Below are 72,089 nucleotides of genomic sequence, written 5' to 3' on the forward strand. Positions count from 1 at the left end.
GTCGCACGCTGAAGCAAATGAGGTTTCTACAGGTTATAAGTAGGTCACTAGATACTTATCGCAACAAAAAAAACAAGATTGAAAATTTTTGTGTCAGTGCCCCTTTAAGTGATCCGAGCTAGCATAGCTGACCCGAATGCCACTTTATACAATTTTTAAATTTTTAAGTAAACTCGGCGAAACTGGTCAGCCATGCTGCTTTTTTCCCACCGATTTCAAACATGACATTATTTTTTGAGTTAGTCTGTAGTGGCGCGCACCTCATCTTCTGGCAGCGCCACTATCATCTGCATCATCCCGCCATCATCAGCGATGCTTGCCCGGCTGCGTCAGTAGCCACGGGCCACGCGAGAGGACGAGAGATCGAACACGACCGAGCGCCTGGGCGTCCGCATGTCTGCACCGCTCCCACACCTGGCCGGGCCTACGCTCTCCCTAATAAAATGTAGGAGGCCACCGCACTCTACCGAGTCTGCTTCCTACAAGTCAATTATTTACCAAAATAATTAGAGATAACCATTTTTAGAGGAACAAATAGACAAAAGAGTGTTAGTCATAAAACTGTAATCGTTATATTTTCCTGTATGATGAACCCTAATGGGTGCAATAAGAGAATTTGTTTTTTGATGCACTGCTTGGAAATAATTTTACAGCTCATTAACCTTTGCTGTTTGAAGATGGCATTCAAAATTGTTCCTTGCCGCTGGTGCCGCCAAAGTTTAATGAGCTGTAAAATTAGTTCCAAGCAGTGCATCACAAAACTAATTCTCTTATTGCAGTTTTTTCTTTTTATTGTTGTCGACCGCCTCTCAACAGTCGCCCCTCACAAAAAGTGGAATGAACCACTGCACTTTGAACATTTTACGCACGCAACAGAAATTTCTGGCCGTTAGCCACAATGTATGTAAGAATACAATAGACAGTGAAGATGACAGATAAGCACACAGCAAACATGATTGCATTTATTATAAATATCGCGCAATTATAATTGCACATAAATATTTCGCCCATGACTTTAGAACAAGTCCAGATCATTGTAGAGAACAGGTTTCCTGGTCTCGACGCTTGCACCCTTCTGGCTGTAATTCGCAGCTGAAAAGATAAAAAGAGAAAGTAGGACCAAGACATTATCAGGAAAACAGACACTGCGTTTTTAAATGTTTCAAACTGAATCATCACTTTAAAGTGAATCCACAATTTATCACAACTAAGTGAGAGTAGTCAAATGCTCTAGCCAACCGCTGCTCATAAAAAATCTGGTTCATCTTTCCGGACCCTACACGTAAGATGCAAGAGTCGCCGATGGCTTTGAATCGAACACAATAAAGTCCGACCATAAGCCGAATGAAATATTGGCACACCTATAGTTTGTGTCAATGCGCGCTGCTTTCTTGAAGACCTAGCACAATAAAACTGCTGGAAGCTGTTAAGTCACCCACTGTGGACATGGCAAGCGGCGTAATACAAAACTAATTAGGTACTCACATAAAGAAAACAGTGCATGCAAGACAAGTCACAGTGCTGTACTATTCCTTGCATTTGGACAGGTATAGGCAACAATACATCCTAGCTGTCATAAACATAAAAAAGAACTGGTTAATCCCTCTGTTATATGAATCAGTAACACACGAAAGTGAAATGTGCAGCGAAATCTGCAGCTGCGCATGATTTGCGGGGCGATGGCTGTCTTGTGGGTGTGCTTGGCGAGCGACGTCCTGCTTGCGGGTCGCTTTGGCAAAGGTGTACTGGCGTTATTTTCATGACGGATATAACGTCCGTAGAATCTTGGTGTACCCCGGCACAAAACACTGTCGTGTTAAAATATCCAATCTGAAAACGAACACCCCTAAGTATAATGTGCGTACTCTTTAGTACTAAAGATTGCTTCTCCGCAAGAAGACCCTGTGTGCAGGCGTGCGCCCTTTACAGGCTGCTTGCTTCGTTGTATTGGTGTCACTTCCGTGACGGATAAGGCGTATGTGAAATATTCGTGTACTGGAAATAAAACACTTTCGTGTTAAAAAAAAAAAATCTCCAGGAACACCACAGCTTTCCTTACAAAGTTCATTTAGGGTGTTCCTTCGAGTCTGTATGCTGCCGTCACAAGATACAAAAAATAGCGAAACTGTGTGTTCCCATTTCAGCCTTTTCTGTTGTATTCCACACTCTCTCATAACTTTCCCTCAATGATGATGCTGCTCCGATTCGCTGTGCAGCAGTTAACAGTGAAGATACGAGCGCCGGTTTTCAGTAGCCATATCGAGCATGCTTTTTGTGGATTTATGCGAGCCGCCGATTGCGGTTTTGAACAATACAAATAAATTGAAGTGCTTACATTGTTTACCCCATGACGAAGAGGGGAAAGTTCACGTAAATTTAAGGAATATTTACGCTGCCTATCGTCACTGACATCATGGCCAAGGGCACTTTGTTTCGTCGATTAGCAGCGCGCACCCAAAGCGTCAGTCAAAGAGCCCAAGTGCACTCGCCATAGTTTAAACAGGCACGTTTGACAGGTATTACTTCTAGGTGGAAGCCAGCTTCAAAACTAAGGCCAAATTTTTGGACACCAAGAAAACAAGATCCTGTCTGTGCATTCTGCCATTTGCTAATGCACTGCAGGCAGCTTGCATCTGCTGCAGAGTAGGAAAGGGAGTGGCACAGAGACACAGAGCCAACGGAGGGCCTCTTTTCCTTCACAATGCCCAACCCAACAGGCTACACACTTGCACAAATGTACCTTCACCAACTAAAGACCTTTATCAATTAGCCCTGTGGTTATGAAACTTTACTGTAGCTGCATGTAGCTACAGTAGTTTAGAGGGAGCAGCAATGAAAAAAGAATAACATTGTTAAAGACGTTCCAACCACTAAAGGCGAAGATTGCGTGAAAATTAGACAAGCTATTGGAATCAACATCGAATGCCCCGTGTCAGAGTCCGATTTGGATATTGTACACCATGTACAATCCAAAGGTGGCACGAAAAATCTGACTGCTCGTTATCTTTTGGGCGCAAAAAAAAAAAAAACGAGTTTGTGAAGAAGGCACCAAAGGCCCGCATAGAAGCAAAAGACATTTGGTTCTACGGCAAGGACACAAGGCAAGTTTACGTCAACCATCACTTGACTCTGAGCAACACAAAATTGTTTGTGAAGGCCTTGGAGCTCAAAAATGAAAAAGAAAGGAAATTTTTGCAGACAGTGGACTGCCAGATTATGGCCAGGAGCACTGAGGATAGCTGGGCAATCCATATCAAGGACGAGTCTGACCTTGCTACCTTTTGTTAACAGGTCTTAAGCTGTTTTCACAACTGTAATGATGGAGTACATCAAAGCTAAAGATGTACAATCATTCTTCACTAGCTCTTATCATTCTGTAATTCACTTCAACTTCCGCAGCCTTAGAAAGCACTACGATGAATTTCAAGCTTTCGTACCATTAGCAACACATACCATTTTCGATCATCTGCGTCTCAGAAACCTGGCTAAGCAATGCTGAAAAGAATCTATACTGTTTTCCCTCACATACTTCAGAGTACTCCTATCATGTAATCTCGAGTCATGAAGGTGCTGCCATATTTCTATTACCTAGCATCAACTACCAATGCCGAACTGATGTACGTCTGAACGTAGTTGGCTGCGAGTCACTGTGGATTGAAGTTACTGACCCCGCTTTCGCTACTGACAGGAAAAATGTTATCAGTAGCATTTATCGCTCACCCAGTTCAGCGATTTCTAACTTTTGTCTGGAACTTCAGAATTTACTGCATTCCCTGACTGACAAAAACAAAACTGTTATTGAAGTTGGCGACGCCAACATTAACCTTTTAGCTCACGGAACCTCCCAGCTTACCGATTACAGCAAGTGCTTCCTTCCATGGCTACGGTTTAGAATCTTAGCTTAATGTACCTACCCGTTGTCCTACCACTGACTCAGGCACTTTAATTGATCATGCTTTAACGAATGCACTCTTCCCACCGGAAGCCTTTATCATTCAGGTTGACATCACCGACCACATCTAAAATTCCCTCCACTTTCCCTGCCCCCATCCCAAACGCGCAATGCATTATACGAAATCTACTTTCAAAAAAGCGAAATTTATCAATTTAGTTAGCAACTCAGATTGGACCAGAGTCACATCTCTACAAGGTGCGCAGTCACCTTACACATCAATAATAAATCACTGCATACTATCTTCGACATCTGTCACGTCCTGTCAAAAAAAAAAAAAAACAATAGTCTCTGCAAAAACGATGGCTAACAGTTGGTTTGCTCAAAACTCTACGAAAAAAGGATAACCTATAAAAAACTAAAAAGCAGCCATTCAACGCACAAAGCAACGGTACAAGAAATACTGCACTTCACTTGCGTCAATATTAAAAAAGAAAGCGAAAACAGATTACTACGAAAACCAAATCTTTTTGCGTGGCAGCAATATTGGAAAGCAATGGCCCTTATCGAATGAGTTTATGCACAACAACACTAGCAGAAACCTGATAGCGTAAAATAAATCAAGATGGCAGCACCCTCGCTCACCCTGATGAAATAGCGAATGCTTTCAGCATCTTTTTTTCTGCCGTACCAAGCTCATCTGACCTACCTATACTTTAGCTTATTCGCAGGGGTGATCCAGCCATTCGAACTATTGGAACAATTTTTGGAGCTGAAAAATTGTTATTTTGGAGTACTATTGTATCAGAGCTTGATTTTGGAGCAGCTTGGGAGCAGCACAAAACTTATGTTGCAGCTTCATTTATCTGGAGATAAAGAAGACTGGCAACCATTCAGGCAACGCTAATTACTTCCCCACAGTTGTAGACTCTGAAGCTGGTAACTAAAGCACCAAAAATGTGTGCCCCAACAGCCTTTAGACACCGCTGCAAGTAAAGCAGATGACAAGCGTTTCTTTAACTTAAAAAAAAAAAAAAACACCAAGTATGCATTACAAAAACTTACTGATACCAAAAGGGTGCCCATTTTATTTACAATAACATTATTTCACTATCTCAAACATATTGCACTGATTTGTTGCTTCTTGCCGTTTCGTTCAGTTCATCCAGCTCCGAGGGCCCGGCTCGACAATATTTAGACAGAAAATATTGCGCTTCACACACATCACACCATACTTCTTGCTTCACTTCTTGCATCACTTCTTGCTTGCCTTCTTATTAGTTCATTCAGCTCGGAGAAGGTGTGGCTAAAGGCAGAGTTGCCTTCTGCTAATAAAGCCTGCCCTGATGAAATAATGTTTTCAGCCCTTTTCAGCAACGCACTGCATGAGATCCCCTTTTCTTCCAAATTCCACCTGAGCCGCTTTTCATTGCCGATATCAGCACCACATTCCCGGCCACTCAGGCGGTGGATAAGAGCAATATGAAGGGGCTTTATTTTCAATACCATCACGCGGAATGAAAAAAAAAAAAGAGAAACCCGCTGCAAAAATCCCAAACGGCAAGTTGTTTAAACTTACGCTGATGCAGTTTTGGCTAGCGCTAATCCACTGCAGTAGTCCTAAATATAAGGCCGCACAGTAATAAAACGATTCGCCGCGAGCGCAGAAAAGAATAGACTCGTTTGTGCATCTTGTCACGAGTGGCCGAACGTCAATCGCTAGTTTTCTACAAGCGATACACATGAAGTAATGCCATTATGCTTGTTTGCAGCAGTGCGGGAAACCACTCCGTTGCGGTCCACGCCACCCGAGTGTATGCATGCCGACATGCCGAATCACCATCTCTGCTCCGAAGCGGCACCGTGGCTGCACTATTGCAGCACGGTGGCTGCACCATGAGCAGAGCTCGGCTGGGGCAACCGAATAATCGAGCGCACCGCTTCCTCCAAGTTGCCAACCTAGGTACCATCGTGCTGGTTAGCGGCAGAATGATCGTCTCTCGCTTCAGCTGGTATGAGGGGACAACTCTCGGCCGAAAGACCGGGTTCAAGCGGTTCGGAGCATTTGGCGCAAGTAAAACACCACTGGGCGCAGCAGGGCGCAGGAGAGTACAATTGTAGCAAAATGGCGCAAATGGCGCAGCTGGATCACCCGTTATTGGCGACACATGTCACACTTTTTACTGCCCACTGCTGCCACTGAAGCACATTCCACAATTCTTAACCTTAAAAACACGAGTGCTGGCCTTGATAATATGCATGCAAGCTATATTAAAGGGACCCTGCAACGCTTTGAGTAGCGGAGTACGAGGTCACGGGTTCATTTCCCGGCCGCGGCGGCCGCTTTTCTGATGGAGGCGAAAAGCAAAAACGCCTGTGTGCGCGACATTTTGGCGCACGTTAAAGATCCCCAGGTGGTCGAAATTAATCCGGAGCCCTCCACTATGGCGCGCCTCATCGCCTGCGTTGCGTCGGCGCGTTAAACCCTACAATCAATCAACACTTTCAGTAAGTGCTTTCACTCATTCCTTCGCGCCTGGAACCACTACTAAAACTATAGTTATCGCCAGCATGGAGCGCCACTGCGTGATTTGCTCGTCGCACCAGATACGCCTTCCATTTCTGCTTTGTTTTTGTGGCTTTTTTAAAAAGTTGCTATCGAAAAGTGTTCATTGCTGCAACTGAAGGAAAACTGGCCAACAATCGCTACATGGCCTTAGTGACGTTATTCGAGCCTTCGAAGAACGTCAAGACTGGGAAAGAGAGAGAAATCTTTTGAGCGAGTCTATATATACAAGTTAGCTGATGGGCATAAAGCAGTAATTTTGGGCTGAGGTACTTAGCGACCTTCTAATCTAAGTACTGGGTATGCTGGGTGACTACGTTCTGCAAACATTGATTTAAAAAAAAAAAGTTGAAAAAGGTGTTGCAGGGTCCCTTTAAATCCATTGTTGACATCACTTCTGATACTCTTGCACACATTTTTAACCTTATTTTTGAGGCAGGCATTTTCCCAAAAGAAGTAAAAAAAAAATAAAAAAGCGAAAAATGGGTATATAAAATGGGTGACAGAACCCTGCGTATAAAATGGGTGACAGAACCATGATCTCAAACCACCGACCGATCTCAATTCTTCCATACAAATTACAGTGTAGACCATTTATAACGTAGCCACTTATAGTGCGGGACCGGATATAACGCGGGTTTTTGTGACCACCGGTTTGCCTCCCATAGAACTCAATGCATAAGCATACCGCTTAAGATGCGGTTGGCGGAACCACAATACCGTTTATAGTGCGGTTTTTCGGCGGGTCTGCTGATCGACCGGCGCAGCTGGGGCATCGTTTTAGGGTAGCAAAAGAAAAAAAGAAAGGATGAAATCGGCCATCTGACGCAGCGCGCACCCTTTGCTTTCCTCTAACTTCGACACAGAAGAAAAAAATAGGCACCCTTTAGTTCGCGCGTACGTGATAGCGACAGCTGTCCTTGCTTGATGCACCTCGGAAGATAGCGACCAACTCCCCGTCCGCGCGTGGCAAGTTGTTTCTATTAATCGTGAACCGCATGGCCCGTTTTCGCACACGAATTGTGCACATCGGCGTTGCGCGTGCGTTTTTTTCATGCTCGCGTCTACGATTCCGCGCTCGCGGTGGCTTCTTCGCGTGGCAGTGGGAGCAGCCTGACGACTTGCACCAATGGAAAGACGCGCACCTAATGGCGGGAGATTCGAAGCGCCCCGAACCGGCTAGCCACGCCAGAGGTGTTTAGGCTGAAGTCCCTCGATCAGATGAAGGGAGGCGGCCAGATGTCCTATTCAATGGAAAACCACCGAAGTCCGCTTCATTCCTAAAGCGGGCAAATCCCCACACATAGACAATCTCCGGCCTATTTCCCTTAGCTCTTGCGTGGGGAAGCTATTGGAACGCATTATACTCAAAAGGCCGAAGCCATACCTTGAAGACACCAAACAAATGCCCAAAACAATGTTCGCCTTTCGACAACATCTAAGCAGCCCGGATATTATGTTGCAACTCGAAGAAGAGGTAATTGCACCTGCCACTCGCCACTCACCTCGAGCCATTTTGGCCCTCGACCTAAAAGGGGCCTTCGATAACGTTGCGCACGCAGCGATTCTCTCCCGCACTCCCGCCTTAATAATACTGGCTGTAGCAACCGAATTTATTCCTACATTTCGGACTTCCTCACAGGCCGCCAGGCTGTGCTCAAAATTGGAGATATAAAATCCAAACCAATCTCTCTTGGCAGTCGGGGTACACCGCAAGGCTCGGTATTGTCTCCACTCCTCTTCAATATCGCTTTTCTGGGTCTCCCAAAACAGCTAGAGCAGATTCCGAATCTTCACCACGCACTGTATGCAGACGACATCACCCTCTGGACTGACACAGACTCTCGGTGGGCTGCAGGACACATTGCAGCGTGCAGCCGAAGAAGTCAATAATTACGCCCAGGCTTGTGGCTGACATTGTTCACCGCAAAAATTAGAACTTGTCATCATCCGGAAACACCCCCCACGACACCACGTCGAGCCCATCGAAATATCTCTTGACAGCCATTCGACCAAACCTAGCCACTCACTCAAGATATTAGGCCTTACCATCCAAGCCAATACCCGAAACGACTTTGCCTTGTCAAAACTGCGTAATATGTCAGCTCAAGTCGTGCATATGATTAGGCGGGTCACTAACCGGCATCGAGGAATGAAAGAAAAGGACACAATGAGACTAATTCAAGCTTTCGTCATTTCTCGCCTGACCTATGTCGCTCCATACATGGCCCTAACCAAATCCGACATTGAAGCACTAAACAAGATCATTCGGAAGGCATTTAAACAAGCACTCGGGCTCCCTATGAGTACATCGACAACCAATCTTCTTGAAATGGGTCTTCACAACACTATTGAGGAACTCATTGAAGGCCATCTCGCAAGCCAGTGCCTCCGTCTGACACACACTCCAGCAGGCCGCTTTGTTCTGCAATGCATCAACTGGCCCTGTGCAGAACAAACCCACCTGGCCCCTTTGTCAGACGAGTGGAGTAAATATATCTCTGTACGACCCCTACCAAAGACTATGAACCCCGACCTCCATCCCGAGCGCAGGACCGCCCGCAGCCAAGCCCACGAATGCTTATATGGCAATCGCTCTGACGTGTTCTACACCGATGCGGCGAGCTACGCTGACAACCAAACCATGGTTGCAGTGACAACAACCAGAAGCCATTTAACTTCATGCGCATCCATCCGTACGACATCCCCACGAGACGCCAAAGAACTCGCCATTGCCTTAGCCCTCATCCAATGTTCCAGCAGAGTCATCATCACTGACTCTCAAGCAGCCTGCCGCAGTTTCCTTTCAGGGAGGGTTGCACCAACGACCCTGCGGTTATTTCAGCGATACCGTCCGTCTCACCGAGTGGCGATCGTTTGGACACCTGCCCATGCCTCTGTAACGGGCAACAACTTCACCCACCAGCAGGCTCGCGAACTGGCCCACCGAGCCCCAGAGGTCACCGCAGCTCCGACGCCACTTCTCACTTATCAGGAAATTACCCAATTTTACCGGACCACCAGACAAAAATTCCCGTGCCCTCACCCATCCCTCAGCAAACTCAGGAAATAACACTCCGACAATTACAAGCAGGCACGTACGTTCACCTGGTTCGAATGAATTTACCGTTTCCCACACAGTACTCCGCGCTATGCAAGTTTTGTCCACAGCTAGGTACCCTCCAGCATATAATTGTGGAATGCGCTCACAACCCAGCCCTACCACCCTTCTCCACCTGTTTCTTTCCTGAGCTGTGGGAGACACTGTTGACCAGCTGTCAACCGGAGGACCAGACTCTCCTGGTGACACGGGCCAAGACGGCGAGGGCAACGCATGGATTCCCGGACTAGGGTTCCACTCTCACATTTGAGCTCATTAAAATGTTTTCTCTCTCTCTCTCTCTCTCAGATAAAGGGACTTTAGTTAAGGCTTACCACCGCGGTATTTTTTGATGGGCGCTTTCACGAGCAGCGTGGATGGCAGTTTATATTCCACTTTGCGGTCACGTTATCAGCTCTTTTCTTGCATGAGCATCTTCGCTTGCGCCTCGAGCGGCATTTCAGCGAGCGGTTAGAAGTTGTCGCGGGAGCTGCCTGCACCGCTTCAGTGCACAATTTCTAAGGACCCTAGCTTCACGGCCAGTGCCGACGCCATGTTGCCGCCTCTTACTGCGCCGCACACATTACGCCAGTTGTATCCACGCCGGCGTCGCCGCGCCTGCGCCGTGCGCTGCACGTTTTCGCGAGAAATCGCTCCATGCGGTTCACGCTTTAGAACATTGTGCAGATAAGCCACCGCTCTTTCCGAACAAGCGAGCCGCGCGAAGGTTTCCACCACGGAGCTTCCACGACGAGTAGGTTGCGCTGATAAGCAGCCGCCTTCGGCATCGTTAACACAAGGTGGGGTAAAAAAAAAAATCCCGCTGGCCTTTCTTATCATGTCCTGCGGCATCTTCATAGAGGCAAAAAACGCAGCCATGGTCTTTCAAAACACAAACACAACGAAAGTTAGCCGCACTCGCCGTTTGTAAGACCGCGCTTTTGCAATGTGACCCTGCAGCAGCGGCTGATGTTAAAAATAATACGAAATAAAGCCCCTGCCTTCGTTTTTAGGTGCTGTGCGTTTTGGTGATAAAAAATTTAGGATGACTTGAGAGGTAGGTGGCGATTTGGTTGAATTCGCGCACATTTTGGTTATAGTGCGGTACCGCTTATAGTGCAGATTTTTGCGGCTCCCGCAACATACGTCATAAGCGGTCTACACTGTATTCGAACAGCGACTGTCTAATTACCTCGAACAAAAGAATATAGTACCTAAGAGGCAATATGGTTTTCGTCATGGCTTTTCAAACAACCGTGTTGTAACAAGCTTAACAGACAAACTTAAAAAATAAATTGACCAAGGGAAAATTGTGGGGTCTGTCTTCATCGACTTTACCAAAGCCTTTGACACGATTACCCTTCCATAAGCTTGCTTCATATGGAATAATTGGGTCTTTCCTGAAACTAATTCAAAGCTGTCTACTTAACCACGAACAAATAAATTATTTCTTTATCTGATGTGCTGTCAGATACCAGATGACCACATTGGGGTTCCTCAGGGTTCTATTCTTGGGCCGATTTTGTTCTTGTTATAACTTAACAATCTACCGCACTGCCTTAGCCCGGTAAAAGAATGCCTGCTGTATGCTGATGACAACACAATTTTTACATCCCATACAAGTATTGGTAGCATTTCGGCTGGCGTACCCGCAAATTTTACCGTCATTTTTTTTCGCGGAGCTACCATGGTTGCCAGACCACGAATGCGGTTGTCGCCAGTTTATGGTCGCGGATCTGTCAGTCGCTCTCGTTACAAACCCCTGCGCGCTCACGCCGCGGGCTCTGGCTCGGGCCCGGGTTCATTTTTTTTTCGCTTTGTCCCCAGGGGAGGTACTACAAACGTATTGGGGCCCGTAAAGGCCGCGGATAGTCCGCTCTGGTTGCAAACCCCTGCTCGCTCGCTCCGCGGCTCGGGCTCTGGCCTGGGTTTTCCCGCAATCTCACCCAATTTTCCCGCAATTTCCCGCGGCCTTTACGGTCTTTTCTCGCGGCCTTTACGGGCCCCATACGTTTGTAGTACCTCCCCTAGGGACGAAGCGAAAAAAAAAAGAACGAACCCGGGCCAGAGCCAGAGCCGTGGCGGGAGCGAGCAAGGGTTTGCAACCACAGCGGACTGACAGATCCGCAGCCGGGCCCGAGCCAGAGCCCGCGGCGCGAGCGCGCAGGGGTTTGTAACCAGAGGGGACTGACAGATCTGCGAACATAAACTGGCGACCACCTGCAGCCGCTCTTTTAGCGGGGAGGGCATTTCTGGTCTGGCAACCATGGTAGCCCCGCAAAAAAATGGCGGGAAAATTTGCAGGTACGCCAGCCGAAATGCTACCCAAGTATTGAAGCCATAACTGAGAAATTAAACTCTGACTTCCAAAACCTTAACTTGTGGTGTCAAAAAATAATTTATTACGAATGGAAAACGGCACCAGCTACGGTTGACAAAAGCTAAAAGTGATGACAGAAGCTGCTTAAACCACTAGCAGTCATGAACGGCTTAATAGCGTGTCAACATCTCTGCCTACGCCAGCGCCGTCTATGCTTAGGCTGCCGAAGCCTACTTCAAAAATTTTTTTCTAGGCCTCCATGTTCACGGTGCCGCTGCATTAGCTTGTGCTCGCTGATGACCACCTTAATATTTTGTTCGCGCATCATTAGTTAAAAGCCTTCTAAGCAACAGGAGTGCTCCAAAGAAAAGCAAAGTGCTCACTCTCGAGATGAAAGCGAAGATAATCGCTGATGTGATGAAGGGTGAGAAAAAAAAACTGTCGCCGAGAGGTACGACATCCCACTGAGTACATTTTCAACGATACTGAAGATGAAGGACAGCATCACAAGTGCCGTGAGTACTGCTGGCCCCAGCTCTGACCGAAAAGAGGTCAAAGCGGCTACGTATGTGGACGTCGAGAAGGCACTGTTCAGCTGGTTTATGAACATGCGAGCGAAAAACATGCCTTTGCGAGGATCAATGCTACAGCAAAAAGCCCTCAACTTTGCCTGCCTGCTCTTTTGCCACGATTTCAAGGCAACCAGCGGGTGGCTGCGGAGGTTTAAAGGCCAACTGCACTCAAATTTCACCTCGGCCAAATTTCCTGTGAACGTACAGTACGTACCACCAAACCTACTCGAACATAACTCGTAGCCCTGTGGAGTGCGTTGTTAATAAGTTATAAACATTCACAACAGCTCCGTCGCAGGCAACGCTGCACCTGCCGGCGAAATGTGCGAACAGCTATAAAGCGGAAGTGACAATGCGGCTGGCCAGGTGCGTTTTCCTTCGGCCAGCCACGAGAACCCGTCGAGCTCCAATGGGCGCTTTTCTCCTAGGGCTGCTGAGAGGAGGAAACTTTGCATGCAGGTACCCTCCCGCAGCCCAGACGCTTGCGGCCGCTCGGTCTCCGGCTAGGCCAGCTGCAACGTCATTTGTAATGGCCGCGCTCTTTTCAGTTTTTGTTTCAAAATAGCCGATTTCTGACGGCCATTTGCACTATAGATACACGTATTTGAGCTGTGATATTTGGTATTCTGGAGTCTTTTTAGGCAGACTATATGAAAATAAGGTTTTCAAGAGGTCGAAATTTTGAGTGCAGTTGGCCTTCAAGCAGCGCCACACAATTGTTCAAGGTTGTCAGTGGCGAGTCCGCAGAGGCCAACGCAGTCGGTGCCGAGCACTGGTTGTGTAACCGACTTCTCGAAATTTCTGACCGGAACGATGTGGCACATGTTTACAATGCCGATAAAACGGCTATGTTTTTTCGCCTCCTACCCAACAGAATGCTGGCGTTAAAGGATGAGAAGTTCCATGGGGGAAAACAGTCCCGCCAGCAATTGACAGTGCTACTTTGCGTCAATATGGGCGGCGCAAACAAACGAATTCCGTTAATCGTTGGCAAAAGCGGCAGACCACATTGTTTCAATGGTAGAAACGTGCCTGCCAAGTAATTTTCCAACACCAAGGCGTAGATGATATGAGCTCTGTTCACAGAGTGGCAGATAGAGCTGGACACTGACATGGTGAAGAACAGAAAAATTGCTCATAGACAACCATTCCGCTGATCATGCTGATGGTTTGGTGCTAAAGAACATCGAGCTGGGATTCATTCCAGCCAACTGCACCTCCCTCATTCAGCCCCTGGACCAGGAAATAATTCATAGTGTGAAGTGCGCGTATCATAAGCGTCTCATTGAAAAGATGCTCTCTAACCTCCAACTGAAGAGAGAGACAAAAATCTACGTCTTCAAGGCGGTTGAAATGCTCGCCATTTCGTGGCTGGTCACCAAAAGGGAGGTAACCAACTGCTTCCGCAAAGCAGGGATACAGAAACCGTGCCCTTCACTGCACGCTCAGCTCGCATCAGACGACGAGGTCAGCGATGAAGAGAATGTGGAGCCAACGGCACAGGCTGCCAGTCGTGGAAGGAGTTGGTCAACCACGGTGGTGTAGGCAGCGATGTCATCCTCGACGACTCCATAAGTAGTGACGCCTATGCAGTTACTGCAGAAGAGCTGGACGACGACACCATAATTGAAAGTGTCAGCAACAAATGCGTGCATGACGACAGCAATGAATCCGAACAAGAGCCCGAGGGAGTGTCAGTGAAACCGACTACCACCGGAGTGAAGGATGCGATCGACGTTCTGCGGAGACACGCCGGTGAACATTCTTTAGAGCAAGCCTGGCTAGTGCTGCCAGCATACGAGCATCACATAATGCCCACCCTGGTCAAAAAACGCCAGGCACTGCTCATGGACTTCTTCCCAACGGCCTGACCATCGAGTGCTGGTGGCAATAAGCAGCTCTCTTTGAACATGGTCATCTTCGTTTCACCCATGTTCATTTGACAGCTGCGGTTTGGGAATTGGTTTTCTTAGTGCTCAGTGGGTGCAAAACTAATTGCTCATTAGAAGGCGGCCGTAAAATATTTAATGCAAGCCCTTCCGCTTTAGCAGGAGTACGTAAGCCCTGCTCCACAGTGAAGCGGTCAACGAGTACTCCGCTTAACTTACGATCGTGGGTTTATCTTGAGTGCTGTGGTTGCATCACGCGCCCATACTGCAGAGCTTTTGTACATAAAAAGCGCCACTGAAAAGTTTCACAACACCAGTCTGCTGTCAGCCGGACATGCCTAAGCCTACCTCTGAACGGACAAAAAAAGGCATAACCTCAAACCAACACATCGCCTGATCGGTGCGCGCGTCCGGTACACTTCAAAGTGAAGTTTGCGGGGCACATACGCGGGTTCAATTTACCAACAGTGGCATTTAGTAGAAACTGAAATGAAGAAAAAAAAAAAAAAAAAAAAAGAAAAACCCCATGAAGTCTGCTTTCATAATTAATGAGGTGCTGTGGAAAAAGCACCAGTTTTACAATGACGCATGAACTATCCATTCGATTCCATTGTCAAAGTATCAAAATTTAATTTGCCTGATTTTCGCGACCAGTTTTGGTACGAATTTCGCTTTAAGTGGAGTGGTAACTATATAGAAGTTGTTTCTAGATGATGGGCGGGCAAGGTTGTGAAACCTCAATAACTGGCTAAATTAGCTTTATAATTAAAGCCTAGATTTCACGAAATTCACGATTTAATATAATTAGCTCCTCAAAGTACGGCATCGTTATATCAAGGTTTTTAACTGTATCACCATTAAGGTTAACTGGCACCCCAAAATAAGTACGGCACGAAGCTTCTTCCTAGGTGTTCAACTAGACAGGCATCTTAAATTTAATTTACATATTGCATCCCTAGCAAAAAAAAAAAAAATAAAACAGCCGTTGGCATTTATGTGCTAGTGCAAGCTCAGCATTATTTCAGCTCGTCGACGTTAATTACTTTCTATAATGATTTCATCCATAGCCACATGAATTACTGCCGACATGTTGGGCAAATACTTACCCCTCCAACCTTACATCACTGCAACATATTCAAAACAAAGCAGCCGGAATAATCACTTTTAGTCCAGGACACACCCACGTAACCCCTCTTTTGGATATCTCAACCTTCTCCCAATCAGTGAGCTCGTTTTGTACAACTTAGGAATCACCGCTCATAACTAGCTCAGCCACTCTCACCTTCTTTGTGTAACACGACGAACAAATCTTACCAACAACAACAACAACACGCAGTTTTCGATGTGAAATAATTTCTTGCTTCCTCCAGTTTGTACGAACTACCGTATAAACCGGATTATAGGTCGACCCGGTATATAGGTCGACCCCCTACCTTGAGGTGGGAAAAGTTGACAAAAAAAATAATTCGGCACAGAAGCGCACTCAAAATGTCTATATTTATTTTCAACGTCCGTCCGTCACTGCCACTCACTATGCCTGCCGAAGTCACTCGTCCGAGCTCTCAGAGTCGTCCGAGGATGACTGCTTCGCACTGTCATCTTCCATGCCATCAGGCGCGTTGCTGATGGAGCACTTCCTGAACGCTCGTGTAACCATGTCGTCGGGCAGCGACTGCCCAGAGAAGGACACCCAGCTTGACACGGTCGCAACCGGCCCGTATAGGTCTTTTTGTTGTCGCCGGCTATCCACTCATTGTACAGTTCGCAGAGCCGGTCTGCGCATGGCCTCCGGAGCGATCGTGAGCGAAGTTCCCGGACAAAGTTCCCGGACGAAGTCCGCCACTTTGTTCTCCAACTCGGGGTGCACCGCTTGACGTCCACAGAACGATCGGTTTTGGGGGTTGCACGTGCACAGCTTAGCTTTCTGGCTCCGTCAGTACCGCACACTTTTCTCTGAAACGCCTAACTGGCGTTACGCCGCCATATTCCCATTCTGCTCGGTGACTCAATCGCCGTCAGCTTAAACGCCGCGGTAAACTGGCGTCGACTGCCGCCACTTATCTCGGAACAGAGACGTACAGAAATGTACGCACACACGCGCAATAGACGAGTAAAAGACGAAAAACTAGAGAAAAGCGAAATCAAATAAAGGCCTGATAGAGCAAGAGAGCAGTCCGACACGAATGGCGATTGGCGACGGACTACGCTTGCACATTGTTGCCAGACAACGATTTGCATTCTGCCAATGACCGCTATATAAGACGGGGGTGACTTTTGTGCGGATTTTTTTGGAAAAAAAACTCGACCTATATTCCGGTTTATACAGTATCTAAAACAGTTGGTTAAATTCAATATGATAAGATTGTGGAACATCCTGTCCCTCCCCCTAAAAAGTCGAAAGCCATTATCACCCTTTAAGAGATCACTTTAATGTTTCTTCTTGAATAGCCCTTCATTCACTCTCATCCCATAAATCCAAAGAAAACGTATAAAAACGAGTGTCCATTATCCAGGAAGCTGCATGTCCCCAGTTGACCAAAGCTGCTTTGTGTGTCGCAATTTTTTTTCTCAGTTCATCTTAGTGCAAGCACTTTGCTTGACTGACCTCCGTTATGCGGTTATTGTGTAACATGGATTTATAACACTTCTGTTTTCATGTACGTTCTGTTAGCTTCATCAGGGCAACGCTGCCTGTATAAACATTGTCTAACGCGTGAGTGAAAAATGGCCAAACAGCCACTCTCCTGCTGCTCTCTCCTACCCTTTCCCGCTCCGTGGCCTTCCTGTGCACTTTCATGTCCGCCGGCCAGCACCACTTCACGGAAACTATGCATAATAGTTGACAGTCTGTTTGGTGTTCCCCAGGCGGCGCTCCTACGCCTTCTTCTTTTTCACCATGCCTGTGTATCTTGGTCTGTCGCTGATAAAACCGCCTTTGCCTCAGAGCAAAATGACTTGGGCTGCCGCGCAGGCTGACGCCGAATTTGCGCACTTATCTACTTAGATCACGGGCTCTGAAATTTTCTGAGTGGGGCATCCCCACTCTGTCCCCTCCGCATTTCGGTCTTGTTCTGTCCTCGCTGTTTGCACTTCACATCGGTATTTGCGCACTTTTACAATTGAGGACTGTACTGTAGAAGCGCCCGTACAGCGTGGTGGGCCCCTCAGTTGCTTATCCTTTTGTTTTCTATAATCTTGCAAAATTTAAAGCACGTGATATTTTTGGAAAGTTATGGTAGAAGTGGGCTAGAAGTGGGCGCCTGAACAAAAAATGTGCACGAAATTTTTTTCCCCCTAAATCCTCCAGAGAGAAAAACATCAGTAAAATAATGGCTGCACAATCCGAAAATATCGTTTCTCTGTTCGCTATTTGTCTACCCGACAATTAATATGTTCTTACACTATTTCAGTTCCACCCCCGTCAGTTATTTTTGGGATAATGCAGCAAATATGAAGCAAGCGACACGAACGAGATCCCCAGTGCACCCCAGAACCATCGCCCCGTCGCGGCAAAGATGTGAGCGAAACGGCTCTTGAAACCTGACAGGCAAGCTGACAGACACACGTCGTAGAAGTGGGTGCAGCGTTCGCGGCTCGCGAGCAGTGACGTAAGGCGAGATGTCCGCTGGCGCGCGCCACATGGTGGATGAGTGCCTGAACTAAGCGTCCCTGCTCTTCCCATTGAAAAGCGCGTGACGCGTTAGGCAATGTTTATACAGGCGGCGTTGATCAGGGCTTAACAAATCAGCCTGGGCTGTTTTGCCGCAATTCAAATCCTTTTGTTCTATATCTCAACATTGTTGTTGTACAGTGATGCGTCTTTTTTTTTTTAATCACACAGCGAATGTTTAGCCTAATCAGTGATGAGCAATCATCATCACATTGTGTTAATTTTTTTCATGTCCAATTGTTTCGTGGATAAATGTACATTGTATTTCTGCTTGTCTTAATTTTTCAATGTCCATTTGTTTTGTGTATAAATCTACATTACATTTCCGCTTGTGTTAATTTTTCAATGTTCATTGTTTTGCGTATATTACATTTCTGCTTATTCATTCAGACTGCCCATGTTTTACCTGTTCTTATGTTCTTTTTAACAACAGGTCCCCCCGCAGTGATAAACCATAGGACCTCTTTCTTTACTCCTTACCAATTAATGTACCGTATTATTTGCAAACTTCCTAATGAACTTGAAACACACCTTCATGAATCACAGCTGTAAGCAATGCATTGCAATGAAAAAAAAACCGTTGCCCCTCCTCACCCATGCTTGTCCAGGTGGCTGGTGAACCGTCCGCCTGCTGAGGGATCAGGGGCTGTCTCCGGGCAAACGAAACTCGCAGTTTTATGCCCGACATCGTGGTGCCGTTCATCTGCAAAACGTGCGGTGGAACTTGTGAGCACTTCATACGGCACCCCAAACACCCCGTGCATTGAGTGCAACGCAACAACCCGACCTCAGGTGCAGACTTTTGACCACTCGAAACACTTCACGAAAACCCTTTTAGTGTTTCTCAACACGGCTTTCAGCCACGCCGAGAACAACTGCAGCAAAAGTCTAGACTGTGAGGGAAAACGGCTGCCTCACTGTGGGTCTATGTGAAATTGTGATTACAAAATGAGGCACATAAGAAAAAAACATTGAAGCCATTCCTCTCAACGTGAAAGCTGATGGAAGTGCAGATAAAGTGATTCGTCATAATGGGCTGTAGCGCCGTTATCCACTCACTGCTACCACCCAAAGCAATTCAAATTTCTTGCCTCCGTAGTGTTTGCACGCTCCTGCCTGAAACTGCGCCAGTGGGAGTTGTTCTTTTCGTGCCTGCTCTTCCTCCCGCACGTGCCGGCATTGCACTGTCGCTTCTTTTTACTTACTACCGCAAAAACCAACCCAATGAGTGTACCTAACTAAATGAACGCGGGTGCTGCCGGTTAATTACATATATTTTCCCTTAAATGTACCTGAAGTTTTTTTTTCGCGTTAAGCAACGGGGAGATCTGTGACAAGCGCCAGCGGTTCATGAGTTTCGAATGGTTATGACAATATAACCCGCGCTTGGTTTTCGAAGCCTCTGCAGGACGCCCTACGACAGAACGCGGGGCTCTACTTGGGTCCGTTATCTCGCAGCGGCGCCTGATTCCGGCAGTCATCCGACATCGACCGGTACAGCGAGCTACGATGACAAGGCGAGCCCCTAAAGTGCTCGGCACTTAAAACCGTTGTTCAAGAAGCGTCCAACCAAAGAGATCGGCAATACTTTCAAAAATGACGAGCTAGCAATCATTCGGTGCTGGCCTACGGACATGCTTTCCCTCAATGCACACAGGGAAGAAAAATAAAATAAAATTAGAAGCGTGCAAAAACAAACAAAAGGCAACTGGCCATGCTGTTTGACTCGCCCATTCCATGGAACATATTTTTGGTGCTGAAACCAGGTATGCACCTGATGTTACCTTTGACTGTACTAACCTAACGATGCTTCAACTTAGTTGCTGCTGCAAATACGGCATGTCACTGAAGACTAACGGCCATACCGTTTTTTCATATTTATGCGCCATATATATCACACCCCCAACTTTTATCTTCACAAAGTGCACTTTTCTCTCCCTCGCAAATGATCTCACCCTAAACTTATTACGGAAGAGTGCTGTACCACAGAGTCGTCCGCTCGTTCCGATTGACGATGACGGTGCATGAGGGCCGAGTGCTATCTCTAAAATGCCACGTAAATTATGCTGTGCATGAAGTTGACGGGATTGAAGGAGAGAGAGCCAATTTTGAGAGCAACCGCAGCAGCAGAAGCAGCCGCAACAACTTTCTCATCATTCTGCGATGGTGCTTCACCATGTAGACCCACATGGCCTAACCGAATATAATTTATAGCCAATGCCGTTCTATTTGAATTACATTAGATTTTCTTGTGTGCCAGGGGCATTATACGGCTCTGCTGAAGGCAATCAAGTATGCTCTCAAACACGGCAACTGCGTGGCTGGCCAGCACTTCAAAATCATTGAGATTCACCTACAATACTGGAAATGCCAGTTCCAGTTGGAGGCTAGAAATAGGAATGCTGCGCCTTCCGTGGGGTGCAGACAAGAAAGTTTCCGCGTACTGAAAAGGCGGTGTTAAACTGTATGAAGGATGGTTAAGAGTTTCAAGGAGACAGGGATGTCAAAATCGCTCGATGGTACAGAGGACAACTTGGTCTGCGGACATACACAACGCAGTCAGGCAATGACAGTGAAAACTCCGACGGAGCAGTGGGATGACATTTCACATTTAGACTCTGAGTGAGCTCGCGTTCGCTAAGACAAGAACAGAGACACGGCCCAATTCTTGTAGATAATTACTGCGTACGCAACTACAAAGGTAAGTCTTGCTCAAAATTGACTTGCTGCTTATGACACTACTAGTATCACGACTTAGAATGTTTCCTTGGAATTTTACCTTGCCCAATGACCCCGCCCCCAACTTCGCATCAAGTTCTGTGGGAAAAAAAAAAAAAAGTACCATCATTATGGAAGTAAATATGGTACCCCTTTCCAGACAGCGGCGTATAACTGTCCACAGTGGAGCCCACCGCTTGGAGAGGGATGGTCACGCAATTTGCAAGTGATGCACAGCCACCTCACAGTTCGGGACGCTGTGGTACTCAAGCCAACCATTATCGGTGCCGTACGGGCACAGAAAAACGCTGACAAAAACTTCACCATCGCTTCCTAAAGTGAGTTGAGGGAAGCGCGAAAGCTTTCTCACATCAAAAATGCGTCACAAGTGCATCCGACCTTCGCTGAAAGTGCGTCCAATCAATCCTCAAACCTTCCATAACCCAAACTGCAAACAAAGAATGAACCTATGCGACAATTTTTTGCGCACTAAGTAAACGCATCTGCGAATGATCTAAACGTATACAGACGTGCGGTTTATGAAATAAAGGGATACTATTGTACTCCTTCTTCATGATCGATGCTGTATTGTTTAATCTAGAGCCATTCCTTTCTCACGATTTTCAAGCAACCGTTTTACACAACGAAATCCCGGTTTCACGCACGGGCCAGTGTCCAGAGATCTTAGCAAAGCTTTTCAGTCGGCCAAGCAGCCTATGGGGAAATGCATTAGTTTTCTGACAGGACAACATCAGTGCCACTAAGAAAGCGTTCACTTTCATAATAACTCGCTAGCTTGCACCGCCGCCTGCATGTAAAATGGGTCACCGGGATGCAATTTCCTGGATAGTCATGATAATCGAGATATCAGTGACAGAGAGCCAAATCCGCCGTCAGCTGAACCCCTCTCAACTGTATGATTATTTCTGAAAGGGGACGCATCCCTTGCACTTACTGGGCACAAATGCAGACAATGAGCTTTTTTTATGTGTATGAAATCTGAATACGAGCATGTAATGTATTTTCGTGCGTATAACCCACATCAAAAATGCGAAAATTTCAAGAGTAAAAAAGTATAGGTGCGGATTATAGTATGCGAGGTATTTCCTTTGGTGCAGCTTCACAGCAAAGCACAATGTGCCATGAGGCCCCTACAGCAACAGTAACGACTAAGCCTGATAGTGCCCATTACACTGATAGTGCCCATTTTTCGCACCCAGCTCAACAATATAACAACCTGAGAAACCTGAGCAGTGTTGCCCAAGGCAGAAAAACCTAACCACCTGAGAAACCTAACAACCTGAGCAGTGTCGGCCACGGCAAGGCTAGAGTGGCGGACGCCGCCGCTGTAGCCCGGACGTGCGTCGGCGGAAAGAAAACGGTGAAGAGCGTCTTTCGAAGGGTGAGACAGCGGAAGCTAGCCATCCTGACGGGCTAGCTCGGGGCTACGGCCCCACGCGATGCAAGCGGACACACCGAAACAATTAGGCATGTGAGCTTAGTGATTCCCATTCATACCTATTTATACTAGTCAGCTAGTCAGTTTAGCAAGTTTGAGAATTTCGAAAAAGCCGCGGGAACTTTTATAACCCCAGGGAAAAATTTAACAACCTCAGAAAAACTATTGGGCACATCAGCTAAAACATGGTTTCTCAAAGTGGGTTCCACGGAACCTAAAGGTTCCGCAGGCTCCTCCCTGGGGTTCCGCGAGCCACTGAAATTTTTTTCCTGGTTCCGCACTCGCCAAGTCAGATGGCAAACCCAAGGTGCGATCGAACTAAGGAACCTCCATTACACACGCCCAAGTGTCAATAAGCACACCTCAGTGCATATGAGAAACGCGCGAGCTGCGCCATTAATTCCGCCAGCAGCTTGAAGCCAGCCAGACTCCGAAAACTGGCCGCGCAGTTAAGCTATTGCACTTGAATCTCGGAGGACTTCTATTACCCCCATGCGCATTTCTGCTGTTTGAAGATAGGTGCCACTAGCGTACGCGCTCATGCAATGTCAACGGCAGGAATTCTCGACACTGGCCTATCTGAAAAATAAGGACCGGAACCGGCTGAAAAGAGCAGCCGACACGTGGCTGGCCCGGAGTGTGACTGAGCCTTGCATCGGTTTGTTGGTTCATCAAGGAAAATGAGTTCAGTTGCATGTCAGTGACTAAATTTTTTATATACCCTTGCTTTTGAATATTTTGCACGTGAATGTAGCTAGAAGCAAATGAAAAATGCTTGCATGAAAGCGGGGAGGGGGAAGGGGGGGGGTTCCTTGGAACTTAATGGAGCTTAGCAGGGTTTCCTGGGACCATTATGCTTGAGAACCCCCGAGCTAGTTTTCTGCAAAGGGAATGACTGGATTGATTGATTGATTGTAGGGTTTAACGCGCTGACGCAACGCAGGCCATGAAGCGCGCCATAGTGGAGACTCCGGATTAATTTTGACCACCTGGGAATCTTTAACATGCGCCAAAATCTCGTACACAGGCGTTTTTGCTTTTCGCCTCCATCAGAAAAGCGGCCGCCACAGCCGGGAATCGAACCCGCGACCTCGTGCTTAGCAGTACATTGCCTTAGCCACTGAGCCACCGCAGTGGGTGTGTTTGAAATGCGGTGGTGGCTTTCGACGCCACACTGGTTTATTCTTAGATGCTTTATTCTTATTGCCAAGGTTTATTCTTAGATCCAGTCGACGGGGGCTTCTTCCTCTGGCCAGTCACACCGCTGGAGAACCGGTCGAGCTCTGCTGCGCACGCTTCACCGCTTTGCGCACGTAGAGCTTGCGTACAGACTTTCTCCCGAGCTGGTGACCGTCCAGCCGCTCGCTGGACGGCTGCAAAGTCACTGCAATGGCCAGGCTCTCCTCGGTTTCGGTTTCAAAATCGCCGATTTTTGATGGTCGCTTGCGGCGTCCACGCGCATATTTCAGCCGTTGTATTTTACATATGCTTTTTTTTCAAGGAGACTACACGAAAATACGGTTTTCAGAATGTCAAAATTTTTAGTGCAGTTGGTCTTCAATGCTCTATCTTTTACCTTTTTGCTGTATAATAACAGTATTCTGCATTCATACAAGAATCGTAGCTAGCGACCCCTCTTGACGTTTCATTGAATAGACCATTCAGCCTCTTAAACCCCGGCTACACTAGGGTCCAAATGTCATTTGAGCCAAACGTCATTCGACTCAAATGGGGTGCTTCAAATGACATTCAGAGCCTGCCGTGCTACACTACAATTTCGATGGCGTTTGAAAGCTTTCACAATTGCTCGCCGTGCTGTAGTGGCACTGTTGTCGCCCCGTTCCGTTCTTGTACAATAATACAACAATCAAATTTAGGAGCAGTCTAAGGCAGTAAAATGATATCAAATTAGAAGAGACACCAGTTTTGACTCTAATGTGGTGGCTGTTTGCTTCGCTTTTTTTTTTTTTTGCGACTGACCCACTGGTTTTGAGAGTATCAAAATTAAATCAGTTGTTTTCATATTTTAAGTAAATGAACAGTGAACAAAGTGCCACAAACAAACACATTTTGCTTGTTTTACGTACGGAAGTATTGTATTTTTTATTGCCGATCGAAGACGCTGCGTGCGAGAGTGCTAGAAATGAAATTTGACATCCCAAATGTCTCTCTCGGTGCTCATTTGGCTTGAATGTCATTTGAGGAGAATGTCATTTAAAAACCTAGTGTAGCAGCACAACTTGGCATTTGAATCAAATGACATTTGGTTATTAAAGCGAAATTTGTACTAAAACTGGCCACGAAAATTGTGTGAATTAAGAGTGTCAATGTCAACACTTAGGCAATGGAATTCGGATAGCCGACGGTAGTTCATGTGTCATTGTAAAACTGGTGCTTTTTCCGCAACGCCTCATTAAATGTGATAGCAGACTAGGATTCCACTTTTTATTTCTTTTCATTTCGGTCAACACTAAACGCCGCTGTTAGTCAATTGAACCCGCGTCCATGCCCCGTGAACTTCACCCCAACGAGGTTGATTTGATTGATTGTAGGGTTTCACGTGCCGACGCAACTCAGGCGATGAGGCGCGCCGTAGTGGAGGGCTCCGGATTAATTTTGACCACCTGGGGATCTTTAACGTGCGCTGAAATCTCGTACACACGGGCGTTTTTGCTTTTCGCCTTCATCAGAAAAGCGGCCGCCGTGGCCGGGAATCGAACCCGCGACCTCGTGCTCAGCAGCGCAACGCCTTAGCCACTGAGCCACCGCGGCGGGTAAACCCCAACGAGGTGCTGGTTCAAAGTTACGCCTCTTTTCGTTCTTTTAGTGGTAGGCTTAGGTGCGGCATTGAGGGGTGCAGCGGGCCAACAGCGGAAGGGTGCTATGAAACTTCCGAAAGACTTTTTTATGTACAAAGGCTCTGCAGTATGGGCGCGTGATGCAACCACGGCACTAGAGATAATCATGATTGTGAGTCGAGCGGAGTACGCCCGGACCGATTGTGTGTAGCAGCACTTACGTGCTCCGCTAACGCGGAAAGCTTACATTAAATATCTTCCGGCCAAATTCGATTAAGCAATTACTTTTATGCCCACTGAGCCCTAAAGAAACTGATTTCTCCGCATCACAGTTGTCTAATGAACACGGGTGAAACAAAGATGACCACGTTCAAAGAGAGCATCTTATTGCCACCAGCACTCAATGTTTAAGCCGTAGTGAAGGAGTCCGTAAGCAGTGCTTGGCGTTTCTTGACCTCGTATGCTAGCAGCGATAACAAGGCTTGCTCTTAAACATTCGCGTGCGCCTGCGTGCCTCCGCAGAACGTCGGTGGCATTCATCACTTCGGTGGCCGTCGGTCTACCGTCGGTTTCACTGACACTGCCTCAGGCTCTTGTTCGCAACACTTTTCTTTCCCTTGGAGTGCTCATGCTGCTTATAAGACTTACCTAATGATGCACAAACAAAGTATTAATGTGGTTATGAGCGAGCACAACATAGAGCAGCAGCACCGTGAGGAACGAGGCATAGAAGAAAAGCTTGAAGTGGGCTTTGGCAGCCTAAGCATAAAGGGTGCACGTCAAAATGGTGGCCACACTATTCAACCGTCTATGACCACCGCTAGTGGTTTGAGCAGCTTCTTTCATCGCTTTTAATTGTTGTCAACAACAGATTTCACCGCTTTTCTTTCATTTTAGCCGTTTAAGAGTTAATGCATGTACTGAATATTTTCAATGTAGGCTCTGAGAGGCAAAATAAAGCGTCCCTCGACAGGAATTTCGTTCTTCCTTTCACGTCGTGGCTTCGTTAAATCGGAAGCGCCGCACGAAATTGCTTCGTAAATTCGAGATAAAAATACATGCATTTTGCAATATTTTGATAGAAAACTTGAAAAAAAACCGCCCGCAGCTTCCCACGGGTGAACTCGAGTAAATGCGTCGCAGAGTGGTGGGGGTATCGCGTGAATGTTGCGTAATTGGGTATGGTTTGGGACTGCTTAATTGTTATTTCGTCTTTATTATTCTTATTTATTGAATCAAGGTGAAGCGAAGGCAAGGAGTGTAAAGTTAAAGTCGGTCTTTATTGCTTGGTGCCGTCAAGCAAAGCGTCAAGTCAAGCGAAAGTGAAGCAAAGACGCCCTTGACTGAATTCCGAACGCGTGCTCCGCCGCTTATATACACACCGCCTGCGTTCGAGGGAGAGGAAGCGCATGCGCACACTTCTGTACACAAGCGCGCGAACTTTCCACGCACCCACCACGCCGTTATCACGTGTACACGCCCTGCCGCCGTTACTGTTGAGCCCGATGCAGCGCACAGACGCCCCCCCCCCCCCCCCCCCCCCCCCCCCGCACCGCCGCAGCTGTTGTTGAGAGCGACGAAGCGCATGGGGTACACGCGCTCCTCCCACACCGCTGCACCTGTTGTTGAGAGCGAGGAGGGTACGGGGGAGACGCGCGCCTGCGCCTCGACGCAACGCGCATGCGCAGTGAGCGTGTGGACGGCGCCGACAACATCGACGAGTGACATCGCGAGCCTAAGAAATGCTCCGCATTTAAAATTCGTGATATCGCAAATTTCGTTAACTCGAGGTTCATTATATCGAGGTTCAACTGTATTATGCGGCATGGTAAGAATTTTTTGGACACGTACCGTATTTTCGCACGTACAACTCGCCCGTTCTTATAACCCACTTTCAGTCCATGAATAAAAAAATAAATATCCCCGCGTATTGCTCGCCCATTTTGTACAGGAAAGGCTGGACCAAAGCTACTAAAGCAACATGGCACATTTGTTGATGCAAAAAGCTTACCTATATTTGTTATTTCGGATACATTTTCTTTACGACCTAAGCCACAATTACTCATTGCCACCGCTCTCGCTAGAGCTATCACTTAGGCTGCAGTCGTCCCGCTCATAAACAATATCATCTTCAGTTCTGTCCATGCTGTTTGTAACACAGGATTTCTTAAAGCTCTTGCGAACCTTGTCACCTGGGCTTTACTTCCATGCCTTGAAGATCCACTTACAAAACATCGCAACACCAGCCCTACGTTTGCAGCCTGTCGGCATTAAGTTATCAAGACCTTCAGCCATCCATCCAGCGTAAAGACGCCTGACGCATGCTTTGAGTGGTCTATTCAATGGAACATTAAGTGGAGAGGTAACTACATAGCAATTGTTTCTGTACGATGGGCAAGGTTTTGAAACCTCAATAACTGGTTAAATGAACTGTAAAATCGAAACCCCGATTTTACGAAATTCTCGATTTAACAAAATTTCCGCCCCTAAGTACGGATTCGTTATATCGAGGTTTAACTGTAACACAATAATAATTCTTGGCCTTTCTGAATAAGGAAATGGCATGAAGAGTTTTAGAGCCTATGAAAGGTTGATGTCATAAAGAGGTATTTTTGGGAAAACCATTTCTCCCTTTTGTCACATGAAAAGGGGTTAATGAGTTCGTAGTACCGTATAGATCATGTCTTAGCCCAATCTACACCGTATTTACTCGCATAATTTGTGCCCTCGCATAATTTGCGCACCCTTAAAGGGGCACTGACACAAAAATTTTGCATCTTGTTTTTTTTGTTGCGATAAGTAGCTAGTGACCTACTTATAACCTGTAGAAACCTCATTTGCTTCAGCGTGCGACGGTTGTTTAATTAGAGGCATTTTCAATGCGGCCAGTCGCAGTTTCGGTTTCAGCGAGTGCCGCGAAACGATGGATTTTGTGGATTTTGTGTGAACAAAGCTGACCACGTGACCGTCGGAGGGATATCAGAGCAGAGCCGCCGTAGCACTGTCGAATCCGCATTGACGGCAGTTTCTGCGAATGCCCCCACGTACTGATCTCGTGAGGCGCTTAATTAAAAAGCGACCGTGGATGTGACGCAGGCGCTGCGAGTGCAAATGCTACCGCGGCTAAAGAACGACGCCCGACGCTCGAGACGGTGGGTGGCAAGACGCGCGCTGGGAGCAGCCGGCCGGTCTGCCTACAGGTCCGCCTACAGATGTGTTCGGCTCAGCACTGCGGCGGATATTCGAGTGCCGCTCTCGTAAGCGGTGCAGATGACAATTTTTAATGCAACCCGCCATCGCATCATTAACTCCTTTCTCATGTAAGCCACCATGTTCGGGACTTGGGGACAATTTCGTGCAGCGGTAACAAGCTATCACTCGAGCTACCTGCGCCGGCCTGGGCCACTTCGCGGCCGTGGCCGCCGCCTGCACAGCGACCGTGCGGCTAGCTCAGTGAGCTTTTCGTGCCTCCGGCGCGTTTTCGCATCCAATGGTAATAAACAGTAATAGAAACAGAGTGCCTGGAATCGCTGTAGAACTGTGGTCGCGGCCAGCTGCCCGATTAGCTGACGAAATCACGGCGCCTCCGCCGCCAACGATCGGGTCGTTCGTTCTCGAGAGCAGAAGCTCCGCCCTCCGGCCCTCCGATTGGAGCGGCGAGCCGGGCGAGCCGGCAAAAAACGCTGGTAGTGCGGAAGCGGCAAACACAAACTCGTGACGTGTTTGGATGTTGTTTATTTACAAATGCGCGTGGTCCTCTGCTGGCTGCTCGGTTGCGTTTCGCACACTTCAAAATTGATTTTAAATATGTTCTAGGCTGTATTCGCCGCTGATATTTTGCAGATGATGTATATGTGTTCCCACCAATCTATCTCCGAAGTTATCTCGCCTTCAAAATTTTGTGTCAGTGCCCCTTTAAGTTTTTTTCCAAGTTACCACAGTGCAAGTTTTGCCCCGAAAGGGGTACACTTTATCACATCGTATCGGAATGCTCCCACACACCCGACCTCCACCCCAATCCCCACCCCTCCAAGTTTAGAGAAAAAAAATTTTACTCGCATATTTTGAGCTCCCTGTCTCGCCCAAGAGAACCCATTGGCACGTGCGCACAAATAAGCACGTTTTGGAATGCGGCATGGCGCATGGGAGAGGAGTTATACACGATGCTGCACGCCATTAGTCCCTTCATTCTTTTCTCACTTCTTTCCTTCTCCATGTCTGGGTGCGCCTCCACTCCGCCCCTCCGTGACGGAGCGCAGGCGAGGAGGAACATCCAGGCGCCCTACCCGGCTACATTCCCCTGCTCGGCCCTTCCCGACACATGCACACCCTTCCTATCGTCCTTTCCGCTGGGAGTCGGAACTGCTCGATTGTGTGCCTTCCTCCTCCTTTCCTTTCTTTTGTGCCGTGAGAACTCGCATACAACACACACAAAGGCAGACGCGGAGTCGGAAGCACTAATTTCTGCATCGGAGGTGTAAGAGGGCGTATCAGCCCTGCCGCGGTGTCGCCTTGCCGCCTCTTCTTTCCTGCGTTCGTGCTGTGAGAGAATCCTCTGCCTCTTTCCTGCGTGCGCGCTGCGACGGAATCCTCCCTTTGTGTTTACGTTTTGCCGTCGCCGTCAGTCAGTCACCTTTTGTTACAGTAGCGATGGGTTACAATAACTATACGGTGAAGTTCAAACTCACTGTCATTGAGTTTGCTGAGAAAAAAGGGAACCCTGCCGCTGCAAAGCACTTCAACGTGAACGAGAGCCACGTGCGGTATTGGAAGAAGCAGAAGAGTTCCCTCCAAAATACCAAACCTGGAAGGAGGGCTTTTTGGGGGACCAAAGCAAGGAAAGTTTCCTGCCGTGGAAGAAGAGCTGTTGAAGTATGTTCGACAGATGAGGTCGTCCTGTCTTACCGTGTTGTGCGAGATGCTACAGTCTGAAGCAAAGAAGATTGCGCACGAGAAAGGGATTCCTGCTGCGGCATTCAAGGCAAGCAGAGGCTGGGTGACGCGCTTCATGAGACGACACCGTCTCTTTGACGGAGAACGACCCTTTGCCAGCAGTTACCGCAGGACTACGAGGAGAAAATTGTGTTGCTTCACCGCTTCGTGACTAGATTACGCCGCACGGGGAACTTCATCATGTCCCAGGTTGGGAACGCTGATGAAACGCCACTGACGTTCGACATGCCGCCCAACACCACAGTGAGCGAGAAAGGCGTCTCGTCTGTGCCCATAAAGACCACTGGCTGCGAAAAACAACGCTGCACGGTGGTGCTTGCTGTGACAACGGATGGCCGCAAACTCCTGCCCTTCGTCATCTTCAAGAGGAAGACAGTGCCCAAAATGAAGCTGGGGGCCCGCATTCACATCCGTGCTCAAGAAAATGGGTGGATGAACGAGGAGCTGATGCAGGACTGGATCGACACTGTCTGGGGCAAGAGACCGGGGGCTTTGCTGCGACTGCCATCGCTGTTGGTGCTAGACAGCTTCAAAGGGCATCTTGTGGAGAGTGTGAAGGAGAAGTTGTGCGACATGCGGACCCACCTGGCCGTTATTCCGGGTGGCCTAATATCTGTCCTGCAGCCCTTGGATGTGTCGGTCAACAAACCCTTTAAGGACTACGTGCGCAAGATGTACGTCGAGTGGATGGCCAGCGGAGAGCACGGGCTCACTCCCACTGGGAGGATAAAGCGACCGCCACTGGAGACGGTCTGCGAGTGGATCGTGGCAGCGTGGGACATGGTCTCACCCAGCATCGTGGAGCACACAGCTGCAGAAAGACGGGGCTGTCGAATGCACTCGACGGAACTGGGGACGATGCGCTTTGGGAGGGCAGTAATGGCGGCCGTGACGATGACTCGGAGTTGGATTTCTTGACGAGCGATTCCGACTAGACCACAACCAGACTGGACTTCTGTAGGTACTTTTGACTGTGTACTTTCAACTACTTTTCTGTGTACTTCTGACTGTGTATGCGTTTAAATAAACGAGTATCGTTCGCTTTAGCTATCATACTCGATTTTCTCTTATTTGTATAGTCCGCGTTAGGACCGTTTACACGTTATTTTGGACTTTTTGCAATATACCCACGTAATTTGCGCACCCCCTTTTTGAGGCCCTAAATTCACGGAAAAAAGTGCGCAAATTACGCGAGTAAATACGGTAAATCACAGCAGTTCCAGAACAGTTAAATGTCGCTTTGCATGACAAACCACTAAAGTTCCATTCTCTCCATAAAAGAAAAGTTGAAGGAAATGCAAAAAAAAATACAGCTAAACCTACAATTCTGTGCTCAGCAAATAATTGATCATTCATGATTAGAAACGAAACCTGGCTCATTAACAGGCCAGGAAATTCTAAAAAAAAACATTTATAGAATGAAAATTACACTCACCTCTATGACTGCCTTTTCAGCACATTCAATCTTCTCGAAGGTTACAAAGCCGCAGCTGCAGAGCAAATAGAAACACCAAATCAACAAGCAACCTAACGAAGTATACAGGCACAATTTCTGTTACAAGTCCAATGAAGTCGATGAAGAACAAATGCTGACACCCTTTGTCTATCAATACATATAGTCGTGTTGCTTAGAATTAAACACGACGCATTATGCATCCTGATGCAACATACTGAGCATTGATTATAGATGGGTTTAGCTGCCAGTTAATTGGAATTTCATTTTTGCAGTGCGAAATAGTTTAGCTGCGCGTGCAAAACCGTAAACGGGAATGTAACCATTTTACTTTAGCGCCAAACAGATTAGTTGACAGACAGACAGACACACACACACAAGCCTGATTTTTTAGCAGTTATTGCTGAAGAACATAAAAATTAGAAAGCCAGCTAGCTAGCAGTGGCTGTAATGCAAAGAAGCATTTCTACACAACTTTTGGAGGAGAAAGATCGATGCCCCACTCCTGTAACCATGTATAGCCTCATGGCCGGCATCCTGGCACAAGACCCAAGGTTAGTGAAGAGTTAGATGGCACAGACCCACCCCAATCTAACTAAACCGATAGATGGACCTATCTAAGCCCACACCTCATCCAGCAATACAGGCGTTATCTTTCACAACCGAAGCACTGAGGACAATGCGGTACAAGGTGCATTCTTCGTGTGGTAGCAGAGTGATGCCCGCAAATTAAAGCACTTTGCGTTGACTACTCATTCAGGATAATCGACAAATGTTAGTACAAAAGGAACCCAACGGTGAGCCTAAAATGTAAGCACACACCAATGGTGTAGCTTTCAGGTTTCGTTGCGCTCAACTGGATTTACAGACAAACATAACAGACAAAAAGAAAAGAGGCCAGGCGTGAAATTGCACATGACCAGCTAATACAGCCAGCTGAAAGAAACTGTCTAACAGCATGCACAAGCAGCACTGGTTGCAGTAAAATTGGTATCACTATTACTGGGACAATGTATTCCTTTTAACGTACCCAACTTGTATTTTGTCGTCATGGTGCCTTAAAGTGCTGGTTTACGATGCTAATAGGTGACTCATTCTTAAAGAAGCCATGCAGATAAAACACAAGTTTGGTTTATTTGAAAGATTCACTCATACTGGAACCCTCCATTAATGCACACTTCGCTCAAATAAGCCATACAATTAGGAAAAAAGAGAACCGCCATGCGACCCACCAGCTCATTTCCCGCAACAGAACTTACGATGTCATATGCGACATCTCTGCGATTGGCGGAGGCAGGCAAAAGGAAACGCAATTAGGCACGGCTTATAAGCTTGCCAAATGAGCTATTTGCACTTAAATGATGTAATACATATTCATTTTACACTAGTAAGAATGGTGGGTAAACAATGGAAGTTACGAAAATACACATAAACATAGAAGTACCGATGTGCACTGCTGTTGGTACTGGACGCACTATGCTTGTTTTACTGCACATCAGTCCGGCGCTTCGGAGTTGTCTTATACGACGCTGGCCGATTGGCGTAAGCGACGTTGCCTTACGTGACCCTGTTTGTCAAGCATACCCCATGTTTCACAAAGCGATTACTTTCTACCATAACAAAAACCAACCAGGTGTAAATATGGTCACAAACAAAGCATCGGTCCGTGGATGAGTATGGTAGCGCCATCTGGGAGGATTGACGACAAGCGAGGCTGCAGAGCCGAATGACGCACTGGAAGTTAGTTTGAATACGTGCACTTATGACTTCATGGCAGACGTCAAGAAAACACACGATTTGGCGGGATAATGAAAATTTTAATTTAAATCGATTAATTTCTCACTGAATACGGCATCATTTGCTACCAGACAAGCGCTGGGGGCACTATAAAACGTGAAATTTTCCTAATAAAACAAACTTGTATTTTGTCCGCATGGCCCCTTTAAGCAAAAATATGGTGCTGCAGAAGGGCTCTGACTTGCAGTCTAATGTTCGAGATTTCGGCGCACGTTAACGATCCCCAGGCGGTCAAAATTAATCCGGACCCCTCCCCTACGGCGCGCCATGTCACCTGTGAAGCGTCAGCGCAATAAATCCCATAATCAATCAATACACTCACTTCTTGTCCAGCTCCATGGAGATGTTCAGGAGGGCACCGAAGGGCGCAAAGGCAGCCCTCAGGAGGTCCTCGCTCACGCCGGCCCCGTGCACGTACAGCGTGTTCTTCTGCCGTGGCTTCTCGGTGGCGGGGTCCCTCGGCGACTCAAAGTGCTTCGGGTCGTCCTCGTCCAGGTTGCCGGCGCTCACAAAGCTCTCGTACAGAGACTTGACGGCTGGCCGCGACGTCGGCGTTGTCGGGCCCTGTGACGTGGACACAGAGAGGGAGAGAGAGAAGGCTCTTTACTGACGAAGCAGACAGGTTCGCCCGCATTAACTACCGTCTACATGCTTCTCCACTGAGAATTGGGTGTGAAGGAGGAAAAGGCCCCAGAGGAAGCTGGTGGGTAAGTGTATTGTTGATGCCTGCGCGTTTTTGCCACCGGAGATGGAACTGTTGGGGGGTACAGGTATACAGCGCTGCTGTAAAAGTCTCCTGTCTTTGAAGCACGAAGCTCTCTAGCACGAGGAGTAAACGAGTATCTTGGTGTTTTTTTACCACGCGTTACGCTCTAGCGCAAGACGTAAAACAGTTTCCTGGTGTTTTAGTACCGTGGCTACATGAGACGAACGGCGATTATGACGCCGGTGATGACAACAGGAGACGCAAACAGCCCCAGCCCCTAAAAAAAACTGGACCATGGGTTAGTACCTAAAAGCAGCGCCAGAGTTAAAAGAATTTGTCCTCTTGTTTGGATGACATTGGCCCCATTTGCAAATTGCAAATTAGGAGGCCCAAACTCAGAACAGAACAAAAATGCGGGTAAATCCGCCATCACGCACCGTGCCTTGTGACGTAGCGAAAAACACCCTAAAGGGGTCACGAAGCCAAAGCACAATTCCGTTTACTTTGGGAAAAAAAAAAAAGCCTTTGGCACTCACTCAGCTATATTTCAATCACAAAAGGTGTCTCCAAACTGAAAAAAACTAAAACAAGAAATGTTGCAAAACTTTCCAATTTCCTGCTTTTTTTGTTGAAATTGAACCTCTATGGCTTTTTATAAGTACCGTATAATGCGGAATATAGGTCGAGATTTTTTACAGAAAAATTTGCCGAGAAGTCACCCCTCGACCTATATTGCAGTCATTTGGCAGTTGTAATCTGGTGACCGGGCAGCCCATCGAGCCCATCCAAACGCCAAAGGCACCATCGTCACCACCATCAATCGGACGCGACGCCATCTTTGTTTTGTTGCTTCTCTCGCTGTCGGCGAATGTGTGCGTGCAATTTTCTTCTTGCTCAAAATGAGTTTGGGCACTTGGTGCCAGTTCACAGCAGCATTTAAAAGAAAAGTTGGGGGTTTCCCAAGGCCAATGACGTGTCCGCCTTGCGCCAGTTCGGTATCACCAAAAGAAGTGTTGCTAGCGGCGTTAGCTGAAGGGGCAGCTCTCGGTATGCAATGCTCGGAAGGCCTCGTTTCATGGGCGCTGCTCTGTGCACCTGTGCTGCTGTACAAAGGGGCAAATTTTGTCCGCTAGTGTCGTGCGATGTCTCTACAAATGGATACCCCAAGATGTTTGCTGATCGCCTGCACAGACTGGCTGTCGCTCCGGTCTGCACACGAGTGTCCCATGCTTGCGCTCGCTTCACGATGACATGGTCTTGCGAGTGTTTAATAAGTGCTGCATAAGCAATTCCCCGGACTGCACCGAGGACAACCTGATGTGTGGGCGACAGCGAGCCAGAGGCAGTCGTCCGACGATACTTCAGACAGTTTTAAATGAGTAATCTGAGACGAAACAAGTTATAGTCTCAATAAAACAATGGTTGGTACCTAATTATTTGTTTGCATTTTTCGGCTACAAGGTAAGGGGGTCGACCTATATTCCGCCTCGACCTATATTCCGCATTATACATGTAACCTGGTACTATTCCCCGTACAAAATTTTCAGAGGAAAAACTGTGCAAATCAACAGAAAAGTGATACCTAAAAAAATGCTTATTTGGGCAATTTTTAGGCCCCAAAGACCTATGTGCCCCCTTAACACACACTGATCAATGAAACGCTCAGTCATCCGCAGCAACTTCAAGGACCACTCCAACAACTGTGCTGAAATGGGGTCTGGTGGGAGCAGACGATGTCGAGACGGCATATGATATTTTGATCAAAATGAATTACTCTTCCACTGAGCCAGTGGTTGTGGAGGTGACGGCAAATGCGAGTGCTGCGTGAAGGGGGCATGTTGCATTTTGTTGCAGTGGACCTAGTAAATAACAGATGGAAATCAACAGGATGTGTTGTGGAGCAGCCATAGGATGACAGATGGAAGACGAGGGTCTTCAGACGCCATCTGCACAGCAGCGAAGGACTGAGACTAACTATGCTGCTGACCTTCCTTTATTGCGGTTTTGAACTGGTTTCTTTAACAGGGTAACCATATCTTTGCAGCATGCACGTAAGTTTATGTGTGGTTTTCTTGACAGCTCAGTATGAATAAAAAGTCTCCCAAGGCATTTTGTTGCGGCTGAATGAATGACAGATCAGTGGGAACACAAACAACGTAAAATTAAGTGTAACAGAAGGAAGAGAAGGCGACCATATTTTTATGATTTCTTATTTTACTTCTTCGCACCGAGTTTCACACGGCTACAGCAGTTGCTCGCTGCTAGATGTATAAAAGTCACTAACGTTCCTCTACCCGTACCTTTACTGTGGCCAGTTCATTCTCAGCCCACCCTGCACTAGAGCTTCACGCCATCACGCGAGGGCTTATTCTAAACTCGCAAAGACAGTACTGAAGAGACTTGCATTTGCAAGGAATGCCCCCCCCCCCCTTTCCCCCCCCCCCCCCCTGTTTTTCCACAGCAAAATGTTCCTTTTTGCTTTGAGCGCAAATGCCCACATTTCAGGAGCTTGAAACTTCAGCTGGGAAAAGAATCTGCACTCTCGGCAAAGCATCACAAGCCAATTCTTTCCGAGCAAAAATGGCCGCTTTGCTCGGCGCTTATGATGATGGAAGGGTTTATTTCCATTCGCAATATGCAGGTTGTTTGAAAAACGCCGGTTTCAGGCAAACTGTTTTTCAGAAAAACATTCACCTCTGACCCATTACTCATACAGTTTCCGGTTTTTTTTTCGGAGGTGATGCATGCTTAGTGATGGTCTTTTATTTAGATGGACAGACCAATACGACAATTAAAAATGTACAGGTAAGTCACTGCCCCGGCTGGACAGAAATGGGAGAACAGTTGAGTCAGTAGTACCCCAAAAAGGCTGAGGCAGCTAATAATAAAAAAAAAAATAGCATTGTTCGTAAACAGTGGGCATAGAAATAGAACTCTCTTCCCCGGCACCATGTACCTTCAAGTGCACTGCAATCTTTCAAAATCGACTAAAATCAACCTTTATTTGAGTGCCTAAAATGCACTCAAATAAAGGGGCGTTTGAATTACAGTTGAACCTTGTTATAAGAGGCATGGATATAAGAGACAATCGGGTATAAGAGACACCATTCACCCACATGGATGGTCGCCCTATCTTTGCCATTAAATTGACCTCTTTTGTAAAAGACATCTGATTTAGAAGACAGCTGGTTATAAAGGACAAGTTATCCTCGAATTCTGGTCAACAGTCTCGCTTGCAAGAGACATTGTAATATTAGATATGGTGCCACCAGTTGCCAACTGCAGTTGCGCGCATTGTTGAATCGAAGGGGACGACAGACGCATGCAGTTGCTATTTATTGTAACTTTAGCAAACACACAGTAGTTCAATCATCTATGAAACTATGATAAGAAGCCCTGCCAATGGAAACGCCACATACAGAAGTAAAAGGTTACTGCCAAGCTTACAAGCGTGACCGCGCTTACGGGGTTAGGTGCAAGCCAATAATACTGGGAGTGTGCAGAGTGCTCTCCGAATTGCGTAGCTCAAGTCAAGAAGCATCGCAGATGTTGAGTCCTGCAAGTGTGATGAGTAGCCAGAGCACGCAGCGGAAGAAGGTGTCTGCTCTGACTATTCATCAGGCTAGTGAACTCGACATCTATAATTCATCTTGCAAACAGCGAAGAGAAAGCTTGTAGATGCTGTTGTAAAAAACAGTGTAAATATAACCATGAAGCAAGTAACAAAGATTCAGAACCGCTTCATAAATTCTGGGAGCAAAACATGAGTTATAATGAACCTTTTGCAACATTCTGTACAGTTCCTTTGTGCTTATTTTAGTCATATGGTGCCCGCATTGAATTAGGGGTTGATCAGTCAGAGAAAACATGGTTCCCTGCTTGTAAGAGACATCTCATATAAGAGACAGAAACTGCTCACCAGTATGTGTCTCTTACAAAGGAGTTAAACTGTATAGGTGAAAATTCGAAGACGAAACACGAAATCTCCACAGTATGAAAAAGCAGTGTCATTGTTGCACGATACAGAAAGTGGCCACCACTGTAAAGAGTACATTAAAAACACATATGAGTTCACATGGGAACTGAACCAGAGTTCTGTATATACTCAAGGACAACTTTCTGTGGCAATGGAGAGAAAGCTAACTGCTCTGTTACTGCACCAAGGTAGTTCCCAATAAACTGGTTCGGTTTCGGCGTGACAGATACGCATTTGATACACTTCATTTCTTCGCATGAGCTCCGCAGTTGAGTGCACTGAACCACGAACACCTAACATGCAGGCATTGGGCATCTCCTTCCCCACGCTTCATTTGTTTGAAAACACAAGCCAACGCTTTTACTGGAGAACTCAGACTGCCCATGGACTATACAGTACAACTCTGTGCCGTTCAGAAGTGAAGTGGATTTTTTTAAGTGGTGCAGTTTTGATGGCATGTACTGATTTCTAAACTCTTCTGGAGCTCAAAACTGAGCAGCACCCTCGACATGTGTAGCATGACGAGCACGCTCGCTAACACCGACAAACTGGCCAACGGAACGGATTGCGGAAACGACGGAGAGTTCCGGTTGCATCAGTCTCGCCTGGGCGCACACTATGTAAACCACTCGCTTCGTTTGTTCCAACAGCTTTTGCTTCTCAAGTTTCTTAAAAATCCTACGCAGAGAATGAAGTGGCTAGTTGCCGAAAGCCGCTGACGAGGACACCGTGCCTTTTTCGGAAGAGAATCACTGCGACGCCAGTGGCTACAGCCGCAACCAAAAAAAAAAAAACCCCGGAAATCTAAAAAAAATATTGCTTTCTGTTTGATATATTCTGGCTAGTAATTTAGTGGCGTTATCAATCCCAGGCTAACACTTAAGAACTACATATTTTTTTATTGCTTAGGTTACAGCCAGCCAATTATTTTTGTTGAACTACTTCCAGGTGTGCGGTGAAATAGCGTGGTTCAGCCCTGTAGCTTTGACTGCCTTCCCACAGAAAGTTGTCCCCGAGGATACAGTAGGAGCCAAGTGCATACCATCGCGCTGCCTCAGCAAGCTGCCAGCAGCCAAACAAGATTGAGCCAACTGCTTGCAGCGGTGACGTCCCATTGTTTGACAGGTGATTGTGACGAGCTGTGAGTGGAAGAAGTGCAGCCAGTGACGGAGAACTCTGATTTTGGAAAAGCACGGGCAGCTTCTGTCACCACTCCACCCGTCAAATTAATTCGCACCACATGAGGAAAAAAACAGATGTGAAGAGCGAGACACAGCCGCGATGTAGCACTAAACAAGTCCGTGAGAAGTATCGCTGGGGGAAGCGATAATGCTTTTGCATTCAAAGCATGTAAGCAAACTTGAAGTGTGCTGACCAGGGTGGTTGGAGTTATTTAGCAATTTAATCAGGTGTGGCTAAGTTGTTGGGATCCCAGTGTACCGTAATTACCCGATTCTAACGCGCATCATTTTTCTGGAAAAATAGGCCGAAAAATCGCATGCGCGTTAGAACCGGATACAAAACCGAAACTGCCGAAACAGTGGAAATTTCATCCCACCTATCGTCATCGCCATCTCAAGATGGCGCCAAAGCCTTTAGCAAGAATTTTTCGAACGCAGGAAGCAGGCACCTAGGCTTTTCTATCGGCGTTCACACAAATCGTCAAATGGTTCCACTTGCACGCTTGATAACAGCAATGGCAGCAGCGGCTCTCACGCGTTCAAAACGAGCGGTTGGCTGAAGCGTGCACCTCTGGAGAAGCTCGCGGGATGGGCGTGCGAGGCGTGGGCCACGATCCCATCGACCATCGTTGAATGTTCGTTCAGGAATCAGAAGTGTGGCGTCGCGAACGCTCTTGACGGCACCGAGGACGAGATGTGGTCAGCAGAAAGCGACGAGGAGTGAGATTACATCGGGAAATAAATCGCCCATTTCCCTTGCATTTGTTTGTCTGGGTCACAAAGTTCCGTGCGTGTTACAATCAGAGGTGCAAGTTTTTTCTTTTTTTTTTCCCAGGAAAATCGGGTGCGCATTAGAATTGGGTAAATACGGTACTATGGGAGGCTAGCAACGTGAAGAAGCAGCTTACCGGGTTGTCCGAATCCTCTTCCATGGGGTGGTTGGCCGCGTAGGGCTGATAGCCGATGCCTCCTGGGCGGTCATTGAGGCTGCGCTTGCGCTCAGACGCCTTAGAACGCTTGAAGCCGTGCCGCTCCTTGTTCTCCACCTTGATGGCACTGATGGCCTGCGAGAGAGCATTGCATTATGGAACAAGGCAAGCACGCAACCAGCACGTAAGCACAAACTGCCTTCGAGAAGCAATATCGATCTCAAATCGTGGCTTTAGGCGTAACATCCTCACCTTAGGCCATATATTCATTAACCTTTAAGGCTGAACTTTACAACATGCCAAGCAACATCATACTCATTGTAATTGAAGCAGCAGGTACCAGTTGTAAGTACCCTGGCAGGTACCCCTGCTCGTGCATCTGAATAAGTTATAAATGGGAAAATACAGGAGGTTTCAGATGCGCTCATGTTGATTTCATAGACAGGCCACTAGCACTTGTGCTTAAAAAAAAACTGGGAGCTTCCAGCAAGACAGCACACATGCAACATTACAATTCAAACCCACTTTCCACAGCCTTATATATACCCTCTTCAAGGTTGAAATAAACGTCTGGGGTAAATTGCTAAATCCTGAAAGAAAAAACACATCCTGGAATGCTTCTAGTCTACTTTAGAACAATGAAGTGGGATAAAAAATCTTACCAATTTAAATTCGGAATTTATTACAGTGATTAAGTGTGACAAAGCACATTTAATGATTGCTCCATTTAGCAAGTCGGTCTTCCATTACAATGTCGCCTGTGCGTCGATATTCAAGCGCACGTCACCCTTTCAGACGCCGCTCGCTATTTGCCCTTACAAATTTTTTTTTGTTTTCTCTGTGCTTTGTGTCTCACCAAATAAGATTAATTGGCAGGTTACCGACCCCAACACAATTTTAGTATTTTTTTTACAGTCATGTATAGAATTGTGTACATAGCATCACAGAGAGGTCAGGAGCGTCAAGTAGCGCTGAATATTTCTACATACGTATATGTTTATGTGATATGCATTGTTTCTATATTTTTTTAGGGCCGCAAGTGTTTTGAGAAAACAAGGAAAGAGTTGAACAAGCTCACCCACTGAAGCCGTTGCGTGCAGCGCCATTTTGTTTGTATACGCTATTAGTAATCTTACTAGCTGCCAGATGGCCCTAAAATCTTCAGTTAGAAAAAGGATACACAATTATGCTAAACTAGAGAAAACTTTCAGCTTTGATATTTCTTTTTGTAAATAATGAAATGTACACAGTTGTGTACATGGCGTCTGAAAGGGTTAAACATCCCCAGATAGTCAAAATTAATATGGAGCCCTCCACTACAGCACGCCTCGAAGCCCAGGTGTAGGTTCGGCACATTAAACCCCACGATCAATCATTACAATGTCACTTTCAAGAATTAAAAGTTTTCAAATTTTAGGTCTTTCCCCCTTTGACCTCCGAAGTGCCCACTTTCTCCCTCCTCCTTTTTTTTCGAGCTTGCAAGTGTAATGTTCACACTACATGCATACAACATTTTCCTATTTATTAAGCAAAAATGATACTGTGAACATTATGATGGTTTTGAAGAGTGTGTTGTCAGAAGTCAAAAGTTAGAAAAAAATCACAAATTAACGCGTTTTATGTTTCCTAAACTACATCTCAATCTCAAAGGAAAATGGAAGGAGTTCGTGTAACCTTACGTTACAAAGGAGCCCGTGCAACTGGATCTCTCATACACGTCTACCAACACTAAAAATTCCGTCAGTTATAACCATGCGTTAAATATGGCAGAAGATGTTCTAATGAACCAGTAAGAACTGTTTTCAGGAGCTTTGCTTACCAGGGCTCCCGAGTTTCACTGAATATGCTGTGTGTGTGTGTGACACACATTCACACACATACATACATAAACAGGCCTTGCTCAATGAACAGAAAGGCTAGCCGGCGGTCAAGAACACCAAGGAAGGTTGTTATTACTTTGGGTGGAAATCAGAACCTTGAAATGTCAGGATAGGGAAAAGTAGAGAGAAAAAAATCCAGGGAAGCTTGCACTCATGCACAAGACTTGAACCACGAAGCTGTTTCAGGTGAGCATTGACGGACACATAGTTTCAGTACCATGCCCTGCGCTTCGGGTCACGGCCTCTTCCTCGGCCATGCCAACTATCCACGGCCGGGCCATGCTGAGAACTGCGAAGACGCTGCGCGCGAGGTCTCTTGTACGATACTGAGCGCATGCGCACGAAGGAGCGAGCTCCCACGCGAACGGCTCTCCTACGATACTGAGCGCATGTACACGCTCCCCTCGAGTGTTGCGGCAGCCGCTATCACGTGTCTTCCCGTTGTCGAGTGGGTATTGCGACATCAGCACGACGCCTGCGCGATAGTGTTCCTTGCAGGGAATTCTCGGCGCGCACGAACCCCAAATTTACGGCCAGTAACAACAGCTCCAATCGACCAGATTTCGGAGAAATCCCCACAGTGGAGTAAGTTTCTATGAACGAAAGTTTGACATCCACCTGAATGCAGCCAAACGGCTACAGTGGAAAGCTATACAGCTTTCGCAGTTGAAGAAAAATTCGGCCTGGCCCAGGATTCGAACCCGGGACCACCGCTTAACCGGAATCCTGGACCAGGACAAATTTTTCTTCATCAACTGCAAAGTTTCTGAGAAAGCTGTATAGCTTTCCATTGTAGCCATTTGGCTGCATTCAGGTGGATGTCAAACTCGTTCATAACAACAGCTCCGATGTTAAAACTTGGCCGTGCATCTGCTTGCATCACTGCAAATGTCATCAAAAGATGGTAGTCTTTTGCAGCACCTGCCTTATAATCGCCTCTCCTCACCCCCCTGCCCACCTTCCACGCTCTTTAAAAGTCCTCCTGTCTTGCTAACCCCACCATAAACACGATGGAGGTTTGCCCAAATAAATTCAATTTTCCCACTTTTGCACTGCTCACACGCCATCTTTTGGGACGTCTTGCTACTATTTGAGTTTTCTGCAACCTCAAAGTCAATGCTCAGGTGTAAGCCCTTTGAGTATTTCTCGGTCAAAACATTATTTTAAAGCAATCAAGGAAACGTATTTTCCATTACAAGAACACTGCTGGCACCAGTTATGTATTGACAATATGGCTCAAATATGCCTAACACACTCTTTTTTCTCAACAATGTTGATGTACCCACCACGGTGGCTCAGTGGCTAAGGCATTGTGCTGCTGAGCACGAGGTCGCGGGTTCGATTCCCGGCCGCGGTGGCCGCTTTTCTGATGGAGGCATAAAGCAAAAACGCCCATGTGTATAACATTTCGGCACACGTTAGAGATCCTCAAGTGGTCAAAATTAATCCGGAGCCCTCCACTATGGCACACCTCATTGGCTGCGTTGTGTCGGCACGTTGAACCCTACAATCAATCAATCAATTACAGGTTACATTACAGGAACATTGCTACGAGGTTTGCTAGTTTGGAAGTGTTTTGCCTACATGAACATCTTGTTTCAGAATTCTTCTATCGCTTGGCCAGGTACTTTATTCGAGGGACAGACAGACAAACCAAAATTTTTCAGTTTGACTGGCCCAAGAAGGACTATCGTCTTTCAAAAGTGGTGAAAACATGCACCTTGGGTAAGATCCGACAGCCATTGGTTTCGGTAAAGGCCACTCAATGCAATAGTGCACCAGTTTTAAGCAGCATGTTGATGGCTGAACATCACACCAAACCGCTGACAACACGTATACGTACCCCTGATTTCAGCAGCTTCTTGGCGACTTCTTTCGCATCCGGTTTCGACTCAGAAACTGTAGGAATACGGAGACAAAATAACATAGTTATCCTTTTTGCCAATTGCAGGGCTATGTACATGCAGAATGCACTATTTTCATAAAATACTAGTGCTTTTCAAAAAGCTTACCTTGGTCATGGCCTGGGATCATGGGGGTTGTGCAAGAAAAAAATTAAAAAATGTGTGAGCACTCACTCAAATGGGCCGACGTGCAATACTCGCACAAAAACATTTCAACACAGTGATTAATGCTGCAATAGAGGTACTAAAAAAAGTTGTAATGAGTTTGGCAGAAATGCAATGCTTGTTGCACTGCTTGTTGCACTTGGTTTTAATTAGACGTGATGGGAGCTGTGAATCATTTTGCGAAAAATGGAACACTGAAAAGTGAAGAACATATTACTGCAATAAATTATGGGGTTTTCTTCTTTTATACCTTGAAATTCGCAAAAAGATCGAAAAGCAATAACAAACACTGGGTATCTTCGATTGACGATTCACAACGGGTAATCCGCGGACTGGCATCAGATCGTAGGTGCCATAAGCACACACACACGCACAGAAACTGTGGTGCTGAATTGCGTTTAGGACGTACGGGACTCATACTGAGAGGCCCAGTATCTGTTCGCCAAACTATACTTTTTTACTACCTGGTCCCTTTAAGTGCAACAAAAAGCAACATATTTGCGATGTGTCACTGGCAAAACAGCAAAAAAAGTGAGGGTCGAACTAACCTCTTCGCAGCGTTGTCTGAACTGGAGGCGGTTCTGGCTTCGGCGTTTTATTCTGCTGCAATGCCTTTTTCTGCAAACGCAACAAACACGTAAAGTAATTAGAATCGTTTCACGAAGCATTCGAACTGCACACGAATTCAGAGCGAGGCAATTAAACGGACGTGCTTTCTGTGACTGACCCAAAATTAGAAGACGTCAAAACAGAGCCCATGAAAAAACCGCGATTGATCGTCCTTGCTCGCAACTGACACTTGGGACTGACTGACTGACGCGATCGGCTTCATATTATCGCCGTTCATACAAACATTTTTATCAATGCTAATTAGGAACTCTGAAACAAATGTGTACACCGCATGCCCGAGGCGGACTTGACATCCACCACACCAACATCTACGCTAGACGCTGGCGAGCACCCACCTTGCGTTTAAGCTTTTGATACTTTTTCTGCAACATGTCCTCTTCTTCGGTGAATTGGGAAGGAAAGTGCAGGTAGACCATTCTGCTCTGCTTTCAACAATCTATCAGGATGCACAACACGGCTTCGAGGTTGCAGACACGCAGTTCCAAACAACGTTTAGTTCCGAATGCAGCGCAATGACGCTGTAAACAAACCAGTGTTGCCAATTTGTGTTGCCGAGAAACGCCTAAAAGTGGTGCTGAAGGACCGAAAAATGTCTCGTTTTAGTGAACTCACATCGCAAGAGCAAGTTTGGGTGTTTGCGTTTGACTTTGGTTTATATGAACACTTTGTTTTTCTTGCATGGGACAAAACAAAAAACAAAAAAATTCGTGCTAGCAGTTCTCACGCGCTAAAGGTACTCGCATGGTACGCGGGTAAGAGATTGGGTGAGGAGGAATGGACTGGTGGATGAATACTTTACTGAGGCCAAAGCCGACTTCAAGGTGTACTAGGTTGTTCCCTACGTCCGTATGTCCGGGGTGCAAGGCCGTGAAGTGTTTGGTAGGGCATAAGTAAAGGAGGCTATGGCCAGTGGGGGAGGGGGGGTGGCGTCTACATCATGATCAATGTGCAGGCCAGGACCATATTGCAGATGGTGCCTCGGTCCTGTTGACAGTCGGGGAACGTGGTGGAGCGAGACCAGGTTGGGCAGATTTATGCCCCCCCCCCTCCCCACCCCCCCCCCCCCCCCCCACACACACACACACAAAAAAAAAAAAGAAAACGACTCCACAACCACAAGTACCCCGCCCAGGGATTTATGCAGCGCCCCCTCGACCGACACCCCCTGCAAAATCGGGATTCTGGATAAACCCCTGACCATGAGTCCATAGTTGGTCGAGTCTGGATTCTGGATGGCGCTGGAATGCAGGGCGCCCGTTGATTTTTTTCCCTCTTGCCAAGCGGGCAAGAGGTCGCGGGTTCGATTCCCGGCCGCGGCGGCCGCTTTTCTGATGGAGGCGAAAAGCAAAAACGCCTGTGTGTACGAGATTTCGGCGCACGTTAAAGATCCCCAGGTGGTCAAAATTAATCCGGAGCCCTCCACTACGGCGCGCCTCATCGCCTGCGTTGCGTCGGCGCGTTAAACCCTACAATCAATCAATCAATCAATCAATCAATCAATCAATCAATCAATCAATCAATCAATCAATCAATCAACGCGGGTTCGATTCCCGGCCGCGGCGGCCGCTTTTCTGATGGAGGCGAAAAGCAAAAACGCCCGTGTGTACGAGATTTCGGCGCACGTTAAAGATCCCCAGGTGGTCAAAATTAATCCGGAGCCCTCCACTACGGCGCGCCTCATCGCCTGCGTTGCGTCGGCGCGTTAAACCCCACAATCAATCAATCAATCAATCAATCAATCAATCAATCAATCAATCAATCAATCAACCTCTTGCCAAGCGTATGATGAGGACGTGTTAGAGTGCGCCGTTGCTCCCGAGCACGTGGCGATGTTCTTGTAGGTGTTGACAGAGTTTCATACTAATGAAAAAATTCCACCATCTTCCCGTAGGGGAATCCTGAGTCGTATGCGAAGCAGTCATGCGGTCGATTCAAGTGCCAATTAGTTTTCAGTTCGTCGTTTCCGTTAGGTTAAGGTATACGTAGTTACCGTTATATTTACCGTTTGGTTTCCATGGTAACTACAACACTTTTCACTTACCGGAACTAAGAAATAGGAAATTGCGTTTACCCCATGGTTGTTTCGCATACTACTCTACGGGAAGATGGTGTAATTTTATTACATACAGACTGCTCATGGGACCCCGAGGCCCGAATCGCAGCTATGGCAGCGAGAAGAGAGGACGGTGCCCACCGCTTAGAAAGGTTCCTTCTAGAAGAGACCCCTTCAACCACAGAACTCGAAATCCGAGCCATTCACATTAGCCTCCTATGGGTGCTTGAATTCTTGTCTACAGATGGAACCAAGCAAGTACGACAGGTCAGGGTCTTAACGGACAATGCTACGGCCCTCAAAAACCTGGTTGGACCCCCGTGAGTGACCTCCAAGGAATATGCCATAAAGCAGACTTGCGGCGAATTACAACGGAACAGCAATATTGATGTCAAGGTCCTCTGGGTACCCGGACACTCTGGCAACACGGGCAATGAGACTGTGCACAAGCTGGCCAGTGAGGTTCGTTCTTCCTACCACTCGCAGCTTGAGCTCACTCCTCTCAAAGCCCTGTGTCATAACCCTGAAGAGAAGCGAAGAAGGAACAAGCTTCAAAGATCCAAAGAGCTCCTGACCCACGTACCACCCCTGCGCGCACCATTTTTTATTTGAAGCTCAGTAAAAGTTGTTCAATCAATCAATCCTGCAGAGGTCCGGAGTAGGCTGATGATGACAATGATGATGATTATATTAGATGCGAAGCATCTCATGGTCGGGGCTATGTCCCTTCCTTGTTGTTGCGCCCCCTTTCCCGTTTCCCCCTACCACCGCAACAGGTCTAGTGCCGTCCTGTTCATAATAAATTTTACAACAACAATAAGATGCTACAGGGCTATGCCCCTCCCTTGTCGTTGTTGCGCCGTCCACACCCCCACTGCGCATGCTCGGCTTGCTGAACTGAACACCCGGTGGTCTTCCCCGGGTAGCCCAAGTGTTCGTGGTGAAAGCACGATGTGGCTTTCCCGTCACGGAGAATGTGGTGGCAAGGCGGAATCACGCACAGAAGTACTCCAAGCAGCCGAACCCGTCACCTTTCTCGCCGCCCCAGTGTAGTGTGTGCTTGGCCGCCCAGCCGGCCAACATGCGTCACCTGGTGTGGGACTGTGAAGGACTGAAGGACGCACGTGACAAACATCACCCGTCATCCGTATCTACATACGAGGACTGGATCCGGCCAACATGCGACCACAAGAGAATTCTACTCTCACTGTGGACATTTGCGTGTGAAGCCTCCATAGCGCGATCCACGTAACCCCTTTCCCTTTTCCCCCTACCACCGCAACAGGTCTAGTGCCGTCCTATTCATAATAAATTTTACAACAACAATAAGATGCTACAGGGCTATGCCCCTCCCTTGTCGTTGTTGCGCCGTCAACACCCCCACTGCGCATGCTCGGCTTGCTGAACTGAACACCCGGTGGTGTCTTACCCTTTAATGGCTCCTGGAGCGACAGTGTTGCCGGTGTCTTCCTGGGCCAGCACGAGCCGAGCCGAGCATGCGGAGTGGGGGTGTGGACGGCGCAACAACAAGGAAGGGACATAGCCCCGACCATGAGATGCTTCGCATCTAATATAATCATCATCATTGTCATCATCAGCCTACTGCGGTCCTCTGCAGGATTGATTGATTGAACAACTTTTACTGAGCTTCAAATAAAAAATGGTGCGCGCAGGCACCAGATGGGGTGGTTCCCTATTCGCGGGACCCATATGTGTCCAGTAATCCTCCTCGAGCCACCAGCTGTTGCTTAATGGCGAGGTCAGAGCTGGAAAGAAAGGTCTCCCATCGCTCGATTGGGTTGGAATTGGGGTAGGGGGGGGGAAGGGTGTATGGGGGGTGCCTTGAGTTTTTTGCACTCCCCAATAATGTGCGCGAGAGTGCCGTCTCCCCGGCAGAACGGACATGTGTTCTCGTGTTCTGCAGGGTACATTTTGTGCAGAAGCGCTGGGTGTGCAAGTGACCCTGCCTGTAAGCTGCGCAATATCGTCCGCTGCCGTCTGCTTAGTTGCTAGTGCGGCTTCGCATCGTTCTACTTTCTTTGTATAGGCGGGCGATCTTATAATTCGTGACGGGGTGCGGTTGCTCTTCCTCGGCCCGGGTGGCTAGTTCTCGGGCATTGGGTCGGCGGTGACGTTGCCTTCCACGAGAGAGTGAGCCGGGCCCACACGAGCTCGGTGGCTCGTCCCGGTATTGTGAGATGTTTCTCAAGTATAGTTGCTGCCGCGGAGGAGACGATCCCCTTCCGATAGCTGGCGTACGCTTTCTTGGAGTCGGTAACCACCATGCTGACCTCCGGCATGGCTAGGGCCAGCGCTATGGCTAGCTCTTCTGCCACGGTCGGGTCCATAGTCTTCACCGACGCGCAGGTCTTCAGCTCGTCGATGTCCGTTACGGACACCACGGCCTTTATTCCGTGTTTTGGGAGTGAGGCGTCCACGTACCGGACCTGGGGGTCCTCCTCCAGCTTCCGGGCCGGGGCTTTGACCCGCGCCGTCCGCCTGCCTTCGTGCCGTTCCGCTGTCATGTTGCGCGGTAACGGTTTAGTTGTGATGGAATCCCGCCATCCCTGAGGGAGTGGTGCCTCTTCCGTCTGTAGTTCAACCTGCCATCCTATCTTGTGTACGACGGCTATTCCGTGTTCTGTCCTGCTCAGACGAACTCTCTGGTTGGACAAGTGTGCTTCGATGAGTTCGCACGTGGTGTTGAGGGTGCCATGTCCATCAATCTTTTTGTTGACGAGTACATTGGCAGACCCATGGCTATCTTGGTGGCCTTACGCATCGCCGTGTACAGCGCTTCCCTGTCCGCCTTCGTTAGCCGGAGGTACGGGGCGGAGTAGGTTACGCGGGACACGACGAACGCCTGCACTAGCCGCAGGGCGTCTTCTTTCAGTCCGCGGTTGCGGTTCGCAACTCTACCTATCATGCTTGCGATCTGTTCCGTCGAGTGCTTGACCTTGGTGACGGCGGCCGAGGCTTTTCCGTCTCCCCTGAATAACAGGCCCAAGATCCGGATCTGTTCTCTCGGTATGATTTGCGTGCCGTCGATGGTTACGGTTACGCTCGGGGGTGCTTGCTTCTTTAGCCTTCCTGGTTGGACGATGAGCAGTTCCGACTTCTGCGGGGCGCAGCTCAGGCCGCAGGACTTGGCGTACCCGTGCACAGTCTCCGCCGCTCTCTGCAGCATTCCTACCATCCAGGCGTCAGAGCCCGCGCGATTGGTCCACACCGTGATGTCATCGGCGTATAATGCATGGCTCACCCCGTCTATTCGCTCGAGTAACGAGGGTAGGGGAAGAAGGGCCAGGTTGAACAGCAGAGGCGACAGGACAGACCCCTGAGGGGTGCCCCTGTCCCCGAGTTCTACGGGTTCTGACTTCTCCTCGCCATCCTGATAGTAAAGATGGTTTCCCCGAAGTCCGGTGTCGATCAGGAACCCAATCGCCCGGGCTCCGGTTGATTTGGCAGGCGGCTGGCTGGGCGATGGTGTTGAAGTTCTTGGAGACGGCGGTCGAATTGACGAACTCGAGGCGTTGAGGTTGATTAAATGAAACGAAGGGTTTAATGCAGCTATTTACAGTGAGAAAACTGGGTACATGAATAATAAAGGAAAACTGCAAACTTCAGCTAGACGCTAGCTCCGAGTGCGCACAAATCACTCGAGCTCCACAACTTCGTCTAACTCTCCTATTCTCGGAGCGTACAAAAACCGCTCGAGAAACCACGGCCGAGACTCTGTCTCACCGCAAGATCCGTCTAGTTGCCCGGTGCGGCGCTGCACCCTAAACCTCCGACGCGATCTTAACCTCGACTAGGGGGCTCCTAAATCCCAACCTAACGTTAACGGCCGAGACTCCTTGTCCCGCCGGGAACTGCCAGCTCAGCGCTCAGACAAGAACGATTTCCAACGGCCAAGTTCGGCCTTATAAAACCTCGAGATCACCCTCTCTAGGAAACGCCCCTGTAGCGTTCGTACACGCGTATGGGAGTGCCCGAATTCACGTAGAAAGCTGTCATTCAGCACGTCACGGAATATTCAATGAGGCGCCGCTATCTGCGGGTCAACGGCACGCTTGCAGACGAGCAAGTTCGGGCGACCCCGCGGGGTGAAAGCGAAAGACGGCGACAGTGCGTCATGCTGACCAGGGCGCGACAACAATGGAGACGCCGGTAATCCCCCCACCTCCGCGCGTCGAGCCGACGTTCCTGGAATTCGGCGGCGCCGTCTGCTTTCTCAATGGGGGATTAACCCTGAGGTATGCGGTGGGCCAGACGATCCGTCTCCGGTGCGCGCCGTGACGAATTAGTGTCGACTGCTCTGCAGTGTGGGCAGTACTACGTCGTCAGACAGGGCGGCGGGTTCCCACGCGCAGCCCGGGCGCCTGGCCGCTAATCTCATAAGTGGACCTTACACTGATCATTGCCGTTCTTTTGGTCAGGAAGTCTTTGATGTAGCCGAACGTACCCCGGCCGCATTCCGTCCTTCCTAGATTTTCCAGCACGGCGGCGTGCGACACGTTATCGAACGCCCCTTTCAGATCTAGGGCCAGTATCGCTCGCGGTGTTGTCTTCGTTGCTTCCTTCACCACCAGTTCACTGAGCTGGATCATCACGTCTTGCGTGCTTAGGTGTTGTCTGAAGCCGTACATCGTGGCCTGCATCTGTCCCGTCTTATCTAGATGAGCTTGCAGCCTCTTGAACACCATGCGCTCGAGCACCCTCCCCACGCAGGAGGTCAGCGAAATCGGACGCATGGTTTCGATCTTGAGCGGTTTGCAGGGCTTCGGTATGAACCTGACCTCGGCCGTTTTCCATTCGGGCGGTAGCCGCGACTTGCCTCAGGCCTCGTTAATGTGACCCAGCAGTTCTCTCTCGGCCGCATTGCTCATATTACCGAACAATTTGTGGGCAATCGTGTCCGTACCGGGAGCACTCCTCTTGTTACTTTCGTCTATTGCGGACCAAAGCTCAGCCGTGGTGAAAGGTTCGTCGAGGTCCGGGTTTTCTGGCCCCGCATACTCGTCAGGGATCGGATACTGGCCTTTCTCTGTTTTGAAGTACGTCCGTTCCAGGTCGTTCAGCAGGCGCTGTCCGTCCCCGTTGTAGGCGTTCAGTGTCTTGATCAAATTGCGATTGCCAGCCGTCTTGCTGCTTAGCGGGTCGATGAGATGTCTCAGGAGACACCACGTCTTCCGCACCGACAGCTTGCCCTGGAGGTAGGACGAAGGCCTCTCGCATTGACCTCCTTCTGTCCTGCTCTGCTTGGGTGCACAGTTTACCCCCGAATTTTCTTGTTTCATCCCTCCAACAGATGGCAAGCTTCCCTTTCTTCTACACCCATCTCTTGGTATCCACTCTGTTATCCTAATTGTCCACTGGTTGTCGGTTCGCCTCACTACATGACCAGCCCAAGTCCATTTCTTTTTCTTTATTTCAACTATGATATCTTCCACTCTAGTTTGTTCTCTTATCCAGGTAGCTCGTTTTCTGTCCCTGAGTGTTACTCCTAATATTTTTCGCTCCATGCCCCGTTGAGCCGACCTAAGTATCCTTTCTAGTTGTTTAAAGGCGCCAAGTTTCAGTTCCAACCGGCAGTATGTACCGGTTGGTGACAGAGGTAGCTTACTTTTGATTATTTGTGTGTGCTTGTGGAGTGCCCCCAACCCATACCTATTTTGCTCCAGATTTCTCTTTCGCGGTTGGAGTCAGTACTAACCATCTGTTCGAAGTAGTTGTATTCTTTTACTTTTAGCGTTTGGTTTCCTAAGCTGAAGAGGACGTTATTGGCATGCTTATTTCTCATTACTTCACATTTCACATTTTTTCTTAGCCCCACAGTCTGGCTTTCTGATTGTAGTTCCTCAGGCATTGTTTGCAGGTGTTCTGCAGTCTCACCGAGCATTACTATGTCACCCGCAAACCTCAAATGGATCAAATGTTCCCCATTTATCCTTAGTCCTGTGTTTTCCCAGTCAAGCTTTTTAAACACCCCCTCTAGACATGCTGTGAATGGTTTTGGTGCAATTGTATCTCCCTGTCTTACTACCTTCCGGATCGGGAATTTATCACTTCGCTTGTGGAGGGTTATCGTGCACGTGCGTTCCTTATATGTCTTCTAAAAGTCTTATGCAGGTATCCTTTATTCCCTGGTATTTTAGTGGCTCTAGCACCGCGGTGGTGAGTATGGAATCAAATGCTTTCTCATACTCTATAAATGCCATGTAAAAGGGTTTAGTGTATTCTGCGTATTTTTGCATCCTTTGATTGAGAACATGAGAACATATCGTTCCAAAATATGGAACGATATACCCCAAGAAATAAAAGAATCAAAAAGGTTTAGTTACAGCATGAAAATACACTTGCATAAAGAAACCTAGCAAACATGAGTGATAATACGAGTGTGGAGCCTGTGCTACTTAACTGCTCATTCCGTCTTCTTCCCACACACTATGTATTATGTACCAGCCTCCTTAACCCACATTCATTTTATTTTGAGGCCCGTGCGAGGGTTCAGTTGGCTGTAAATATAGTTTGAATGTTTTTTGTATATGTACCACCATCTCTAGTTTAGTATATGTGCAATGTAATTCTTTAACTGCCCATGCTCTTCTTGTATAGTCGGTCTATATATGTATATATATGTATTGTAAGGCCCTTGAGCAACGGGTGAACCGAGACGTTTATTCGGCGATCCAGTCGGTTCCGAACACCGTACCGAGAGCGATGATGATGATGCACGAGTGAAGAGGATTGGGTAATGTTAATGAGAATGATAATGTTACTGCGAGGAGGCGATGCAGGAGATTGCCCAGATTGTATGAACAGTCCCTGGGAGTGTCGAGGCTGTGCCGATGCGACATACGCGCTCACAGTATATATATGTATATGTATATATATATATGTATATGTATGCATATATATATATATATATATATATATATATATATATATATATATATATATATATATATATATATATATATATATATATATATATATTGTCACGTTTTGTGGCACGTCTCGACCAGCTCAGAAGAATGGACAGGGGAGAGTCGTTGGCACGTTTACCACAGCACACATTTATTATGCACAACTCCAACCCCTAAGCAAAATAAACAACAAACCAAACAAAGAACTTGACCAAATAAATTCCTAAACACTAATCCCTAACAACAACCGAGAAAAGCCACCAAACCAAACCGAAAGTCACTACAATTAAGTCCTTAATAATGCAACCAGTCCTAGTTCATCTCTATACAACGTCCATGTTAACAATCTTATCAAGTCCCTAGCGGACGGGCCTACCGCTGTCTCCGGCGCTGACGTGTCGTAACCGTAGCGTGGCCGTGATGCGCTGGTGGTCGTCGTTGTCCGCTGCTGCGGTGCCGGTGGTGGTGGTACCAACGTAGTTGTGCGTGGTAGTCACCCGGTGGACCGCTCTTCAGCTACTCCTCGTGGTAGCCCTCGTAGCAGGAAGCAACCTGGCCTCGGGGCCGTCGCCGTGGAAGCAGCTAGCACCTGGAACTCCGGGAACGTCGCCGCGTGGGGACCGCCAAGGCGTTAGTTGACGGTGCGTGCTCGCTGTACGCAGGCGCCCGACCGTCGCCGCTGGGGCCACCAAAGCACAGGTTGGTGGTACGACGCGGAAGTAGAAGCCGATGCAACGTCGGTCCACTCCGGCCCAGGCTGACGTGGCTCTGGTCGATGGGCTGGCCTCGTACCCCCGGCTTGTTCCTCGGACTCGTGCCACCTGACCTTCCTGCTGTGGCGTTCTTCTGATCTCTCCCCCTCTCTCTCGGCCAGTGCCCCGGGATTAAATAGCTTTGCCCGGCCGTCGCGGCACTCTCGCATTCGCTGTGCCCGTGTCCGCCGCACGGGTCACCACCACATTGGTTAATTCTCCGCGTGCCACCCTCGCGTCACCTCGTCATTAGTCCGCTCTCTTCGCGGGAAATTTGCCTTATCTTCGTCTTCCTCGGCCTCTGGCTCTACTATGACACGTCATATTTGCACCCTCAATCATGACATATATATATATATATATATATATATATATGTCATGATTGCAGGTATATATATATATACATAGGGTTTGTAAATGAGGGGCTCGTTAGAAAATACAGGAAGAAATGCCGGCAGTCTACAACGCCAAAGAAGGCATAGAGGAATGGTCAGAATATTTTTTTTACCGTTAGTGACGTTACATTATTATTTATTATTATTAATTACGTGAGAAAGAAAGAAAGAAAAACACGCGCTCAGAGTGGGGACCGAACCCACGCCTTTCGATTAGATGTCGAATGCCTTACCAATTCGGATATCTTTGCGACTGTGTTCCGCTTCACTTTCTGGGGTATTTATATATACTACAACTGTATCTGACGCTTGAGGGTGGTAGCCAGCGCCACTCAGACTATACGGGGAGAAGGGGACCTTCTTTTCAACCCCCGGGGCGTGACGCGAACGTCTACAGCATGTCATAAGTGGGTAACTGGCGGGAAACCCTCTTATGCTACCGTGGCATCAAGGCTGCCAGAACCGACGCCCTCGCTAAGCTTTCGCATGATAATAGGGTTTGTAAATGAGGGGCTCGTTAGAAAATACAGGAAGAAATGCCGACAGTCTACAACGCCAAAGAAGGCATAGAGGAATGGTAAGAATATTTTTTTTACCGTTAGTGACGTTACATTATTAATTATTATTATTAATTACGTGAGAAAGAAAGAAAGAAAAACACGTGCCCAGAGTGGGGACCGAACCTACGCCTTTCGATTAGATCTCGAATGCCTTACCAATTCGGCTATCTGGGCGACTGTGTTCCGCTTCACTTTCTGGGGTATTTATATATACTGCAACTGTATCTGACGTTTGAGGGTGGTAGCCAGCGCCACTCAGACTACACGGGGAGAAGGGGACCTTCTTTTCAACCCCCGGGCGCATGTTTTTCTTTCTTTCTTTCTCACGTAATTAATAATAATAAATAATAATGTAACGTCACTAACGGTAAAAAAAAATATTCTGACCATTCCTCTATGCCTTCTTTGGCGTTGTAGACTGCCGGCATTTCTTCCTGTATTTTCTAACGAGCCCCTCATTTACAAACCCTATTATCATGCGAAAGCTTAGCGAGGGCGTCGGTTCTGGCAGCCTTGATGCCACGGTAGCATAAGAGGGTTTCCCGCCAGTTACCCACTTATGACATGCTGTAGACGTTCGCGTCACGCCCCGGGGGTTGAAAAGAAGGTCCCCTTCTCCCCGTATAGTCTGAGTGGCGCTGGCTACCACCCTCAAGCGTCAGATACAGTTGTAGTGTATATAAATACCCCAGAAAGTGAAGCGGAACACAGTCGCCCAGATAGCCGAATTGGTAAGGCATTCGACATCTAATCGAAAGGCGTGGGTTCGGTCCCCACTCTGAGCGCGTGTTTTTCTTTCTTTCTTTCTCACGTAATTAATAATAATAAATAATAATGTAACGTCACTAACGGTAAAAAAAATATTCTGACCATTCCTCTATGCCTTCTTTGGCGTTGTAGACTGCCGGCATTTCTTCCTGTATTTTCTAACGAGCCCCTCATTTACAAACCCTATTATCATGCGAAAGCTTAGCGAGGGCGTCGGTTCTGGCAGCCTTGATGCCACGGTAGCATAAGAGGGTTTCCCGCCAGTTACCCACTTATGACATGCTGTAGACGTTCGCGTCATGCCCCGGGGGTTGAAAAGAAGGTCCCCTTCTCCCCGTATAGTCTGAGTGGCGCTGGCTACCACCCTCAAGCGTCAGATACAGTTGTAGTATATATAAATACCCCAGAAAGTGAAGCGGAACACAGTCGCCCAGATAGCCGAATTGGTAAGGCATTCGAGATCTAATCGAAAGGCGTGGGTTCGGTCCCCACTCTGGGCGCGTGTTTTTCTTTCTTTCTTTCTTACGTAATTAATAATAATAAATAATAATGTAACGTCACTAATGGTAAAAAAAAAATTCACAGCATATCCACGGGGTGAATGATGATGAGTGGGCGAAGCTCCTGAGGGGAAATCATCGGTAAAACCGTGACTGTTCAGTGAAAGTTCGCCCACTACATCTGTGTCCGAACGTAACGTCTAGAAAGTCTCGCTTAAACCGCGCGTCGGCACCTTGGGGCTGAGCTCGCCTGATGCGTTTTGCAGACGCCTCACGAGCTCTCACTGCATCGGGGTCTGCCTGCCGATACGCGCGCTTTCTTGCCGCTTCCCGTTGTCTGACGTTTTGGAGATCCTCTTCGCGCCGCAGCCGTGCCGCTTCGCGTACGGCAGGGTCCTCGCGCCTTTGCCGTGACGCTTGGGCCTCTCGTTCTCGAACGCTGGGATCTTGGCGGCATCGTCGCGCAGCCAGACGACACGCTTCGGCCTCCCGCTCTCGTACGGCAGGATCTTGGCGGCGGCGTCGCGCAGCTTCACGGAGCGCTTCTGCATCGCGGGCTCACACATCTGCAGCCTTATCCATCGGGCGACTCCGAGCGCGCGCCAACAGCGAACGCATTTTATTACAACGCTCCCCGCCATCTAGTAAACAATCCAAGAACTAAACTAGAGGTAGCCACGCCATCTAGTAAACAATCCAAGCGCATCTTTTCATCATATACAAGTACCGCCATCTAGTAAACAATCCAAGAATTAAACTAGAGGTAGCCACGCCATCTAGTAAACAATCCAAGAACTAAACTAGAGGTGGCTACATACATACGTCGAGGATGGACAGACCCACGCCCTAAGGAGCTTCGCCCCTAAAAAAATATTCTGACCATTCATCTATGCCTTCTTTGGCGTTGTAGACTGCCGGCATTTCTTCCTGTATTTTCTAACGAGCCCCTCATTTACAAACCCTATTATCATGCGAAAGCTTAGCGAGGGCTTCGGTTCTGCGAGCCTTGATGCCACGGTGGCATAAGAGGGTTTCCCGCCAGTTACCCACTTATGACATGCTGTAGACGTTCGCGTCACGCCCCGGGGGTTGAAAAGAAGGTCCCCTTCTCCCCGTGTAGTCTGAGTGGCGCTGGCTACCACCCTCAAGCGTCAGATACAGTTGTAGTATATATAAATACCCCAGAAAGTGAAGCGGAACACAGTCGCCCAGATAGCCGAATTGGTAAGGCATTCGAGATCTAATCGAAAGGCGTGGGTTCGGTCCCCACTCTGGGCGCGTGTTTTTCTTTCTTTCTTTCTCACGTAATTAATAATAATAAATAATAATGTAACGTCACTAACGGTAACAAAATAATAATAATAAAAAAATATATTCTGACCATTCCGGCATTTCTTCCTGTATATATATATATATATATATATATATATATATATATATATATATATATATATATATATATATATATATATATATATATACACACATATATATATATATATATATATATATATATATATATATATATATATATATATATATATATGTATATATATATATATATATATATATATACATACTTGATGTTTGTTGAACATTTTATTAGGAAGCTATGATTTGATGCGACTGAAGTGCCATTGTATTTTGTCTGTGGACCCTAAAACTAGCCTTTGGCTATTGGGTCCAACTCTGTTTTTGCGTATGTTCTGCAAAAAATGAATAAAGCTTCAATCAATCAATCAAAATGTGATCCATAGCTGAGTACCCTTTCCTAAACACAGCCTGCTCTCTGACTTCTTGGAAATCCAGCCTGTCACCTATGCGGCAACTGTAACATTGGTAAAGAGCTTGTACACAACAGAGAGTAGCCTGATGGATCTGTAATTGTTGAGGTCCTTGGGATTTCCCTTGTTATTAATGAGAACAATGTTGGCGTTTTTCCAGGCTCTGGACACTTTTTTTTCGCGTTCGAACATTCCGAAAATAGAACAGCGAGTTTCAAACATTACTACTCTATGCCCATCAGATAACTTGGAAACTCGCTCAAAACAATTTTCTCTCTTTCCCAGTCTTGACGTTCTTTGACGGCTTGAATTACGTCACTAAGGCAATGTAGGGGCTGTTGGCCGGTTTTCCTTCAGTTGCAGCAATGAACCCTTTTCCACAGCAACTTAAAAAATCTACAACAACAAAGGAGAAATGGAAGGCGTATCTTGTGCGACGAGTCAATCACGCAGTGCCGCTCTGTGCTGGCGATGACTATGGCTTTCGCAGTGGTTGCAGGCGCGAAGAAGAGTGAAAGCGCGAAGAGTGAAAGCGCTTATCGAAAGTGTTGCGGGGTCCGTTTAAAGCTACCCGTGTTGGGCTGTTCTATTTTTGCAGAAGCGTCTTCGTTTTTATGATGACAAGACAGTACCCACAAAGGTAGCCGTGCGGGGCGGCGCGGTTCGAGGGCTTATCTAATATTTGTCATTTGTGAAGTGAACACTGTTCGGAATAAGCGACTTTACAGAAACGAACACATCACGTGGTGGTGGTGGTGGTGGTACCGGTGAAATGGCTCGTACCCACTCAGGGGGATTGGCCAGGAAATGGGCTCCTTACCGAAAGAAACTATGTAATTTTTGTAGGGAAAAGAAAAAAATATTTAAATGTTGGAATGGATTAGCAGTAGATGACTAGAGAAAAAAGTAAGGAGGTTAGAGAAAGAAATAAAAAAAAGTAGAAACGAAAACCATTGATGGAAAATTGGAAGTAAGAAAGACGAAGAAAGACTGTGGTACAGACGAAGCAGTGAGCTAGGCGAGCATATACTCGGAGGGGAATCCAGCAGGGCCAAATGATGTCTAACATGGCAGACGTGTCCGATGCCCGATTTCTTTCTTCTTCTGCGCCATTGTTGTTGTTCCTCTTGTTTTGCCACATACTCATTTGGGGCACTGGTCAAAATCGGGAGATTTTGTCCTTAAATATGTAATGTGCTGAGTACATTTTAAATCACTATCAAGAACAACTCCTAGAAACATGCATTGGTTGACTACTTGGATGATGTGATTGCTAATGCTTATTGTTGGTTCATGTGTAAGGTGCCGCTGACTGGAATGGAAGATCATGAAAATTGTTTTAGATGCGTTGATATTGAAACAGATTTGGCGACATCATAGCAAAATGTTGTTAATATCAGAGGTAACATTTTCTGTCAGGGAATTAAGGCATATGTCAGTAGTTAATATTGCAGTATCGTCGGCGTACCAGAAGGGTTCGGAGTTAGAAACACAATTATGCAGGTCATTGATGTATATCAAGAAGAGGAGAGGACCAAGTATTGAGCCCTGGGGCACGCCTTTGTTTGTGGTTTTAAAGTCTGAAAGATTTTGTGAGACAGACTGCTTGTCTTCTATCAGATATGTAGCTTTTAATTAGTGACAGAGCAGGACCTACAACGCCTATTGCAGCAAGTTTATGAAAGAGAATGCTGTGATTTATCGAATCGAAAGCTTTTGTTAGATCAATAAAGGTGCCTCCAGCATAATTTCCTGTATCAATTACATATTTAATTTTGTCAGTGAAAGACAGTAACGCAAGATTGATGGAATGACCGGCGCAGAAGCCGAACTGGTGATTTGATAACGTGCTGAACTTTGATAAATACTGGTTTAAACGCGGATCAATGCATTTTTGAAATATTTTGCTAAAAAATGGAAGAATTGAAATTGGTCTATTATTGGAGAATAAAGTTCGGTCCCCCTTTTTAAATACCGGTGTCGCCGATGTGACTTTAGCTCTTTTTAGTTCGGCCGGAAATACACCGGTTTTGAAATCTAGATTAATAATATGCGCAAGTGGTTCAGCTATCTGGTGAACTATTCATTTATTATTGCAAGGGTTACTTTGGTCGAGGCCTGCGCTTGTAACTTTAGTCTCTTTTATGGTGTTGATGACTTCATCCAAGCTAGTTGAAAAAAAAAATAACGGTAATGAACGCTGGTGCTGCTGTTCGAGAATTACTGGCGAGCATGGTATGTTAGAACAAAAAAAATAATTTAGGGCGTTGGCGATATCTAAGGAGTTATTGTATACAGACCCTGAAGACTGAAGCTCAGCGATAGGTGCCTCATGCATGATTCAGAAATGAGTTAATTACTTTCCATTGTTTCCTTACATTAGAACCGGCTTGCTCAATTTTTGCTTCATAATGTTTTCGTTTTGCTTCGTTTAACAGTTTGTTGAGTACATTGCAATATTTGGTGTAGCGGGCTCTGAGTTTGATATTATACGGTTGCTTTTTAATCTTTTTATACAAACTATCTTTTTTACGCATGCTCTTAAGTACACTAGTCAACTTGGTAGTCACAGGACTCTTTGAGAGCAGCGCGCATGCTCAAAAAGTCCTGTGACCACCAAGTTGCACCAGCATCGCGGAGGCGTCGAGCTTGGTGAAGAAGGCTACCACCAAGTTGCATGTAGCCTTTTGCACAAAGGTAGACGCCTGCGCAATGCTGGTTTTCCTGCGGAATTGTTGGCTTCCATAGCTGCAAGCCTGATCAAAGATACAAATTCAGGGAGTCAGGCAAGCCTGAATCAACCTTTACGCCAGAAAGCGCGGCCTGTCGTCGTGCCATATGTACACAACCTGTCCCACCGGCTCAAAAACGGTGGCGGGAAGGTGCGGCACCCGGGTTGTTTTTTCAGCGCCAGGCAAGCTTGCACGTATGTGCAAAATCGTTAACAAAGAATATGGAAAGGTCGGCTGCACAACTAAGCACACCACACGCTTCGTGGAATGTAAACCCGGTGTGGTCTACATGATTCCACTAGTTTGTAGAAGATGCTACGCCGGACAGACCGGACGCTGCATTAATGAAAGGTTAAGAGAGCACCGTGCAGCCATAAATTCATTGACGGGGGGAGGTCATTTGGCAGATCACTGCCGACGGTGCTCTTGCACACCTGACTTTCAAGGAACACGAGTCATGCGCAGCTTTAGGACACCGCTGCAAAGAGAGATCTTTGGGCCATTCTGCATTAACAAGAAAAATATTACGCAAAATGACAAATGCGTGAGCACACCGTCTCTGGTTTCGCACACAAAAGAAAAAGCCTATCTAGAGCTACAATCCCATTCTCTTTGAAAGCTGCGCCTTCCGTATCTTTTTTAGCGTTTCTGCGGATTTACATTTATGTTGCCTTTCCTGTCAGTAAAGCCTCAGTTGATGCCCAGCGCTCGTCCCGTGTTACTCTGTCTTCTTCTGTCCCCGTCTAGTGCGCTTTTTACCATGTCGAAGTTGGAGCTCGTCGACGACCCATGGTGCCAGCACTGCCGGGTGGCGCGGTACAGACACTGCCGAACCTGGTCCTCGAGTGCCCCTAGTTTGCGACAGGAAAGGATGAATTGTTGGCAGCCTTCAGGGGAAGGGATGGGCCCCTAGAAGAGGAATTCTGCGGCCTGTGGGCAGTGCCAGAGAGCGGGACGGAGTCCATGATGCCCTTGGGTCCTCCCTGGGCACCTGAGGACTCCTCTTGGCGCTCGGACTTCTCCCGAGATCAACTGAACTGTCCGTTTTTTGTGTATGTGTGTGTGTGTGTGTGTGTGTGTGTGTGTGTGTGTGTGTGTGTGTGTGTGTGTGTGTGTGTGTGTGTGTGTGTGTGTGTGTGTGTGTGTGTGTGTGTGTGTGTGTGTGTGTGTGTGTGTGTCTGTGCCCTTTTTTCTCTTTTAGTGTTCTGAGCGTTTAGTCTTGTCTTGTATATATAATGTTGAGTCCTAAGTGTTGTATATACTGTACATATATGTACTTATTAGTCTTGTGTATATGTATCCTCTCCGTCACTCTCTCTTCTCTTTTCTGTCTACCTGTGGTCCCCATTCCCCACACCCCCACAGCAGCAGGAGTTCCGGTGTCCAGCCTTAGGTGAGACAAACTACGCCTGCTAGTGGGCTTTGCTTTCCATGGGGGTAACCAAACATTCATTCGTTCATTCATTCATATTGAACGGTATTTATTTAAAACACAACCAGGATGCCTTCTCCGACGAACTATACCCTTTCATCAGAGCATATTTTACGGCGGGCTTCTATCCGGCCACATACCTGCGTGCTGCTCTTTCGCTACTTTGTTGTAAGCGCGGCAGCGGATCCGAAAAGGAGGTAGGTGTGGAAGAGATCATCTCCACGCCTATCCCTTCCACCGTTCCTCTCGCCACGGCAGGGCCAAGAATTAGCCGGACTTAGCCAGCGCGTCATTTTCCTGCCTTTCCAACGTCATCGGTATAACGCAACATGCTTCGACAACATCCAGACAAAAATGAAGACACATCCAGTTTTCGGTTAGCCTCCCCTGTTGTTTTCAGAATGCCAGCTTTTGCATGTGGTCCCGTCTTGGGCGGGTCACACGTCCGTAAACGCAGCACAGCTTAGAGGCTACAGAAATGTGCTCCCCATGTTTCGCTATACGAAGGGCGTAACAGGGGACGTCAACTGGTGCGCACAAAATCACTAATGAACGGCCGAAGCAGGATTTCATACTGGTATCATGGTAACGCGGGTAATCTCACCAGCTAGGATGTAGAGGCGGTATTGGCTATCTTTCAGGATGATGAATATGAGTGTCTTTCCCTCTGTAACGAGGTTTTGGCGCACAGCTACCTTACAAGTAACTCCCCTTCCAATCACCTCGCCTTCTAATTAAAAAAAATCTTCCGATACCAGGGCTCACGGCCGACGACTAAGCAGCACAGCTGGCAAATTGAATAAAGTTTACTCTCTCTCTCTCTCCTACACTTTACTAAAGCAAAGCTTTCAGCCTCTTTCCGATGATGTCCGTACGCAAAAACGCAATGCAGAAAAGCCGACTCTTTGGCGATGATCATGATGATGAGCACAGGGGAAGTGCAGAAAAATTAAAACACCTCCCTGCGAAGGAAGGAAGGAAAGAAGGGAGAAAGGAAGGAAGTAAGTAAGTAAGTAAGTAAGTAAGGAAGGAAGGAAGGAAGGAAGGAAGGAAGGAAGGAAGGAAGGAAGGAAGGAAGGATTAGACAGTACATGAAAGGCAGAGAGGTGAACCAGGGAAGGGTCCTGTGAGAAAGTAGCATTTAAAGAGGAAGAAAGGGTATATAAAACGCAGGGAGTGGAGCCTGAGAAGCAAGAAAAGAAAGAATAAAGTAACTACAAAAACAAAGCCATGGGCGGTAGTGACGCCACAAACAGAAAAGGCAAACTAGCCAAATGACTTCCACATGGTTCGTTGGTTTGTATTCGACTTCGTTGAATAGCCAAATGACGAATGAAAAATCGTGAATGGTGCCTCTACAATTTTCAGCACAAGCCTGTGGCCTTTAAAAAACGAAGTAATTCTTTTGTGGCCTTTTGGGACTGTGATGCGAAGCTTGGTGACAGCATCGTTATGGCGCGCGGTGCAGTAGCAGTTGGAGGTGACGCAGGCGCGTGGTGGGGCGATGTACGTATGTAGGCCTACATGTTTTTTGCAATAGGTGCAACATATTGCCAAATAATATTTGCACGAGAGAGCAAGAGAGAGACAACATTATTCTACGCCACTCACGTCCGATTTACGGCGATTTGTAGTCTACCCGGTTTGCAACGAAGACATAGCTTTTATTATTTTCCCTTATACGGGATATCATGGACAATCGCCTGTCTGAGTATGTGCCTTTTATGACAGTCGTCGTAATCGCCATATTGTTTTCTGCCCACTGTGCTCCGTCCGCCGCGCAGCTTGGCACATAAGGCGCGTTTTCGATGCACTTTCAACTGAACCGTTTTCTAACGGGACGGGAGATGAACCAGGCCTTTTCCCGCACAAGAGCGAATTATGCGACTCCGGTCTCTCTAATCCAATAAGACCGTGGTGTGCCGCGCACCCGTGGACTGATATGGCGAATGCTAAGCCTCGTCGTGCCAAATGGTTCGTGGAACAGCCTCCACTTCCAGCATCGCAATTCCAGCCTTTGTACTGCTCTCCGTCACTAGCCTGCTGGAACACTTCAGCGGTGTCGAACGCACACCCGAGTTTCAGCCAGAGGTTCAAACTTCACCGAAAACGACGGCGGAAGCCACAGTCGCCGATTCCGCACTTGCCGACTGATGGAATAATGCTGCACGATGGCGTAGGCGGGGTGGACTCGACAAATCATCTGCTTCCGGCGAAAAAAAGATGCTCGTCAGCCGCCAAGTCGCGGAGACCTCTGGGCAGCAAAGGTGAGGTGGCAGCGTTCAGATTGGTGTGCCAACCACTAAATAAGGGGCGCCAGACTTCAAGAAGCGTCACGAGTGCTAGCCCGCACACGTTGGCCAAGGGCACAGATCCACGTATACGCTATGTGTGTGCTGTGTCTTCATCAACAAACCCAATGGTAGGAACACAAGCACTTAATTCTGACGAGGGACGAAATTCGTCGAGTTTCTGGGAAAGCGGTTCTGCCAGTGATATGATCGGCCCAGTATTACTTCAGATGCAACGGAGATCATGGTCCAGCTCAACGAACTGCAATCCAACGAAACATATCGAGGGCCTTTGTTGGCACGCATCGTTACCCACGTCCTTGATGAATGACGGCTCGGCAGAGCTTCGCTCCTCATCCCTGCCCTTGCTCACATCTCCGGCACCTATACCGAACCAGAGCGTGCGAGTGGACGCACCTGCCCGCACAACTGATGCAAGTCATGAAAGTAGACTTCCTGGTGCCTTTGGATCCCAACTCTTGGTGCAACCAGAGCCCGGTCGGTCCCCTCCCACCTCTGAACAAAGCGTGTACAGCGACACCTGGCTATTCGACCCGAACGTTGGAGAAATCTGCTGCTCCGCGTCTGGAACAATAAACGAAACCGTCATCAATGTGTCAAGCGAGGCAGCTGGATCAAATGCAGTGACTCGGAAAAAGGGCTTCACCCTGTTCATCATTGCCGCTGCCCTGCTGTCGTTCCTGGTGTGTTGCGCCGTTGGAGACATGGCCTTCGGAGGTGGCATATTTGGAATAGGTTTACGGGAAGGGGACCCCTTAACAGTTCCACTTGAAGAAATTGAATTAACTATCTCGGACACCCACCACACGTACATGTATGACCGATACCTCAAGAAGCTAAATGTTTCATCCCAGTACGCCCAATCATCGCATTCAGAAACGACTGTGATTGCAAACGGTATAGAAACAGCGTCAAGCACGTAGTTGTGACTCACGGTTTATTTACTGATATTACAATTCTGAGGGCATGATGATAATTTAGATTGGCCAAGAATAAAAAAGATTGAAAAGGGTGAATTACGAGTTGCGCTTACATTATTGCCGTTAAAGGCTTAATTCAAGGAAAGGAAACATGTGGAAGAAGGCGGACTCCTTTCTCGCGCCCCCACACACAAGCCTATCACTCTTCCTCTCTGAGCGTATACGCTCCGAAGGCCCGAATACGCGAGTACTTCTGATGCACGCAGCCGTGACCCACAGTTGACAAGTTGGGGGGAGGCTCGAAGTTTTCCAGGCCGCCTTAGCTGTCGCCGCCACTAACGCCTCCATGGGTGCGAGGATATACATAGGGCATATTCCTTTGTCGCGGTTCTCCCCAGTCTTTCATCTCCTCCTTCCCCTTACCCCCGCACTAGGTTGTATGCAGGTGAGCTCCCTGCTGAGCTCGCTTTTCCCATGAATCACTTCCCTCCCCCCTCTCTTCCTCCCACCCTCTCTCTCTCTCTCTATCGGTCTCTCTGCGCGCAAGTGAAACAATGGAGGCGTTATTGACAGGCGGGGTCACAAAGTTTCGGGCTGGCGTTCACGCCGTGTTATTTCCTGTGTGGTTCTCGGCAGCCTCGGTCACGCCGTTGGTTCAGACTTGGGGACACGTTGTTTACCACTGTGGCGAATTCCATTGGTAAAATGCAACAACTACGCAGGTGTTTCACTCGAATGTGAGCGGGAGAAACATGCCGTCGTAACTACTTCATTTTCTCTGTATTTATGGTCTCCGCTTTCATTTAGGGGAAACAAATGCCTGCAGGGGAACACAGAAGAAGCATGAAATCAAGGACTGGTCCAGAGCGCTCAAGGTCACTATTCAGTGTATAGCTATCAAGCAGTCCAGCCGCTCCATGACATTGTAATAATTATAATTTGCAAGTAGTAAATTTTTGTTGTACACTTTCTGCGCTAAACACTTTCTTCTCCCTTCTCTCCATCACCAATGGGCCTGCGGAGTTTCACTTCAATGAAGACAAGCAATGCAAACGCTACAATGACAGTTCCTGGCCTACGGATACGACATTATGCGTAGTGTTTTATCTAAGCATTTTTGGCGGTCCTATCAATAGTTCAAACTAGAGAGTATTTTGCAGAAGGCAACAAAAGCCCTTCTGCGTCTTATGAAGGACACAGGTTTAGTGCCCACGAAGGAACTAAAGTGTGTGCGTGACCCCACTCCTATCCCCTCTTTTTCGCCTGCCCTCTCTTTTATCCCCTGAACACCCCTTCCCCAGTGCCGAGTAGCAATCCGGGCTCTAAGCCTGTATAACCTCTCGGCCTTTCCTTTCGCTTTTCTCCTCTTCGCTCCCATCGACCTGCTCAGCACTACCAGAGCGTTGGCTTTTTCCTAACCGATAACTATCTCTGATCTCGTACATAGTCTCCATGTTTTTAATGCCTCGTGCAAAATGGCGACAAAAAAGAAGCATACGCGTGCCGCAGCTGGTCGTGCCCTCTGGGTAAGTATAATTGACTATTTATTTATTGAAATGAGGCAAAATACTGCACTTTTTGCCATTTTTATTTCGTTCACCAATTTATCGCGAAACCTAAATAATGCCCCAATTATTTAACAGGAGCTGTTCAACTTTCCAACAGCCAGGCCGCATAGAAGGGGCTCGCGCTTCAAGCGACATTTTTCGCTTGCCTTCTAAACCTTGTTGAGGTGTGCGTGATATCTTTAGCTATTCGGAGACGTTTTCGTGGTTGCGTCGCTAATGTTTCAACCGAAGAAACGGAGTTCGCAGTAACGCTCTCCCCGCTGGGGGCAGCCATCTTGAAATTCAGTGCGGGAGCGAAAATTGCCGCGACGGTGGATTCCCGGACTAGGGTTCCACTCTCACATTTGAGCTCATTAAAATGTTTTCTCTCTCTCCGCTCAGCGAACCCCGTGAACGAACCGGACAGTTGGAGGAGCCCCATTTATGCTGCTCTCGGTCAAGCGCGTCACGCAAGCGCAATAGTGCCCCCGCTGGTTATCGTAGCAGAGCGGACTGTAAATAAAGAGAAGAAAAAAAAAAGAGCCAAAACAATCTTATGTGTCTCCGAGGGCTACGTTCTATACGCCTGTGTTTTATATCTTCGCACAATGTCGTGTCGTCGACGGTGGGGCACTGTTTCCTTCTAAAATCAACTTAAAAGTAGTTAACATGCCTTCCACAATCTCACGCTTGATTAGGGAAAGAATGAACCGTGATGCTGGGGTAGGCGCGTCTACCGTCACTAAATAAGCTACGCTTACGAGTACCGCCACTTCATGCAACCTGAAGCGACTGGGGGCCATTTTGTTTCTGGATTGCAGTGTTGCCATGTCTTCCAACGGAACCGCCGCCGGTTGTGAGGGGCAGAGTGTGACCGGCCCCTCTAGCGTCCGCGCAGAAGAGAGAGAGATAGAGAGAGAAAGAGAGGAGAGGTGCCCAGAAACAAAAAGGCTGCGCCCTATAGGGGCGTACGGCTCAAGTTTCGCCGCGCGCATGCAGCGCCGTTTCCTCCCCTGGCGGCCTTTGCTCCCATTTCATTGCCGCACACGAGGTGCGCTCTTCCGCAGATTCGCTTGGAGTACGCTGCTTGCTGCTTCGCCGTGATGAAAACTAGCGTGCCTAAGAGGAAAAGACAGGGCTCTAAATATTGTTGTGTAGTTGGGTGCCACAACAGCGTCGCAAACACCAAGGGGAAAGAGCCCATCGTCAAGTTCTATTCGTTACCCGGCAAGTGGTACGAGACAGACCGCCGAGAAGCCTGGATTAGGGCTGTGCGGCGGAAAAAGTGAGTGACCATTTCTCTGCCTTTCTCCTGTCATTCAGTAGCTGAACTGCACTAAATTACCTTACTTTATAATAGCCCTGATGGCTCCCCGTGGCTCCCCCAAAAAAACACACGAAGATGCAGCAGGCACTTCGTGGACAATGCAAAGAGCGAGAGCCAGGCCAACCCAGCCTACCTGCCGACTCTGTTTCCGGATGTTTACGAAAAGCGGCGGGTAAGCGGTGAGAGACACGAAAGGTAAGATGAAGGGTAGAATCAGCCAGATTTCGCACTGACTTATACTCGCCCTGCTTTTACCGCAGGTGGGCAAAGCGGAATCGATCAGCTGCTAGAAATTTGACGTCGCCTCATCCGCCCGAGGAATCCTCACCCGTGGACGTGCTGAGGAGGATAAGTGAGGAGGATAAGTTTTCAATATGAGGAGGATAAGTTTTCAAGTTCAGGAAACAGGGTATGTCAAGAAAGCGGGTTCGGTTCCCGGCCGCGGCGGCCGCTTTTATGACGCAGGCGAAAAGCAAAAACGCCCGTGTGTTCGAGATTTCGGCACACGTTAAAGATCCTCAGGTGGTTAAAATTAATCCGGAACCCTGCACTACGGCGCGCCTCGTCGTCTGTATAGCGTCGGCGCGTCAAACCTCATAATCAATCAATCACGAAACCACGGTGAAAAGAGGAATCGAGCGAATGCATTCCTAATCAAAATACCCGGGAACAGGTCCGCGACGTCACGCTTGGGTTTTTTCGACGGTTTTCCCCACTGCTGGGGTCTGCTTGTGCAGGTATCGTCAGTTGCCTCATTCACGTAGGCGCACACAGCCGCGGCATGCTTACAGCGGCCGGTTATTCCCGCCTTGCAAGATCACGTTCCGGAGGCTACGGACCGTGTGTGAGCGCAGATCTGCATGCGAAAAGTCAATTTAGTATCACCACCTTTGTGTACTTAGCCTCTGAGCGCGAATAAATTCAACAAGAGCGGTAGAAAGAACACAAAAAAGAGAAAGAGCTTTTACCTTCAGACGCACATCGTAGACGACGTTGTCTTGCACTTGTGAAACGCACTTGGCGTTCAGCTGATGCTCGTCTGCTTGTATTATCTCCTCCACCGCGAACACATGTTTCACGAGTAGCTTTCCTTTCTTCAGGGTCGCCTCCCTAAAAAATAGCTCACAGTTTTCGAGAGGAAGGAAGCCGCAGTAGAATGCCAACGTGTTAGTCGCCATTGAAAACTAGCAGCGGCCGCACGGCAACTCGGTGCGCGTACGGCAATCTAGGGCGGTTCTCCGCCGCGCGCAGCGCTGCTAGTATCGCTCCGGCGCGTCACCTGGCCCAGCCGTACGCCCCTATATACACAAATATCACGTGGTGCCGACCGACTCATGAAAATCCTGGCGGCACATAACAATGAGAGAAAAAGAGTGCCGATACTCTAAAAGCCTTTATTTAGTGACGCTAGGCGCTCCCATTACGCATTTTCGGAACGTTAACATGTGCTCAAGCACCTTTGGTATAATAGAAGAGCTTTTTAAGCTTCTAGTTCCGCCCTCCGACGTTACCAGAAAACTAAGCCCAGCGCGAGCGCGCGTGAGATTGAGCCTCGCGAGGAGCGCCCGGCGTTGGCCTGCTCGACCGTCGAGAACATTCTGCCGCCCAGAATTCGGGGCGTGATCTATCGTGTGCTGTTCTCCTCGCCAGCTCACGTGCGTTCGCACCTGAAGTAAGGATCACAGACGCCAAGGTTGCGAAGACGAAGCGCATGCCAATGCGGTACACTTTAGGAGAGATGTAAAATCCTGCGGATAAAATGATCCGGGCCTGCCAGTCGTAGAGAACTTTGGCTTCTCCCGTGTAAACTGTCGCATTGCTCCGTTTCTCACGCCACCTCGCCAGCAATCTATTACAGAATTGTAGAAATACTGAGTGACGGAGAGGGGTGTGAAACTTTCGGGGAACTCTGGATAAACGCAGCGGTGCGTCTATTGACAAAGTGGACATGAGCAGAGAAGTACGAACACGAAGAGCAGAGCAGTACGAACGAGCCCTTTTCCCCAACCCGGACAAGAACCTCTCTGGCGCAGAAGCTCAAACGCTGAGGCAAATCCAGACGAACACTTATCCTAACAAATCCCGACTATCCAAAATGTTCCCTCAAACACACACAGACGCGTGCAATAAATGCGGAAACCCTTTCAACTTATTTCACGCAACATGGGCCTGCCCTATCATCTGGCCTTCAGGAAACAACCCCACAAATACGGTCGCGCTATGGGAGGCAGCTCTGGCCAGCTCCGACTTCGGGATTCAGAAGGACTTAATTCTTCGAGCCCGGAGAGGAGCAGAAGAGTCTGGGGCCCTGGAAGGAGGGCACCACCCCTAAGACAATCGCGCCACCTCCTTTTTTCCTAATAAACGTTTCATCTCTCTTTCTCTCTCAGCCGGGGCGGGGGGTATTCTCCAGCCGGAAATGCCGCGAGCCAGTAGAGACCAGCTGTCGCCAACCGCTTTCAGGTGCACGCACAGCAGCAGCTATTCGTCCTGCCGTGCCGAAAGCCTCCGTACATTTAAGTGCTTTAGGGAATGCATCTCCTGTGCCACTTATGTTTTGGTGCTGTTGCTTACGTAAAGCCCCTGCTCCCTCTTGCAACGTTTTGTGCGGTAGTGTTTCGGCAAAGGGTGTTCGTTGCCTGAACATCCTCGGTAGGCAGGACTACCTGCAACTTTCAGTGGCAAGTTCGGAAATCAATGTAAGCTGCCACCGCCGGCTCTCCACCGAAGAAAGAGGCGCCGTCAGTTCTGCTTTTTCTCCATCCTTGCACCATTACTGAGACCTGCACAATTTCTTTTTAATATTTGATTGCAACTAACACACCATATTGAGCATGCATGCTGTTAATACGAGGCGCGGAATTGTGTTTAGACAAATCTATTCCATGTCGCCGGCACTCTTTTCCTTAAAGGGGTACTTACACAAAATTTTGATGGCGAGATAACTTCGGAGATAGATTGGTGTGAGCACACATACATCTGAAAAATATCAGCGGCGAATACAACCTAGAACATATTTAAAATCAATTTTTAAGTGTGCGGAACGCCACCGATCAGCCAGCAGAGGACCACACGCAATCGACATCCCGTGGATAGTGTGTAAATAAACAACATCCAAACACGTCACTAGTTTGTGTCTGCCGCTTCCGCCCTGCCGCGTTTTTCGCCGGCTCGGCCGGCTCGCCGCTCCAATCGGAGGGCGGAGCATCTGCTTTCGAGAACGAACGACCCGGTCGTTGGCTGCGGAGGCGCCGCGATTTCGTCGGCTCATCGGGCAGCTGGCCGCGACCAAAGTTCTACAGCGATTCCAGGCACTCTGTTTTTATTGCTTTTTATTTACATTGTACGCGAAAACGCGCCGGGGACACGAAAAGCCCACTGAGCGAGCCGCACGGTCGCTGTGCAGGCGGCGGCCACGGCCGCGAAGTGGCCCAGGCCAGCGCAGGTAGGTCAAGAGATAGCTTGTTACCGCTGCACGAAATTGCACCCAAGTCCTAACCATGGCAGCTTATATGAGAAA

The 72,089-nt window shown here is 47.8% G+C and overlaps 1 protein-coding gene across 1 annotated transcript; it reads right to left on the reverse strand.

Annotated features, from left to right (window-relative positions):
* Positions 1–929: 929 nt before the first annotated feature.
* Positions 930–45,086, reverse strand: Nelf-e (negative elongation factor E). The gene is made up of 9 exons (XM_077698025.1): positions 44,894–45,086; positions 44,477–44,546; positions 43,872–43,883; positions 43,703–43,758; positions 39,959–40,114; positions 33,510–33,751; positions 31,373–31,427; positions 18,604–18,712; positions 930–1,092 (listed from the first exon to the last, which is right to left on the reverse strand). Exons 1-9 carry the CDS (start codon positions 44,972–44,974, stop codon positions 1,016–1,018), a joined length of 858 nt encoding a protein of 285 aa, XP_077554151.1. The 5' UTR covers positions 44,975–45,086; the 3' UTR covers positions 930–1,015.
* Between the last annotated feature and the right edge of the window lie 27,003 nt (positions 45,087–72,089).

The sequence above is a fragment of the Haemaphysalis longicornis genome, unplaced genomic scaffold, assembly GCF_048455015.1.
Source record: "Haemaphysalis longicornis isolate Haplotype H1 unplaced genomic scaffold, Haemaphysalis longicornis Haplotype H1 scaffold_2, whole genome shotgun sequence".
Lineage (NCBI taxonomy): Eukaryota > Metazoa > Arthropoda > Arachnida > Ixodida > Ixodidae > Haemaphysalis > Haemaphysalis longicornis.

Coding starts and splice junctions, on each gene's coding strand:
- Nelf-e (XM_077698025.1), bottom strand. CDS start 44,974: ATGGTCTACCTGCACTTTCCTTCCCAATTCACCGAAGAAGAGGACATG. Junction 40,115..43,702: donor AGAAGCTGCTGAAATCAGGG/GTACGTATACGT, acceptor GCTCTCTCGCAG/GCCATCAGTGCCATCAAGGT. Junction 1,093..18,603: donor AGCCACCTGGACAAGCATGG/GTGAGGAGGGGC, acceptor TTATCTTTTCAG/CTGCGAATTACAGCCAGAAG.